This window comes from Solea solea, chromosome 20 (assembly GCF_958295425.1).
Source record: "Solea solea chromosome 20, fSolSol10.1, whole genome shotgun sequence".
Lineage (NCBI taxonomy): Eukaryota > Metazoa > Chordata > Actinopteri > Pleuronectiformes > Soleidae > Solea > Solea solea.
Genome location: NC_081153.1, coordinates 3,983,473 through 4,055,561, shown reverse-complemented (window position 1 = coordinate 4,055,561; position 72,089 = coordinate 3,983,473). Strand labels below are relative to the sequence as shown.

General features: G+C 41.3%; 5 protein-coding genes across 5 annotated transcripts in view; 3 read left to right on the top strand and 2 right to left on the bottom strand.

Moving 5' to 3' along the window:
• The window catches only part of irx1b (iroquois homeobox 1b), a 6,172-nt gene extending 4,607 nt beyond the window's left edge, over positions 1 to 1,565 (top strand). The window contains exon 3 of the mRNA XM_058619922.1: positions 1,455 to 1,565. Within this exon, the coding sequence (XP_058475905.1) occupies positions 1,455 to 1,565 (111 nt within the window). The remainder of the gene's footprint in view (positions 1 to 1,454) is intronic.
• Positions 1,566 to 13,545: 11,980 nt separating this feature from the next.
• On the top strand, positions 13,546 to 17,886 carry irx4b (iroquois homeobox 4b). Its single transcript, XM_058618326.1, has 6 exons — positions 13,546 to 14,082; positions 14,368 to 14,556; positions 14,806 to 14,918; positions 15,148 to 15,304; positions 15,427 to 15,580; positions 15,673 to 17,886. Exons 1-6 carry the CDS (start codon positions 14,038 to 14,040, stop codon positions 16,251 to 16,253), a joined length of 1,239 nt encoding a protein of 412 aa, XP_058474309.1. The 5' UTR covers positions 13,546 to 14,037; the 3' UTR covers positions 16,254 to 17,886.
• Positions 17,887 to 21,695: 3,809 nt separating this feature from the next.
• ndufs6 (NADH:ubiquinone oxidoreductase subunit S6) lies at positions 21,696 to 23,751 on the bottom strand. Its single transcript, XM_058620107.1, has 4 exons — positions 23,583 to 23,751; positions 23,190 to 23,243; positions 22,768 to 22,890; positions 21,696 to 21,836 (listed from the first exon to the last, which is right to left on the bottom strand). Exons 1-4 carry the CDS (start codon positions 23,724 to 23,726, stop codon positions 21,768 to 21,770), a joined length of 390 nt encoding a protein of 129 aa, XP_058476090.1. The 5' UTR covers positions 23,727 to 23,751; the 3' UTR covers positions 21,696 to 21,767.
• Positions 23,752 to 27,662: 3,911 nt separating this feature from the next.
• On the top strand, positions 27,663 to 46,217 carry lpcat1 (lysophosphatidylcholine acyltransferase 1). The gene is made up of 14 exons (XM_058619990.1): positions 27,663 to 27,900; positions 35,341 to 35,480; positions 35,636 to 35,850; positions 35,937 to 36,049; positions 36,159 to 36,219; positions 38,709 to 38,767; positions 40,230 to 40,264; positions 41,041 to 41,095; positions 41,684 to 41,766; positions 41,851 to 41,976; positions 42,655 to 42,808; positions 43,517 to 43,615; positions 43,698 to 43,842; positions 45,327 to 46,217. Exons 1-14 carry the CDS (start codon positions 27,814 to 27,816, stop codon positions 45,458 to 45,460), a joined length of 1,506 nt encoding a protein of 501 aa, XP_058475973.1. The 5' UTR covers positions 27,663 to 27,813; the 3' UTR covers positions 45,461 to 46,217.
• A 14,162-nt stretch (positions 46,218 to 60,379) lies between these two features.
• nrsn1l (neurensin 1-like) lies at positions 60,380 to 68,675 on the bottom strand. Its single transcript, XM_058618361.1, has 4 exons — positions 68,448 to 68,675; positions 66,295 to 66,379; positions 65,459 to 65,611; positions 60,380 to 62,556 (listed from the first exon to the last, which is right to left on the bottom strand). Exons 2-4 carry the CDS (start codon positions 66,352 to 66,354, stop codon positions 62,137 to 62,139), a joined length of 633 nt encoding a protein of 210 aa, XP_058474344.1. The 5' UTR covers positions 66,355 to 66,379; positions 68,448 to 68,675; the 3' UTR covers positions 60,380 to 62,136.
• Between the last annotated feature and the right edge of the window lie 3,414 nt (positions 68,676 to 72,089).

Here is a 72,089-nt window from a genome sequence, read left to right as displayed (position 1 = left end):
TGACTAAACGTGTGCTAGAACGGGATTAGAACGTGTCACTAGTTCTTTCACAATCAGCTGTTTATCACAGATGATTTTTGTATCATTTGTTTTAACAAGCGTTTCCCATTGAGTCCAGTTTTGATTTTTCCATCCAACGCAAGTTACGCGACACAAAAGTTTGCGTAACCCGGAAGTGACCTGTGACAGGGGAGGAGCTTCACACACACGGGATAACGATCATAAAACTGAGTGCAAATCAACAAAAAAATATGCTTTCATGCAGTAAAGTTTACAGAAACTTTGATGACACTGCATTATGTGAAGTTATTGAATGTTCCAATCTCACTGATGACTGCATGTAGAGATCAGTGTAGTTTCTCCAGCTCTTTATGATGAAAACGAGGCTCTAATTGGTGAAGTTCAAATTTCAAACTGTACTTAACTCGCAAACGTTCGGGTCTCGTAACTTGTGTTAGATGGAAAATTCTAAACTGGACGAAGCAGGAAACGCACGTTATCCGTTTCTTTCATTTTTTCATTTTTATTTTGAAAAATTAGTGAACAAATGATACAAGGATTCTGTAGCAGCCTCCGTGTTAAAACCACTGGAAATGTCACTTCCAGGGAAGCTCAGCTTCCAAGAACGTGCATGGGGCAGTGGGTGGGCGCGGACATTAAGCTTCTGCATGATGATTGGAGACACCAGTGTTTGATTGACAGCGGAGCCTTTTCTGCCTTAGTCCTGTGTGGATTTTGCGAGCGTTGTTTGCTCGTTGCGTGTTATTTGCTCTGCGATATAGAACATTTTCATTCGTACATATACACTGTAAATAAAAACACTATTATAGCATTTCAGTTTTACATAATTATCAAGTTTTCTTGTTCTAATTGTTCATTAACTTCACCTGTTTACATAAATCTAAAAACTCCTTCGGGTTTGGACGAACACAATAATGTAAAATCACTGTCCATAAAAAAACTTAAGTGAGGGAAAACAACCAGTGCTACATGTGAATGAGACTCTGCGGAGTTTTTAGAGTGCTATCAGCCCCTCAAACTCTCAGCGTGAACACAGTCTTCACTGGTGCTTTGGTATTCTGATAAATACTCTTTGGTGAAGTCTAATCCCTATTAAAGAGGCAGATTATGGAAGGGATTTGTCTTTGATTTGCCTGTCCCACTGCTCTTTTCTGTCAGCGTCTCACTCTCTTTATACTATCCTTTCCTGGTTCTTTTTTCTCCCTCTCTCTGCTCCTCTGTCATCTTGATGGGATGGTTATGGCTTGAACAATGATTGCCTCCATGTGTCATCTCCCCTCACACTCCCACTCCTTTGCCGTGCCCCTGTGATTATAGTGACATGTATGAGGACCCCCGGTCGCCTGAATAGATTTGTTAAAGGCCCCCAGTGGATGAGAGAGGTCCAAGGCTCCGTAGACGGGCCCTTGTGTATCCATCCTTCCCTTTTCCAGGGACACTGCATGGGGGTGAGCTGCCTGTCAGTTACCCCCTCCTCCTACAGTGGCTTCCCCTCCCACTCCTCTCTTCTCCTCCGCAACACAGAGATAATCGGGCTTATGTAAAGACGACGTGCTCTTTTGACAGTCATCTGCTCATCAGTGATCCAATCAAGCCCAAATCCGCCATTGTTTGCCCCTCAAAGTGTCTCAAATCCGCTTGTGCGGGAGAGAGGGGCTGCGCTCTTTATCCTGCCAATCACTCCTGACATTCCTGCCACTGTTGCCATGGCCTGGGGTCAGAGGTCGTGAAAACAGAGAGCATGAGCTGACTCGGGCAGAATGGCGGCATGCTAAAGGGGTGGTGATAGTGGGGGGGGGGGGGGGGGGGGGGCGACACTCTCTCTGTGCTATGGCCCCGTTGGTCAGCCAACACAGGGGGTAAGTGTAGACAAGTTAGGACTCTATAGCCCCCACTGAGAGGGGCAGCTAGACAGCAAGAGACAAGGACGGAGGGGGGGTGACGAGGCAGAGAAGAGGCCAAGGCAAGGGAAAGAGGGCAAGAGCAGTGTGTGTGTGGAGAATGGAGGAAAAAAGGAGGTTTAGGGAGGGACAGTGTTTGATTGTCAAATAGGCTTTGGTTTGCTTGACCTCGAGGGGCCTGGAAGAAAAAGCCTGACACACAGTCAAAGGAATAATGAACATGCAAGTTCATAATTCCTGCATTTCTGCACTCGAAATGTAGAAACCACACATTTTCAACAACTCATGACGATCAGAACTCTCTTCCGTCTCACTTTGTGTGTGTGTGTGTGTGTGTGTGTGTCTGCAATTTGAAATGGAAATGTACCTCCCAACGCAGCGAAGTCAATACATGTCATTGCGGGATAAGCGGGGCACTGGGTTAAATCTGTTGTAATGTCGTCAAAAGAATAATTTTCTGTACCCAGTGTATACGTAAGTGAGCAAATGTTTAGATATCATAGGGAATTTACGCCATTCACTGTTCCTCCGCGGGGATTAGTGGAACTAAGCGTGTACACAAAAGGCAAAGTATCAAAACTCATGGGTAATTCAACAAGTGCCATAATACCGAGTTTTTATTGAGTGCTGGCGTTTATTGTCGCGTCTGCAGCTGCGAGACAGTCCCGCGCAGACAAACAGCAAACATCGCCAAAGGAGACAAATTTAATATACGGGGGGAAAATACACACAACAAATACAATGAAAGAGAGGGAGTGATAAGTCTTTTCTCTCATTTGTGCCCATTCACAGCAATAATCTGAGGGAAGAGGCAGATTAGGACAGAGGGGAGTGTTCGCATCGCTGGCTCCTTTCAGCCATTTTGAAACAATGTTTATCCACGGGTTTGTTATAGCGTAGCATCTTAGCGTAGTGAACTGCTGTGAGAGTCCCAGAGGACTCGCTGCGTCTTTGTCGAGCGTCCATTGAGACAGCTCGGCGTATTATAGTCGGGTTACGAGCGAGAGGCACAAAATAAATTCATATGTGGTCCGAGAGACTTCTGAAAATGTGTCCCTCGGGTTTGTTGAGTCTCACTCTGTCAATAAATGTCCTTTATTTAATCCTCGCTCCTTAAAAGAAGAACTCGTGAAATCTTTGGTGGCGTGTTGACTTAAAGTGAGACAGAAGAAAGAAAACAAGCACAACACTGCACCTAAAACCATGATGAAGTCTCCTGAAATACTCAGAGGATGAACCCTAAAGAAGCTGTCAATCTCCTCATTTATCCTGACAAACGTTTCCTTGTCCCTCATTTCATATCAGATTGATCGCCACAGTTTAACTGCATCAATTGTTCCAGAATAATAGAAAACTATGTATTTTTTTTGTTATATTTTCCAACAAAATTCCACCATCTGCTCACTTTGTCAGTCCTGTGGTTTGTGACTACGTACCTGCCACACTGCCAACCATTTTTGTGTGAGTTTCCCTTCAGCATATACACCTAGCTGCCACTTTATTAGGTACAGATGCTCGTTAATCCAATGTATATTATCAGCCAATCACATGGCAGCAACTCAAGTCAAAGGTGATTGGTTGTTGGGGGCCAGTGAACGTCTGGTCAAGTCCAACAGTTTGAGGAAAAATTTAAAATTAACTGTTCAGTGATTTGAAATCAGAATGATAACTCGATAATCCATCATGATATTGCAAATTTTAAAAAAATATTCAGGTTGATATTGCGCAAGTGTTTATTCTGATTTATAGTTTACATAAAAAATAACTATAAATCTGTCAATAAAAAAATACGGACCGAAATACAATAGAATAAAAAAGTAAAATTGATAATGTAACACTAGACTTAATTTAAGGTGGGATTTAATACATTTGATAATGGGATAAATATAACCTAATGTAGTATTATTATTATCATAAAAAATATTGTTCACTATTGACGGCCAGTTTTGTGTCGGGCCACAAGTTTGAAACCCCTGTGCTAGTTTTTCCAGGTAATGGACCAAGAAAGAGGAAATATAATAAGTCAAATTGATACCAGAGGTCAGAGGTCAATGACCTGACTGGTTTGAAAAGTCACAACCATGAACAATCTGTGCTCTCCAAATGTTCTGCAGACGTCGATTCAACCAAAGGAAGAAAACAATCACGCAGAGAAGCACTTGAAACAGTCGCAGCCAGAGAATAATACATTTACATGATATTATTGATTTAAAAAAATCATTTAAATAAAAAGTTATTGCTAAAAAGTGCCATGCCAGCATAAGACATGCTGATTTTAGATTCGCCTTGAATTGGTCTTCTGTGCACTACTAATACTACATGTATATAACGCTTCCTCACCAACATGTGAAATAGTACTAAAATATATATAAATATAGAAAAAAAAGTTATTAATAATATCAGCGTTTGCATTTGATCCACAAACACACAACTTCACTCTGCACCACGACAACAACAACACGTCTAATTTACATTTCACAGCCTGAGGGACTCGAGAATGTACGTCTCATTATAGATTTCACACATTTACCATGAAGAAATAATTAATATATATTAAATAATATATATAAGGATGAAGAACAGCAGTTTAATGCAGAACGGCGATGGAAGCGGTCGTGTTTAAAGTCAAGCGTATTCTTGAGTTGTACTGAGAACATAAAGAACTTTGTATAAGATACTGTAAATATGGAAATATAAATGGAATAAAGTAGTCTATAAATTGAGTTGTGTGCAGTTTAAAATATACTTATCTATCCATCTATAACAGCAGTAGGGATACCTAATATAAATAAGATGAATATTTTTTGTTATAATAGATCATTTCATTTTACAATTAAATTAGCTTTGAATACTAATATCTGATTTTAAGTCCATATTTCTATATTTATAAGTGTTGTTTACATGCAGTCTTAAAGAAACTAAACCTCAGTATAGTATTTCAAAAAATATGAAGTAAATTAACTTATGAAAAAAAAACATGTTTGCAAAAAAACATCTCCATATTGATTCTTTTTTTTTTAAAAAAACACCCAAACTGAATTAAATTCCATTACAACTGGTCTGAGATGATCTTAACTTAACAAAAAAATAATAACTATTGTGTTAAACTGTAATAATCATCACCACATAAGACGTGGATTTGAGCGGCGTGCGGCTCCACAGAGAAAAAAAACACCGCCGCCCCTCGGCTGTTGTTAATGACAGAAGACTCATGGGTCACATATCTTCACAGTGTAATTACACATGAGATGTGTGCACGTGCATTGGGTTACACACACACACACACACATGATCATTCTGAGCTGCAGTCACACAGTTGCAGAGTAATACGAGTCCTCATTCATCTGCCCAAGTCGTTTAGGGTAATAGAGCTTAATGGAGTATATTAACCCCGTCCAGCTTGCACCCGCCCCCCTCCTTCCACCTCTGATATGTATGTGTGTGTGTGTGTGCACATGCACACACAGGCAAAGGGAAAACCTGCCAACTGTTTATCTGCCTACACACACACACACACACACACACACACACACACACACACACACACACACACACACACACACACACACACACACACTGGGGGAGTCAAGATCTGGTTTCCCACTGTCACAGATGCTTACCCGCCTCTCCATTAGTGATGTGATTGGAGTGGACACAGAAAACCAGCAGCCACGTTCCCACAGGGGCAATCTGAGGGGAAATGATTGCCCCCGCTTCCCCCGGGAATGTCATCGCTCCTGAAAGAAGCACTTAATCAAACCTGCTATCACGCGCACGTCTCTGTCACACACGGCACACCATGAGCTTGAGGTTTCTGCACGTTTGGATCGTTGGATTAATAATTTGACGATACGTGATCAATCGTGGCGAGACGAGTTTTATCTGGAAGGAGCGGCCTGGCTCTGGAGATGCTACAGTTTATATGATCACTGATGATTGGTGTGTTCTTAAAGGGTTTCTGTGGGATCCAAGGAGGAAAAACAACCCATCAACTGCTATTTGGCAAAGCTACAGAAAAACCAGGATGTCATTTCATTTACAAAAGAAGTATTTCACAAAATAAGGGCGAGGGTGTGAAGCAAAGAGGCAGAGGCTGGACTCTGCTGGTGACCTGAAGGTCCTGGGAGGTCCAGTGAAGGATGTAACATGAAATCTGCGGCCACACCCACAAGTGTAGCCACACCAAGTGTGTCCACTCTGCAGGTGACCCTTTGACCTCGGTCAATAAGAAGTGAAAGTTAAAACCACCACACAAACAAACACAACAGCTATTCGTCTTAGTCTGCTCAGCCTAAACATCTTCATCTCACCCTCTAAACCTTGACCAGAACCAGAACCAGAATTTAAATCTGAGCCCTCAATTTCACCAGTTCTGCCTCATTAGAACCAGGTTTTGGGATCCATGTTTAGGCCAGAAAAGGTTTGTAACACACACACACACACACACACACACACACACACATTCCTGTGCAGTTTGGCTGCAGTTCCTGAAAGCACCAGATGATGGCACCTGTGATCTAAGCAGTGGAGCTGAAATCCTCACGTGAAGCACTGAGATGATTTCACATAATATTTATTGTTTTTCCAGTTTTCCACACTCTTGGAAACTTCTTTGATTATTAAATACACACATTTGAGCCTGATGTTCTGCAGATCCCACGTCTAACAACATCTAGAGACACACAAGGTTGTGTTATATTTGATTGTTTCTGAAATAACTAAGTTATTACAGATGTTAATAAAGATGTTTTTGATCAGAGTAAACAGTAGAGTAAAAACTTACATGAGTTAACGTCAGTTTAGTACATTTTACATGTGTTAATGTTGCAGCAGATAAAGGCGTACTTCATTTTCTTTATACATATATATATCATTTAATCACTTTTAGAGATATTCCTATTGATACTCAGTTAAATATAAAAGTATTTGAATTATTAATTAGGTATTTATAGTATTATTCATTATTATGGTGTTATTTCTTATTATAGTATCACGTTACCATGGAAATATGATCACCGTGTCACCCTCACGTGTATGAAAAGCAAAAATCAAGGTGAAATAATGGTGAAAGTTTAGTTCTTCACTTTGGCATGTTTGTTTCATGTGGATAATTGTATTATGTGGTCAACAGTCGATTTATTTTTTGATTATTATTGGATATTTGCTTTTTGTGACATTGTAAAAGGAGCTGTTATGGCAAAAAAGACAAGTTTGACTAACAATAAAAGAACTTATGACATCCAATCATCTAATTATCTTATTACACTTTTTTTGGGGAATCTTCTACATTTATTTCATTGTAATTTGTTTTATAGCTGTTTTATCTAATGTTAAGTTTGAGTTTTGAGGTTCCTGATCCATGCAGCTGTAACATAACTATAACTCCCAGTTTCCTTCCATCTAATCTAATGTTTGTAGTTTTTAATCCTTAAAAATATTCACTCCGGCTTTTAACTGGGGTTTTTATAATGTTAGACTGGAAAAGAAATTACATTTTTATTTATGTGTAATAAGAACATTTAGAATTTCACCTATATACATCATGGTTTCAATAAGAAACAGACTTAAATATAATTGAATTTATAAGGAGGCATGAAAATCAAGGAAGAGAAATCACATCAGACCCGAGGTGATAATGGACAAATAAACAGTGTGGGGAAGAGAGAGCGGGGATCAGCGGGTGAGTTAAAGGTAGGGTAAAGTGTTTGTTAAAGGCTCTATTGGTCCCTGTGGACCGAGGCTTGAAGAGCTGAATAATGTATGTCTGCTCGCAGGGTAATGAAGTGGAAGTGATGGGGAGAGGAATACGGCCGGACTCCCAGGGCTCAACGCAAACTGTACACACTCTTAAGAGCTGCATGTAGCCTGAACCTGTCTCGTTCTCTGCCTCTGTCTGTCTGTCTCTGTCCACACACACACACACACACACACACACACACACACAGTAAGAGCAGGGCACAGCAGCTAAGAGGGTTAGCTTGTCTCTGTTCCTCTGTCTTACATCATTGATGAGGAGAACCGGGGCATTTATCGTGTCCCACTCTGACTTCAGCAGCTCCAGATCCTCCATGAGGCTCTTAGGTAGAGCTGAGCAGAGACAGCAGGAGAGCAATGGCTGCTGCTGCTGCTGCTGCTGCTGCTGCTGCTTCTTCATGCTCAGACAGATACTTGGTGTTGGCAGCCTTGTTTATGGCTCTGACCCGGCCTGGTTCGCACTTGTACTTGGTCGGTTTAAAGTGTGCTTAACAAGAGGCGGCTGCTGTACGCGCCGAGTCTTGTAGTGAAAAGAAAGAGCTACTTTTGCTGCCTTGTGTGTCCATTTAATGCTTGTCCATCTTTGTCCTCTGTCTTCCTCCCCTGAACATCTCCTTCTTCACACTGAGTGAATAAAAGGCAACAAACGGTTGGAAATGTACCTTGCGTTCCTCCTGTTGGGGTCTGATGGTTGATCACCGTGAGAAGACAAAGCCATGGACAACAAACTTTTCCTTCCCATCTGGTTTCACTTCTGCTAAAAACAGTTAAAGATTTGTACTCGAGGGAACTTTCAAAATAGAGACTTTACAGGACACAAATCAAAGAAACACAAATATGCAATTGTTTTCGCCCGATATTGGAGCAGATGCTCGAGAACAATGCATTCTTTTAGCTGTGACTTGTTTCTGAATGTTTTTTTAATTAATAGATCAATTTTGCAAATTCTATGAAATATTATTGTAAAAAGATTGGACTTTTCTTCACTTGACTGGCCCCCTACTGACCAAACTAGACACTCAGTGGCCCCCGGGTCATTTGAGTTTGAGACCCCTGGTATAGATAATGGACACAGTAGTAGGAGAAACAGCTATTATGGTTCAATATGAAAGCAACCATCACCAGCATATATAAAAGGTCCAGTATGTAAGGATTACAGACACGACAAACGGACACTCGCTCACTCTCTTTTCCAAGCGTGTCATGGAACTACGGTGGCCTACACATACCAGAAAGGTCACACTCTCTCTCTCTTTCTCATGTTGTTACTTGTTTTCTTTAAGAATCAGGTTTTTCTTCATTTGTGCAGCAACTTTCCAAGTTGTTGGAGAAACGTGGGCACAAGATGACGGCTTCTGTACCAAAGGAGTTTCATTTGAAAGCAATGACAGAGTTTACTTTGGGTTTTTATAATCAATTTATGCCAATAAGCCCTCCTAAATGTTACAGACCGGACATTTAATGCTTCATATATAAAACGTAGAAGGTGGCGTCCATGCTACAATTCAGTTTTCCATTATAGGGTTGCATTTAAATATTGAGGTGGAAATAAAAGTCTTTGGAAAACTGTCCAAATTCTACCATTGCTGTTTGTTACGTTTGTATTATCAGCAAACAGGAAACCAACTGCAGAACAGTGAAGATGAGTGGTCATGTGACCACGTTTTCTCAAAGTTAGAATGGATGGAAGTGAAAGCTGCCTTCATGGACTGGAACTACAAAAAGTACTAATACGACAATTACAAACTTTCATTTCACCTCCGCAAAACTGATCTCTGAATGATTCTGCATTCACACTAACACACCTGGAAGAGAGATCATGTGACTGTTCAGGTGGACTGGACGTGCGTTCACACTAAAGGTGATTCTCTGGTCTGAAGGTTCAGAAAACTACAAATGGTGAAAGGAAGAACATGGATTTCTGTCATGAGATGATGATCAGGAAGTAAGTTTTTAAAGCACTCACTCTCTGCCAATCGCAGCAGGAGAAACATTTTTCAAACTTATCCATCGCAGAATCTGAAGTAGAAGAAATGGAGTAAAGTGTCACAAGTACAAGTACAAATATCTTCCCAGAAAATGACTTTGGTAGAAGTTAAAGTCACTTTTTTTTACAATATTACTTGTAAAAAAAGTAAAAAGGTCTTAAAGTATATGACATTTACTGTACTTAAGTATCAAAAGTGTTTAAAAAAAGTGAGGATTGAGCCATAGTGGCCCAGTGGGGGGTCAAGTTGTCTTTTAGCTGGAAGGTTGTGGGTTCAATTCCTGTTACAGCATAAAGCAGCTCATCAAGACTAGAGAAGAGTAAAAGTAAAAGTTGCTAGAAATATAAATAACAAATGAAACTACAGATACATAAGTACAGTAAAGTAACAAAGTATTTGTACTGTGTTACATTACAACCCTGGTGAAGACCGTCTCACCCAAACAAAGCTTGCAGTTAAAAGCATTCTGGTTTCACGTCGGGCCCGTCAACACCCCCCACCCACAATTTTAAGCAAAAGAAAACAGTGAAGACCTCGCGGCTGGAAAAGCATCTCCGTGTTTAACCGTGATTAAAGTTGCATAGATTTCTGACTTAAAGGTAGGAAATATTCAAATGTGTTGCTCGGTGATTGAAAGAAGTTGTGATTGCAGTTGTTTGGGGCCCTCACTTTCAAACACTCCTCATGCTCTCACATTAACATGCTTCTATCATTAACCCCCTCACCCCACCCACTGCATAATGGCTGAATGCAGGGAGGATGGAATGAGAATGTGTTGCCTTTCTTTTGTTTTAATCTCGTGGAGCATCTTGAATGAATGATTGATGTGAGGGGAGTGACATCAGGAGGATATAATCACGGTCTAACGAACGCCGAGCTTTAAGAAATATATATATGTATACTGGAGGAATGCTATAAATTTATAAACACGTCATATATTAATACACAAGTAGGTTATTGAATATTCAAAAAGATGGAAATAATGTAATCTGTGCACCTCCACATGTGATGCATGCTTTATATGCATTATTTTAAGCCGGGAAGAAAGAAACTGGAAGGTGGAAGCACACTCTCCACAGTCTCACAAGTATAAAATCAACTATATGAAGCCGAGATTAAACACAATCTTGTACAGTGTCACTGGATAAACAAACTGCCATTCTCCCTGAGTGACACGTGTTTTGTGCGAGGACATGCAGAGCCGGCGCACGGAGATAACTTCATTTCCAAGCTTTGAGCACAGATGAGGGAGAGACAGTTTAGTCCGTGTTCGGCTTATGAGCACCTTTCACGGGACAAATGGAATGTCAGTCAAGAGCCTGTACACAGATGCTTTCTCCCCGGTGGCGCCCGAGATGCTTTCTGGTGATGCAGGCTCTGTTGTTCCAGTCTTACTCTGGGTGCACTGGGAATATTTGTCCTTTTACCCCCTCCACATCCCCTCGCTTCACTTCAGATCCCCTGGCTATTAATGATTTCTCCAGCTCCTCAAGTTTGCATTCTCCACATTTTCCACTTGCATTTCTGCAGGTAAAGGTTCCTATTCTTAACTCTTCTTTTCTTTTTTTGGTCTATTATTTTTTCCTGTGGATCTTCCAATTTTTTGAGTCTCCCTTTCATTGTGGGTCATTTTCCAACCAGAGGGTTGAGGTTCAAGTCCCAAATTTGCTGCTCCACATCACCAATGTGTCCCTGAGCAAGACACTTTATCCCAAACTGCCCCTGATGGCATGTGAGTGGGTATGAAACCAGATAACAACCCAATTCATTGGAATAATGTTAGTTTGAGCAGGGAAACATCTAAAACATAGAGGGTGGTGGGTCCTCCAGAACCAGGACCAGGACTGACAAACCCTGGTCTAAACCAAACCACATACTGAGTTTAAATGTAGTGTTGACTCAATATAACACACCATCAATTCAAAGAAGTGGTTGACTTACTATTTAATTATTCCAATCCAATCCAACTTTATTCATAAAGCACTTTAAAAACAACTGCTGAAAGAAAGTGCTGTACATCAGAGACAAATATAACAAATACAATATAAAAATGTGTGACCTAATAGTCCTAAGACCAAACAATAAAATACTGTACAAAGTATAGTAACACAAATGAACAAGTCATTCAATAAAACTATGTCTTCATTGATGGATATTCTAAAATATTTTGATTATAATTGAATAATATTCTTCAACTCTATAATTCACTTCATCATCTGCCATGTTTGCCTAGATGACTCTGTGTCCTCAACTGCTCCTCTTTCATGTGGGGTCCCACAGGGCTCTGTGCTTGGCCCTCTTTTATTTTCTCTCTATCTTACCACTTGGTTCTATTCTCAGGAAACATGGCACTTCTTTTCATTGCTATGCGGATGACAGCCAGATCTATGTCCCCCTCAAAAAGGCTGATTCCTACTCTGTTAACCTACTGCTAAAGGGTTTACATGACATTAAAGCTTGAATGTCTTTACATTTTCTGAATTTTAATGAAGAAAATACAGAAGTCATGGTCTTTGGTGGCACTTCTTCTCTGGCACAGTATCACAAGCCAATTGTGAACAATCTGGGTGTTAAAATGGACTCAGACCTCAAATTTGACAGCCATGTTAAAGCTGTGGTGAAATCTAGCTTTTTCCAGTTAAGGCAGCTGGCAAAAATCAAACCAGTCCTTCAGAGACAGCCATTTGAGACAGTAATCCACGTCTTTGTGACCACTAGGCTGGATTACTGTAATGCACTTTATATGGGGGTTAGCGGGTCCTCCATTGCGCGTCTTCAACTTGTACAAAATGCTGCTGCACATCTTTTAACTGGCCCAATCAAGTATGAGCACATCTCACCTATTTAGGTTAACTCCCGTTCATTTTAGGATTCATTTTAAATTTATTTGCTTTTAAAGCCTTGAATGGCCTTGCCCCACTGTACCTCTCTGAGCTGCTGCACCCCTACATGCCCAGCTGATCTCTCAGGTCAGCTGACCAACTGCATTTGCCATTGCAGCTCCAAAGCTTTGGAATGGTCTGCCGCTGCACATTAGACAGGCTTCCTCTCTGTCTCATTTTAAAACTCACCTCTTTTCTTTGGCTTTTAACACCACATAGTGTTGATTTTATGTGTTTTTATGTTATTGTATTTGTTTTATGTGTTTTTTTTAATGTGTATTTATTTATTTATTTATCTTATCTCTGTTTTATCCTTTTGTGCAGCACTTTGGAAACCTTGTGTTTGCTTAAACTCGTGCTATATAATAAAGTGGATTAGATTGGATTGGATTTTTGCTGAAAAGTATCCAAATATTTGAACACCAGACATGTTTCCACAACACATCCACTCCTGCTCTGCTCTCCTTCCTTGAGCCTGCCTTATAAAAGATGAATTTCTTTCTTTTCTTTTTCCTTTTTTTAAAAAAAAAAAAGAAAAGAAAAGAAACAAATGCTTTCACTTCACCGGGGCGACTTAAGCCACTGTTATTAAAAACATGACAAGCCATTCAGTTGGTAAAGGTGCTTACTCAAGGGAATACAGCGAGTGTTTATTCTTTGATTAATTTGCTCGAAGGAGACCTGAAATATCCCCACTCATGAATATGTGGATGACAGAGAGATTTCTCCGCGGTGACAACTTATCTCAACTACAGGGCAAAACGATTATGCTAATATCAGGTTGTAGTCATCAATCACCCAGTGTCAATGTGATGTCAACGCATGACGTCCCTGATCCCCCCTCTGGCCATAGAAAGTGTGTGTGTGTGTGTGTGTGTGTGAGTGTTGTGTTTATTTTGGAAATTGATCACATTCTCATTACGCACGGGGACTTTGGGAAGGTTTTTTTTGCAGGGCTGGGGGTTGGCACGTGCACTTGTGTATGTGGCTGTCCTCGTGGATTTGAGGGAGGAGGCATTAATTAGGTGAGTTTCCTCATCTTGATATGAACACCAGGCTACACTGAGTCCGGGCTGACGTCACAGAGGCGCGCCTTAAAACCAAAGAGCTCATCTCTCAGAGATGAATGGTTTGATCATACACACACATACGCACACACGCGCACACGGACAACACACAGACATGTGCTTTGGATTGTAACCGAGAGCGCGGACTTTGCAGACGCGGCAGCGCGAGTACCAGGGAAGGCGAGAAGTTACTTTTTCCATGACTCTCCATCGTCTGTGCGCGGACTGAAAGTGGTGCGTAAATGTATGCGCGTCCCCGTTTGGATAACGTGGTAAATGACAGCCAAGTGTGGAAACTTGACCAGGGGAAATTGTTTAGTTACAACAGTGTCAACAGCGGCAAAAGTGCACATGTGCCACGGATGCTGCTGAGTGTCGCTGCGGCTCTGCGCTCCTGCCTCTGTCATCTGATCTGATCTGAGACATGGCTTACTCTCAGCTGGGATATCCATACTCCACCACACCACAGGTACACTCAAGACTTTGAGCCTGTATTTCTTAATTTTAGTAGCTATTGAAAACATGTATTTCTTGTGGTTTGAAAAAAATAACTTCGTTATTAAAGTCCTGTATTAACTTAAATGACAACAGAAATAAAGAGGAATAGCAGCAAATTGTCAAAGTGACATTTTTCCAGTTTTTACGCGCGGAAATAAAACGCTGTAAAAACTTTCATAATACAATTTAAATGGAAAACAAAAACTGGTGCTTCTACAGGACAGCTTGAGTTAATTTAGATTTTTTCTTGCCAAAGTTTCTGATGACCTCCAGCTCTCTGGCCAGTTGTCTGGAGCCTGCATCGCCCCGCTCTCACCCGGTGCTGCGCTCCCCGGGGCACCAGCTCACTCCGGGCACCGGCATCGGAGTGTACAGCGGCCCTTATCCAAGGAGCCAGGGCTACTACAACACCTGCTCCAGCGACGCCACCGCTCTCTACTCCAGAGTGAGTTTAACGAGTCACTTTTCATTCATCCGTTTGATCCTTGATAGTAATTTCTTTGACAAAAATGCGTAATTGCGTGATGGAAAATTACACATTTTCTCGACGATGTGGAAATATTAATACTCCAGTGAGACAGAAAATAATCCAAGTGAAATACAGTGAAAGTCACTTTTGTGTATGTAGAGTGTCTCTCTGCAAAAGTATGTCATAAATATTTATTTGTGTGTTATGTTCAAATGTATGGTTCAGGGGCCACTCGATGCCAAAGAGGGAGCTGCATCTGTGCATGTGGGCACATCTCAGACTCCTGCCTACTATCCTTATGAATACACATTTGGACAATATTCCTATGACAGACATGGGTAAGTCATTTTTTATATAGTCTTTATATACCAGACAGTATGAATGGTGACTTATATCTTCAGGTTTTACAGCAGCGAGTACATTTTTCTCAATTGTTCTCTTTTATTTATTTATTTTTTAACCAATAAAAGACAGAGGCTTTTCTCCATAGGTGATCCGACTCTCATTGTTCCAGTACAACTGCGAAAATGTCAAGTCAAATGTTTTTTTTGTTGTTTTTTTCTAAAGGTATTCCTGCTCTGACAGTGCTTCCCGTCGTAAAAATGCCACTCGTGAAACCACCAGCACCCTGAAAGCCTGGCTGCAGGAGCACCAGAAGAACCCGTATCCCACGAAGGGAGAGAAGATTATGCTCGCCATCATCACCAGGATGACACTCACACAGGTGATTAGCAGTTTCTTTCCTTATATCTCTTCTGTCCCTCATTGCCTTCACTTTCCTTGTTTCCAACCTTCTTCCATGAACTAGGATTTTATTTTGTCGTGTTACCTCCCGTTCTTCCTCAGGTGTCTACATGGTTTGCCAACGCACGCCGGAGGCTAAAGAAGGAGAACAAGGTGACCTGGTCACCAAGGGCTTGCAAAGGCTCCGATGATCGAGGCTGTGATGATAACAGTGATGAAGCTGAGAAGACACTTAAAGATGACAAAGACCAGTCTGGTAAGCGGACCTGCAATTAAAACAAATCTGTCACTACAACTTTGTGTTTCAAGGTTTCGATTAAACTAAAAACTAATGTTTCGTCATCGCAGAGCAACAATGTGCAGACCTGCAGAGTGATCTTGAAGACTTTGACCTGCTGGAATCGGACGCTTCCGACTGTGATCCGAAGCCACAATACCTACCTGAGGACAGCGAAGAGAGCTCAAACACAAATCTCCCTCACGGGCATCTCACAGATCCAGATTCCCTGCACAGAGAAGAGAGACTGTCCCCCGACTGTCCCAGACTCACAGCAGTCCAACACCAAAACACCTCCTTCTATCCGAATCCAGACCTCCGAGGTGCAGACGCCAAGCCCAAAATATGGTCCATTGCCCAAACTGCAGTGTCTCTGGACGGCAGCTTGGAGCCAGAGTATCCTCCATGTATGCTGTCGACCGCCGGGTCCTCCTCACCCGTCTATCCATCAACTATGGGGCTCATTAACAGAGACAGGCAGCAGGAATCACCGGTGGCCACGCTCAGAGAATGGGTGGACGGAGTTTTCCACGTTCCCCCTTTTCTACAGCCCAAACCGGCCGAGGTGTGGAAAGGTTTGAATGACGCTATGATGGACAGCAGAGCACCGGGACAATCCTTTGAACTCGTGAGGTCCACATCGTCTTTGTAGTCCGACCCGACGCAACAAACTCTGTCAAAGACCGCTGGACTTTTTCCATTCGTACAGAAACTCTGGCAGAAGATACAATGCAGTTCCTTTTAGTTATTTTGGATACAATTGATTTTGAAGGCGAGGGTTGACAAAAGGCAGACTTCTCATTCATCACTGGCTCTGTTAAGTTCAAAAACAAATATTCTGACTGACTTTTTAATGTTGCAAATAACTTGTTTTCGGTGTGTCTTAATTTTGCACTTGATGGCCACGTCAGACGACGACGATGCCCGAGCTGAAAGACTGAAGAAGAGGCTAAAGTTTCCTGTCGATACGGAAGCTGCAACAATCGTTGAGTGCGTGGAGCGTCCAACAGTTGGCTAATTAAGCGCTTGTCTACTTGCAAAGCCAAGAAACACAAAACATACAAGAGATTAAAATCACAAGTTGTGTTACAATAAGAAAATTGAAAGGCCCCCCACCCGGGAGCCGTGGATGCTCAAATGTGAGCAAACGCACAAACACATACACACTCTTCCCTGCAGCGAGGTTGTTTGATTCACACATATGAAAAAATATACCGTCTTGTACACTTGCACTATAGCCTTGCACATGCACTGGAGTCACAAAAATAAAAGGTGTATTCTGTATAGCATGGCAATTTTTTTCTGAGTGTGCCCTTACATCCGCTGGAACCATTAGTGATATCGGTTTAGATGTTGTAAAATCCCGTTGACGAACAGTAGAATACACCTCTGACGCCTGCAATATATATACGCGTCGTGTGTGTGTGTGTGTGTGCGCGTGTATACAGGATCTATGTGTGTGCATGTGTGTTTTGAGGAAGTGAAAGCGGGGAAGTGGATGGTATTCAGCCGTGACTAATGGAAACCCACAGAGGAGGGTCCTGCTAAATTGTTAAATCGATGCCACTTCCACCTCAGCTCCAGATATAGCTGCAATCAGCGATGCGTCCCTTTTCATTAGGCGGCTTTTGACTTTGTCAACCTGGGACCGCGGGAAAATCCACTGTGTGTAAAATACTTAATGAAACCTCTCAAGTACTTTTAAGTAAGTGTGTCATCTTTATCCACTTAGGTAATATTTTCTTTTTTTTTCCCATAAAAAAAAAGTACAGGAAAATAAGGCTGAGCTGAATATTTGATACAAATAAATTGCCCTCAATTTTAATTATTAAAGAAAACTTCACATATTTACCACAAGAAAAACATTCAAGCTAGCACTTTCTAAAACAAAAGCATGACAAGAAACTGTGAGAATCTTTTTTTCTTTTTCTTTTTTCCCCTCCTGCAGTTTTTCGATTTAGAAACAGTAATAAAGAATTCATCAGAACAGAGGAGGGATCTTCCTGGGCTTTGTATGGAATTAACCATTTCAAATTAAATAATTCAGGATGAACCCGACCGTGAATTTCATTCTGTTTCTGCCTCATAAATAAGTCAGACTTAAGATGATAAATAATGACATCTGACTTGTTTCAGTAAAGTTTTCTTTCTCTTTTAAGGAGGCTGGAGATTTTTTTTCTTCTTTTTAAAGTCATTGCACTAAAACAGATATTGTTCTTTTCCTTTCTGACATTTAAGGTGGTGAAAAAGTCGTGGTGTGACGACGTATACTGAGCTGCAGTCAGATAAGAAGCTGGCTTAGTGCCAAGTGTAGTGTTGTCACCTTCAGCCGTTTGAGATCAATAATCAACTAAAATTATTTGTAGCACAAAATACGAGTTGATTTAGTAAAAAAAACCACGAAAACATAAAAACAGTTTAAACATCTTACAGCCCTACACGATCATACCATCTTTGTATAATTACAAATTCAACAACAAAATGTAGAAACAAATGACTTTGGCTTTTTAATCACAAATACTGTTTGAAACGTAGGTTTTATAGCCCTCTTAGCCTTAAATTATTTCAATAAACATATCCCACATGAACATCTGTGTCTGTGCATCCCTGATTTAGGTCACAGCCGCCTTGACCTAAACTTTAAACTTATAGAGTCTGCAAAAACATGGTGACATTTTCTACACACTTGTTCATTAACAGTTGCAATGTACACACTTGACAGTCGTGCTATCATCCACCTGGTTAATCAAAGTCTAGTTTCAATGATTACAAAGGTATAATCAAGACGAGAAGTGCTGCCAACAACAAAAACATGTCTTTTATCTTCCATTTCTCTTGGTTCATCTCTCTCTCCTTTGCAATCCTTTGTCACACTCTCCGCCTGCTCTGCTGACCTGTACTCCTGCAGACATCACCCACCTTTACTAAACCCTCACCCTACCTCCACCCGTCTCACCTCATCTCCGTCTGCTCTTGATACACAAGCTCGAGCCGCTCAGCAGCCAGTCTGACACACAGGCCGGCTCCCTGGGCCTTATAATCAGATTAAGTCACTATGTGTTGCTGTACAGGTCAGGGAGCGTTAAACCCAACGTTCACTCGTCTGGCTCACACCATTTAGAGCCTTTTTAACTCTCTTTGTCTCATGGAAGAAGAGGAAAAGGACTTTTCTGTAATACACTTAAGATTAACTGTTGATATTGATTCTATACTATTTTGTCCTTCTTTTATTTTTAAACTTCCACTTGGGAGTGTCTACATAGGAAGTATTGACAACTTCAAATGACTCCGCTCTACACTTTGCGTCTGACACCTATTTCCTTTCAGCGCTGTCGGGAGTCTCAGTCGCACACTCAGACCCACACAGCTCCAAGTCTCTTGCGTCTTGTCACACACACTTTGGTTTTTCCGGGTCTATCAAAGTGCTGAGTGCAAACTCTCTCCTCCAAAAAACAGTCTCATGTTGCCAGAGGTGTCTCATTCCCCGTGGTAACCCTCAGAGCTGCTGGCACCAGAACAAGTCATTATTTCCATGGTAAAGGTCAGAAGCTCTGTCACCTGACTCTAAAGTGGCGCTGAGTAGAGTCGCCCCCAAGACAACCACCAAAGGTCAGTTTTCTGTTTTGCTCCTCATACAGTATAGGTATGGACTGAAGGCAGACAGGCTGCTTCCCGATCAGCAGATGAGCCCCCTTTTTTGGTCGCAGTGGCTTCCAGACATGGAGGTTCAGATAATTGGCTGCGGGGAGCATCATAATGAGCTTCAGGGGTTGTAATGTGACACATCTTCAAGGAGGAATATTTTAATAGGGCAATTAGTGCAACGGGCGAGATGTTTTGTACAGAGTGAGTGATTGTTGTGGAGGAGCACCGCGCTTCTGAAGTCAATGGCATTCAACTCCATTATCGACTGCGCGTCTCGGCGGTGAGGCCATCTTCAAAAATGATTACAATCATACTTGAACACGTCTTTGTCTGAACAGTCTCACGCAGCAGAGCGGGTCATATTGTGCTTGAGGGTTTGCATTGTCAAAAAATAGGACTCTTTACTTCCTGTCTGACAGTAGAGCAAAAGGCGGGTACGAGTCGGACAGGTCGCCAGTCTATCACAGGGCCAAACAACCATTTTACACCTTCAGCCAATTTTGAGTGTCTCAACCCAATTAACCCAAATTGCATGTTTTTGGAGTACCTGGAGAGAACCCATGCAAACACAGGGAGAACATGCAAGCTCCACACAGAGAGAGAGAGACCCTTGTTGAACCAGAATCCAAGCCAGTGAACTTCTTACTTTGAGGCAACAATGCTAGCCCCCTCAACCTATACTAATGCACATTTTTTGCATCAAAGTAATCCTGAATGGAAACGGAATAACTGTCAACATATTTCATATAGGGGTGTTTACACTCGGTGTGAAGGTAAATGTGAATGTGTACAATGGAAAAATGTCAGAAAAGGCTGAAAGTACAAGAGAAGGTACACAACATTCTTTGACTCAGTGCAAAAACTGAGTGAGACAGGCAGTGAGACAGGCAGTGAGACAGGCAGACACCTTCTGTGGTGATCTAGACTTCTGTGCATCTTACTGCTTCTCAACTCCCATTATTCACTTATCAGCAGTGAACGTTACACATACACATCTTCGTCTATGACAATTATCAAATGTACAGTAGAATTTAATAGAAACCTAGCTATTGACTGCTTTGATGATTTGACAGCTTAAGGCTGAATGAGGATAGATCATGAATATAGACTGGCTCAATCCATCTTTCTAATTTGTGGAGTTACTTGACATAAAAGGACATGATATTAAAGAGTATTACATTATGCCTGCCGATGCCTTTAAAAGTTTTGAATAATTAAAGACTGCAGTTAAACTCGGCTCAAAAACACTGTGCTGTTTAATTCAGCACAATTCATATGCTCAGTTTCATCTGAAGATTTTGCCCCTGGCAGTGCCTCCAACTCAGTCACTCAAGCATCTCCTCTGAACCGCTCAGACTAACCAGCCGCAAGACCTACCGGTCAGCTCCCCGACACCGACCTGGCTCACCTGCCTTATTTTAACAATGCACGGCTCTCCCCTTCACTCATCCAAAATGGTCGGACTATAGATGAGGTTAACCACAGCACAAGCCTCACTTCCATGAGCCACCAGGGCCAATTATATCTGCCTGACTTCTCTTCCCAACCTGAGGTCCATGGTGTGGAAAATGCAGTTCCACTGGCTGCATCACTGGGGACAGAACAGACTCGTGCTGTTTGGAGCCTGAGCCAAGCACAGGCCAATTTAACATGCAGAGGTCTATGGAGAATAAGCCTGATGAAATATATATATATATATATATATATATATATATATATATATATACACACACACACACACACACATACATATATGATCTTCTTCAAACATGCATTGTTCTATGTTGCTGTGTCTTATCTGACACAGCAGGCTCTCTCCTGATGTCCTCCCAAAAGAAGACATCAAGAGAAGGATATAGACTCCACGGCAGCGAGTGTGTGAGGGAATAATGCAAGATAAATGCTGGGGTTCTCATAAGTGATTTTTACTCTAAACAGCAGAGACAAAAACCTACTTGGTCTACTTTTTGATGAGCATTGCAGTCATAAGTAAATGGTGATGGAAAGAAAGAAATACTGCTTATGCAGGCAATCGAGCAGATGACATGCGTGTGCTTTGTCATGAATTCCCCCACTTTTTATAGTTTAGATCAATGATATTTAAATATGATATTTGAAACTGGCTTCATCCTTTTCAGTTGGAAACAAAGTCACAATATTGGTTTTGCCAGTGTACCTTAGTCTCTCTCTTTGTTTTTCCTCTAGGCAAAAGATGTCTGCAGGACACTGGCGACCTCTGCCAGTCATTGTGGGAACTGCAGGTGAGTAATTGACGAAATACTCCATTAAATTGTACATGTGAATGCGATGCACATAAAAAAACCTATAAAAGAAACGACTTAGGAACACATTTCATTGTGAAACATTTAGCTTATCAAAGCTTTGGACAATACTACAAGTCTCAGGGTTGCAACTCTGAATTTAACCAGTGTCATAAAGAGGAAAGCACTTAGACAGTGAAGATATAATTTATTAACCAATATGGCAATTTACACAGAGAAGCAAAGACACAGGAAAGGTTTTAGTGATGATGCTTCTGTCTGAATTGTAATCCACAGTAGCCACATGTGCCCACTTTTGTTTCTTTATCCTGAAGAGAAGAGATAGACTATTATTTACAAAAACTTAGGACCTACACATCACCTGATGGGGAGATGCTTACAGTACTACAACAATAGAAGAGGTATAATACAAGTGCATTCCACAGATTACAGAATCATGTCAGAGTAAAGTCATTACCCATTAAGTTATTAAAAAATGAAACAATTAATAACTTAATCTTAAACATTTTTCTCTTAATTGTGCCATTCAAGCACCTCCACATAAAATAATTTATTTAGAAAATGTGATTTAATTATCAAATGCATTGTTATTTTCAGCTTTCATTACAAACATGATGTAAATGAGTATATGATCAAAGTAAACCTTGGATATTACTCAAACTACAATGATATACAATGTAATCCTAGCAATGTAAAGATGATCCGTTTCATCCGACTAGGATTAATTAAAGACTGGGTCAGGACCCACATATGGTTCATGGGAGATATTTTTGGGTCCCCAAAAAAGTTCTGCAGCATTTTTACAATCTTTTACTTAATAGTTATGTGCATATGTTTTACATAATGCATTAGGTATATAAACATATATATTAACTAATTGAGTAACTACCTTATGCACACGTGTGATCTTGTCATAATTCATGCTGCAACTTGGGTCTCAATAGTTTGCCATCTTAAAAAAAGTGGGTCCCCATACAGTGTTTAGAAAGCACATTTCTTTAGAGCCATTCTGCTGACAGTGAGATAAATGGCACAAACCCATTTTCTCTAGCAGAGGAAGATAATATAACTTGGAGGAACACAAACAAGTCAACAAATGTAACCTTCTTTGCAAAATGTGATGGTGAATAATGAATGAAGCAAGTTGCTGGTTGACTCAACCACTAACAACTGCGACAAGCCTCCAGGAAGGTTATGTCAAATAGACCGTCTATGACTGTAGTGGGTGCACGCTCTTACCAGGTTGATGTAGACTTTGGGGTGGCCCAGCGCTCCACCGCCTCCATCACAGGACACAACTCTGCCCTCAACGTCAGTCACCGGCTCTTCTGCCACCAACTTGATGGCAAAGTTCTTATTCACCTTGAAACAGTCAATGGTTTCTGTCATTATCAGCTCACAAAAAGAATAAATGCAACAAAACATTTAGCTAAACAGCAGAAGCAGTTAGACTGCAACATGCATAATTCACGTTACAGACACACATACTCTCTATACCTTCTGTCCTAGAAATTAATTTACAGCAGATTAAATAGTTTGCATTCACTGACCATAAAAACAACAAGGATACATGAGATGACATTTCTGGATAGATGTTGTGGTGACATGAGGAACAAGTTATTTATATTTATCAGTACAAAAACTATAGTGAGTTAAGTTACCTCTTTCTGCCTGCCGACAAACCTGGCTCTCCTGGGATCCTTCTCATCAAAAACCTGCGACAAAGACAGTGTTTCATTAATTACAGGACTTATTCCTCTGCGTCACAAGCACTTTCTTTCTTTCGGGCATATACATCCATTTGAGGTCACTGGTTTAGTGAGGAGCGCATGAAGCCGTCATGTTAAACAAATACATTGGATTAACCACTGTATATACTGCACATATATATAAGTGTGTAAGTATCGTAAATAATGAAATGCAAATACTAAACGGAATAACAACTGTAAAAGACCCATTAACCACACAGGCGAAGGCTAACGTTTGCTAACGGCAGGCTAACACCCAATAGCGTATAACAACAGTGAACTAAAGAGAGTGTTTTTTGAGTTTACCTGTCCGGTGTGAGTGATGACCTCGCCGGTACCGGACACCTCTAAGCTGTAGCTGCGAGCAGGAACAACACAGAGCTTGAGTGGAGACACAATCACCTTAGCATTTTTACTGAAGGACAGAACTCGAGCCACTGCGGCCGCCATGTTTACAACAATCAATGCCTACTTCCCAAGATGCCTTGCAGTAACTTACAATATCACACATGGTGCCCTGGATCTTGACTGCCAGGTTGCTACAATCCTTAACCAGACTACTAAATTAATATATTTTTTAGTATTGTTCATTTTTATTATTATTGTATTTTTGTCACGTTGGTTAGAGTTTACCAATGGTAAGGAAAACAAGATTTGTACAAAGTCAAAGAGGGGAAAACTAGCTGCGAGGCTAATCTCAGGGCACAGCGGACATCACTTCCTGTCGCACACCAGAAGTCGTTTTATCCTCACAAGAACATCTACCCACTGTCGCGTTGCAGCGATTAAAACGCTACATATAGGGCAAAAAGCCCTGGTTTGGACATTTAGTGAATCTCTGACAGGTTTGTTCGTGTGCTTTAAAGTTATTATACAACCTTTTCGTGTCAGATATTAACGTGTCGGGGATTATTAATGTTTAGCTTTGGTGCTAGCAGGTCACGCTTGTCTCCTTGGCATGTTGCATAGCTATCCCACTTCATACTACTGTAGTATTACTAGTTTTCACAAAGTTTTAATAACCGCAAATGTTCAGATATGTCAATTATGCGAAGCTTCGTTTGCCTCTGAATTGGGTTGCCTGTTATTTTGTAGAATATGGGCCTGGTTTCTGAAAAACACCATGCCTACCATAGTAACAGTATTATCCGACTATATAGGTATGATCTTTTATGATGATGACGAATCCAAAATTAGACTCAGACACAGTGTGGCGTTTAGGTTCGATGTCCACAGTATATTTGTGCAGAGGATATTTAAGTTGATGAGGTGCAACAGTTGTATTCAATAAATCTAGAGGATAATAATGTTGTATGCTTTCATTTCACACACACAAAGATTAGAGTAGATCATTAAGAATGAAGCTCACACAGAAAAGGAGGCAAATAATCGTTATCTCTCAGTTTGCTAAAGACCAGAAGCACAGTTATAAATAAGCAAACAAATAAATAATATTAAATTACTTGCACTTGACTTTAAAATGTCACAAAGCAATGCAACAATGCCAATAACATCTTAACAGAGCCAATTCTGGCATAATTGCACATTAATTATTTTTCTGTTTCTCTCTACAGCCTCAGACGACATGGCACCCCTGCTGATTAAACACCTGGCTGCTTCCCTGTTTCGCCACGTTGCCCCCATTAGCCGGTTGAATCTGACCTCCTCACCAGCAGCTCATGCTTACAGATGTCTCTTCACACTGACCGCAGCTCCACGCACACTGCTCCCATCTCCAGGCACAGTCAGTCCTTTCCCATCCTTATCGTGTGGCTCGTCGGCTCAGTATGGGCCATCTTTGTTGGGACAGTGTCATCATCTTCCCTGCATTCAGCCTGCTGCAGGGATGAAAACCAAGTCTGCCCTGAAGAAGCGCTGCAAAGACTGTTTCTTTGTTCGACGGAGGGGACGTTTGTTCGTGTTCTGCAATACAAATCCAAGACACAAGCAGAGGCAGGGCTAAAATGTTAAAAAAAAAAAAACAATAAATTTTGGGGAAATTGTTTTGAGAGTGAATATCTACATCTATGCTGTAATAATAAATTGTTTGGCTGAAAATGTTCCATAGCTTTTATATAGTCTTGCTTGTTTTCAAGTTGACTCTATTCTACCCAGTATTTATCTCATAATAGTCACAAACATTCTGAAAATCAGAAAAAATTAATTACCTGAAGTTATTAGAGTGGTCAAAGTTGGGTCAGATTTTTGATCGCATAAACACAAGCCCATTTTACGTTAGATTCAGTTGCGTCAGTATTCCACATGAGGGAGCTAGAGACTTTGTCACAAAGACAGAATCCAATCTGCCATGAAACACTCATCACTTTGACCTGAATTGTCTGTTTTAAATTGGTCAGAATCAATGTCACGTGAGAAATTAGCTAATGAGCCTATGTTATTGGGAAACAATAGCATTAATAATGATAATATGACTTTTGAAACTCAGAAGAAGCAACACTGGCAGAGAGTAGATGCCCATAGAAACCTGTCTGTTTGGCAACAAACACTGGGTCTGTCACTGCCACCCTTTCTTAATAGTTTGAGTCAATATTTAGAGAAGGAGGTGCAAGAAACAACAAAACATCTTTCTTTGCAGATATACTATATCATTTTGTGTCCATGCGATTCATTTTACAGAAATGAGTATTTGCTCTAAAGGCATTTTGCTGACGATTATGCAGAACAATAGAAGCATAATTACATAATTATTTCCCATAATCCTATAAAGAGTATCAATAAATTACATTTTCAAATGAAGTTTATCCCCTATAAATAAATACAAACGTCTGAGTAATTTGCAATAAACCTTTGTTCTCCATACGTTTTTACAATTCTAAGATGAACACATACGTTTTTGGAGCTGAAAATAAACCCATCATCCTCAGGCTATAATGTTGATCTGTCATCTGTGGTTTGAAGACAACAAAGTCTACTTGAAGCAGCAGTTCCTGTCTTCTGGGGAATAAAATATGCCCTGCAGGAAAATTATGGGTGGATCAAAAGCTATTGCAAAAACACTGTGCGAGTCCCACTGAAAATCAATCAGCCCAGGCATCTCAAACTCAAATATGTGTTGAGCATGTGGTTGTCATGCCTGTCTGTGCAAGTGTCCACTTGTCCACACATGGTCAAGTTCAGGTTTGTTCTTTCAAGTTGCACAGGGTAGCACTTCCTTCAAAAAACAAAACAACTCTATTCATGAATCCTGTGACATTCCCAATGTGAAGTTTACATTTTTGGTTGTGTTTGTGCAAAAGATCATTTTGTAGTAGTCCTGTTACCAATCCTCCCTTTATTCATTTTTTGAAATGCTTAGTTTTAGTGGAAATTGTTTCCAACAGGAGGTAAACTTCACTTATTTTATCTAGCTGCTATTTATTAATAAGCCCATAGGTTCTCAACTTCTAGGCCAAGGACCCCTCCTTACATAATAATACTACTAATATTAATAACAATAGTAAAAACTCCGCTACATGTTTCTTGGAATACTTTGATTGCAAATTTTCAGAACAGTAAGTAATCTACAGTATGTGAAACTATTCAGATTACAAAATGAATCCCCATTTGAGAACCACAGATTTAGCCTAAACACTTATCGATAAAAACAAGAAACAGAAATGAAGTTACAATGTAAAAAATGTATGAAAAACTTTTTTTTTGATTCAACCTCACATGAAACACAACAGGGCATCAACACACATGTTTACGGTCCAATGTCCTGCTTTCATTATTTTTTGTTTTCCTTTAAATTGATGTTAAAATTTATTTAGAGCTGCAACTTTAACGATTATTTTCATAATCGATGAATCTGTCGATTATTGTCACGATTAATCGAGTAATCGTTAGGTGCATAAAATGTCACGTTACACTTTAATACACTTTAGATTTTATACACTGGACACTTGATAACGAGGCATTTTAATTGTGTGTATTTGTTGTGCTTACTTTCTTTTCTTCATATTTAATTTTAATTTGTATTCTCTTGGTAACAGGAACAAGAAATTCCACTTCCCATTGTACTGTGTATGATTGTGTATGTGACAAATCTTATCTTATGTCAGAAAACGATAAAAAAATGTTGATCAGTGTTTGTCAAACCTGGAAATGATGATGTTCTCCAATGTCTTGTTTCGTACACAAACCAAAATGATTCACTTTTAATGATGTCTTCGTTATATGGAGCAAAGAGATTATCAAAATAGTTGACGATTCATTTAGTAATCTGATTAATAGAGTAATTGTTTCAGCTCTATATTTATTTAAATGTAAGTGATTTTTAATAAAACTATGGACATGTCTTATTATTTTGAAAAACAAACAAACACCGGAAGCCACGTCGTCTTCTCGGCGCTAGCTTGTTTGGTTGTAAGAGAGCGCAGCGCTTCCCACTCAGCATCAGTGTGACTCTCCCTCTGCTCCGGGAGAGGCGAAGTCAGCGCCGAGGAAGAGTCTCCGTAAAGGGCGTTAAAAACAAGACACTCCGTGCAAGTGACGGGACATTCTCGGACACACGCTTGTTTTCTTCCCTCCGTCAGCCATGAAGTTGTCAAACAGTCGTCCCTCCAGAGTGGACAGGAACCCTTTCGTCCACAGGCTGCGACTCACCATGACAGAGACGATAAAGGTGAGACACACGAGAGTTGCAACTCCTTCGTCATCTTCGTCATCTTCGTCAGCTGCTCTGTCTGTGTTCATGTACATGATTTACTAACCTCAGTAGTTTAAACTGGCGATATAATATAATATAATATAATATAATATAACATAACATTCACAGAAAATGACATGTGGTTCCTGTGTGTTTTCCTGGTTGTAGTCTGTGATAACTCATATAAGAACTCACTATTTAAGTGGCCCTTAAAAGAGTAATTAAATAAAAATTAAAGAGACAAAAGCTACGTGTTACAGTGTTTGATATAAAACATCTCTATGTTGCGCCCCCCCCAAAAAAAAAATAAAATAAAAAAAGCTAAAATATCTACATGTAAAGGTTTATAACATCATCATAATTTCATAGTAGTAGTAGTATATGATTCAGGTCAATTCATATTTAAATATGTGTTAATCCCACATTGAGAGCGATGAATTAAACATTAAATGTATTTTTATACTCAAACTACTGTCACATTGTTAGATCTCATGTCATCCGGCGACATCTCTTTGCTGCATACAGGAAGTCATTCATTTGATGTCGTGGCGATGGCAACATTGGGCTAGTAAAGTGTAAAGTGTGTCACTACGCTGAGAAGTGCTCAGAACAAGTTTGTAGACGGGAATTCTACTGCTCCAAAATCCCACTTGTTCAGCAGGTTGGTGGATAAATGCCTCCCCTGCTGCTGCTGCTGCTGCTGCTGTGTACACACAAACACTCCATCAGCCAGGTCTGATGGAGTCGCTTGACAGAGCCTGTTTTTCACACGAAGAAGCATTTATTTCACAAAAAACAAACAGAGGCTACAACACACAAAATCAGGGTCTCCAGATTAAAATCCTTGTGTGTCTACTTTTCTTTTTCTCAAAAGTTGTTTTTCTCACTTTTCTCTGATTTATCCGTCTGTTCTCCGCCCCTTGACAAATTCACTGAGTGTCTTGATGTGTTGATTGAAAGCATTAATTTTTTGTTTTAAACCTTTATTTAACCAGGAGAATCCCATCGAGATTAAGAACCTCTTTTTCAAGGCAGAAACAAATACGAAGCAGTTGCATGTCAAAAACTCTCAGTTTGGATATGAAAGCGTTCCAGGAAATGAACTCCATTAGATTCCAGTCTTTCTGCAACATATTCCATGCAAAAGGTGCAGAATGGCCAAAAGCCATTTTACCCACACAATTACAGTACACATTGAGGTAGGTAGTAGTCTGAGTATACCAGTCACTGATCCTTCAGGTGGCCAGAGCAGCCCAGAACTACAATACAACTCTAACTCTAATACAAATGCTCCATCAAAATGCAGCAATTATCCTTAATGCACCAGTTACAGGTCTGGGTCCAGATGCAGCAGCAGCTGGGTCCACATTGGGACTGCAGTCCACCTCTTAGTGACCCATGTCGTGGCGCTATATGACCTGTCACCACCGTGCTGTGATGAGCGCGCTCCATTGTGGGTGTCATCTGAAACGTGTGGTGTCATTATGTGACCACATTTCCCCCTGGCTGGATTTGCAAAGCCACGGATGGATCTCGATTGACTTGGTTTGCATGTCAAAACAGATTTTCCCAAACCGCGCTCCTGTGACTGTGACTGTGAATCCGACAACAACTGAAGAGCTCACACTTGATTCCACTGTACCTGTCGCTCAGGCACGGCGGCAGCAGCAGCAGCAGCAGCAGCAGCAGCAGTAGCAGTAGCAGCAGCAGCAGCAGCAGCAGCAGCAGCAGCAGCAGTAGCAGTAGCAGCAGCAGCAGCAGCAGCAGCAGCAGCAGCATACACTTGACTTCCTCCCACACTCTCTACACTCTTGTCAGTCAACACTTCTGTTTTTCGAGCCGAGTTCTTTTTGACTCCAGCAATGTGGCACACATTGTTTTTAATTGGCTGTTAGCACAGGGGAGAAGAGGCTGACAGGCAAACCCCTTTTCATACCCGCTCATTAACGGACAATTATTCTCACAATCGATTCGTCCATCAGTTATCGATGAATTGATTAATGTTGTTCTCAAGTATCTTGTCTTGTCCTGAAACCAACATGACGTCTTTGCCAAAGAGCCCCGGCCTATTGCTCACCACAATAGTTGACAATTAATTTAGTCTTTGAATTGATATGAATTAATATTATTGATTAATATTCGATGAGTCATTGCAGCCCTATGCACGTTGCTATCATTTCACATGACGGGACAGCAAGCGTGATTTTTGGATTGAATTAAAAGCTTGAGTCACGTTGTAATGACGGTGGAGTTAAAGTGCTTACAGGTGTCTTGAGACGTGCTCAGTGTAGCGAGGAGACGCTGGAGCCCTTGTTAAAAAGTATGTTTGCTGGAGGCCAAACACGAACGTGTGTGTGTGTGTGTGTGTGTGGAAGGTGAGAGTCTCTGCTGCTTTTGCTCAGCGGTGGCTAACGTCGATGGACGACAGGCAGCCTGGAATACTTCCCCATCGATCAGCGAATGAGTCGACGGGGTTTCCTGCCCTGTGACTGATGAGGTCTGCTGACAGCATGACACACTGTCAGTACACTGGGACTGAGCAGCTGATGGAATATCACTTTTTTCCTTCCTTTTCTTTCTTTTTTTAAACTCAAAGCCAACCGTCTCCATTAAAGACACAAGAACAAGAAAATATGTACCTTCTAATAGTGTTTGTGTCAGTGGCGTGCATGGTACAAGGGTACCTGCTGTAAACAAATGAAGTCCATACATCAATTTTCTACTGCTTCCTATCCTTCCTATCCTTCCTAGCCTTCCTATCCTTCCTATCCTTCCTATCCTTCCTATCCTCCAGGCGGGTCACACCCTGGACAGTTTGCCGGTCCGTCGCATGGCCATATACAGAGACAAACAACCATTTACTCTCACACCTTTGATCCATTTAGAGTGTCCAAGTTATCTAATCCCCATATTGCATGTTTTTGGACTGTGGGAGGAAGCTGGAGGAACCCACACCTACACACACACACAGGGAGAACTTGCAAACTCCATGCAGGAAGGCCCTTGTTCCAACCAGGGCTCGAACCCGGCTGTTCTTGCCGCAAAGGCAAGAGTGCTAACCACTGCACCAACTATAATCTAGTATATCATTTCCCACATTCTCACACAGGTGTATCATTTACAGCCACTATCACAGAGATGGGCATTAGGAAACAAAGTTGTAAAGGAATCTTATAAGACATAAACCCTCACTTTTTTAAATGAAGTTTTATCTTTAAAGGCCACATGTGAACAGCTGCCAGTAGAGGCAGCACTCAACAGGACACCGTCCATTAGGGCGACGCCACCGGTTTGTGTGCACACAGAGGCAGCACAGAGGCAGCACAGGGGCGGACACAAGAAGCTTTTATCTCATCAAACTGTGGAACTAGTGTTTGTTTTTAAACAGTGGTCGTGGATGCTTCTGTCAGACTCCCAACCGGTTCTACAGCTGTCGCCGCCGTCTGTCTTTACCTTAACCAAATCACTTCCTGTGTGCAGCAGCAGCAGCAGCAGCAGCAGCAGCACAGGAATGTCACCGGGCAACACAAAGATGTAAACATATTGCGAAATACACTGAGAGTCACGTTGAGCTGACAGCGTTGCGTGAACTCATTCAATAATGTTACCGACGTAGAAAAGTCTGAAATGAGCCAAATACTGGTCTGTGGAGACGATGAATGATATGATCAGAGAAGAGGAGGCCCGTGCACTTCCTTTGCTCTCCCCTCAGCAGGTTTATCTGCTTCCTCTGCAGCCTCAGGGCCGAGAGGTGCTCGCCTTCATTCACAGCGAGACACACGCAGAACAAGGCGCAGGAAACTGGTGTTTGTGTTGTCACTGAAATGGAGTTATTCTACTTTAAAGCTTGTTTCACCGGTCGTCTTTTACGAGGACACATTGTTGTTCACTTGAGGTGGGAGTGAATATGCAAACAGATGATGCCTCTGGGAGCTGGATCGCGTGTGCGTGTGTTTCGGTCCTCCCGTAGCCCACTTCCAGTTTCGTGGTGAGGTGTGTTTCTTTCCACACGTGGAGTCAGTCACAGACGGCGCAGCTGGTGACGCGTACACAGACAAACGCGGCCTGTGCTCGAACAGAACCGCTACTACCTTTCTACATTCCACAGGCTTTCCGTGCATGACATGCATAGTTTTAAAGGTGGGTGTTTGGCCTCGCTGGAATTTCTTTTTTTCCTCTCACACACAGTAAACATGTTGGGCTGCAGTCTGCAGGGTCAAGTGAAACAGACGAGCAGACAGAAGCACTGAGTCACACATTGCTGAACACTGAACATTCTGCAATGTGTATATTATTTACACATATTTGGCTTTTTTAGTTCCTGCCGCTGGCCTTTTAACTGAGGTGGAGACGGCGTGTGATTTCTGCAGTAAAATGTGACAGGTTCTAATAACTCTGTCTTCTGTGGACTCAGTTCCTGCCACCTGGTCAAACTCACTGCCTGTCACACGTCCTTAATCTGTACGACGACAACCTTGGCTCATTGGAAATAATTAGCCAGCAGCAATTAGATATCACTACAGGGGAATAGAGAAGTTAAAAATCTACTCAGTGGAGCTGGGTGTTAAGGGCCATGGTTACTGAAAAGCAGGTCAAATCAGTTATGTTTTAATTTATTACTATTTTTGTTTTCCCATCTCCAAAGAAAAAAAAAATCACTTTACTTTGCTTTAAAAACCTAGAAAATCAGTACTTTTACATTAAGACATGGAACAATTGAATGCTTCACTTGATTGACGGACTATAAATTAGTTAATTTGTTCCCAGTTATTATTATTATTATTATTATTTTTAAATAACTGACTTGATTGTGAGTGACATCACATTGTTCTAGCTCTAAAATAGGTACTTTATTGATTTAATATTGCACGCCGATCATTTTTTTGAGAAGTTTGAAATGTCCTGACTTTCATGTTCTCGCTCCAAAAACACGACCCTGAAGTGTGACGTCGCCAGTGTTATTTAAAAATTCACTCTTTGAAGGTAGGTTAGTCTAGGGCAGGACGATATGTCCAAAAAACACAATGTTCAAGACTGAGTTTGTTCGGGACAGTCTCTGGAACGTCTCCTTGCAGCCTCTGGTCAAACCTCCAGGAGAGTGTAAAAATAAATGTACGCTTGAATGCAGAAGGAGGAAGAAGCTCGGGATAATTCACTATGAGCCAGTGTTCTGCTCGGAGATTGTTCTGCAGCTGCGTCTCACCCTCACATGGGACACAATTCATATTCAAATAATGACTTAAGATAACACAACCAATTATTTATAATGGGTTTAAACATCAAAAATCTCTGCAATAAAATCCAGGGCAATTATTTGCATAATACAACAACAACTTTTTGTTATACTGCTATGAAGGAAACCTACGTTGAATTAGTTTTTATCAAATTGGTAAAAGTAGTCCTTAAATATTCACATAAAAACACAGCATGTGTCTGTGTGTGTGTGTGTGTATTTTAAAGGTGTTGCTGTCACATGTGTGCCTTTACATGCTGTGTGTGTTTAGAAAACAGAAATGCTCGAGGATGAGCTGAATGACTAAGGCCTTAATGGCTCCTGACAGCTTTATTGGTGCCATATGTACAAACAGAAGGTGTTGTGTGTGTGTGTGTGTGTGTGTGTGTGTAAGCAGACAAAGGAATTGTTGTGGCTTCTGGTAAGTATGAATATTTAACGTACAGCAGATAGCCAGTCGCGATCACTAAATCTCCCCCTTAGGTCAAAAGCCATTTGCTGTTTCTCTCTCTCTCTCCCTCCCTCTCTCTCACCCTATCCCTCTCTCTCCCTCTCTGTCTCTCCACAGAACCATTAGCAGTGTGCATTGTTGCATTTGTCTTTTTGGTGTCCTGGTGTCACTTGTGCAGTATAATAGCCCACATTCATGAATAATTACTCCTTTTAAAACAAGTCATAGCTTTACTTTGACTTGTTTGGTCACAGGAGTCTTTGTTACAGTCTTTGAAGACCAAAGTCCTGTTCTCCTGATGAGAAAATATGTTTTGTCTGTTGAAAAAAAAGTCTATTTCTGCCATGAAAATGACTGAAGAACACAATAGCGCTGGCAAACGACTGTTTGTCTGTCAAAAATAACTTATGCACGACGCTGTGCAGCTCTGCTGAAGATTCAATTTCAAATCATCAGCTGTGGAAACACTATAAACTGCTCCTCTCCTCTCCCCCCTGCCCCAACTCAATCTCATGCCACCTCCTGAGAAAATGTCAGCGACTCCTCCCAGATGGATTCGTTAAGCTCTGGAGATGAGTGTGTCAGAACTGGAGGAGGCGGGCAGGGAGGGCGGAGGTGGCATCAGAGTGTCATAAATCACCCACAACGCTGTTTATTTATTGACTTCTTTATTTATTTATTAATATGGTCCTGCAGCGAGACAATGCAAGGAACAACAGGACAGGAAGAGAAGGCCGTTAGGTTTGAATCCCCAGAGAGACGAGAAAAAGCACATTGTTGTAAAGGGGAGGGAAGCAGCTGAAGGGTGAGAGCTGCACGATAAATGACGGAGTCAGAGAGTGAGGGATAGATGGATGATGGATGATGGATGGATAGGTGGTTGGCGGGGGGGGGGGGATTCCTCGGGGACCATAGATAACTGTAAAGCAGCCACACGCCTTGATGAGAGGGGAACGATGGAGCACAATAAAAAAAAGGATGAAGAAATCGAACGTGGGTTGGAGGAGGAGGAGGAGGAGGAGGAGGAGGAGGGAGCAAGTGTCACACAATAGGAATTTACACTGTAGGCCGTGACATTATGACCCTGTTAGTACACACACACACACACACACACACACACACACACACACACACACACACACACAGCACATGCCTCTCATTACACAGTAAGAGAAAAGCCATGACAGGACGGTCAGCTGACGTCCCGTCCTGTTAGCAGCAATCTGTCTTTAATAGAGTTTATCTCAGTAATAAGACAAACTGAAGACAACCCTCGTACTCGCTTTAATTCCTACCTGACTCTTATTTTGAAATCTCGCTTGTGTTTACACAAAAGTAAACGACAAAAATCAAAGGTGTTCTACGATCAAAGATAAAATGTTCTTGTTTGGCCCAGGAAATGTTTCTGCTCCACTTCATTATTTCACTATTTTATATTCCAACATTTACTTTGTTATATTAATATATATTTAATCATATTTAAGACAGAGATAAGATCCACAAGATGCCATCAAAATATCACTGACTACCCTCAAACACAAGGATGAGAACGTAAAACTCAAAGTTTAAAATCACAACATAATTAACCTGCACCCCTGCAAGTTGCTAATGTTGTTGTTTGTTTTGCACACACACACACACACACACACACACAAATACCTCTGTTTTCTGTTAATATCGTTTCCTATTCCTCTCACAAACACAAACACTTCCCTCTCGCTCTCTCTTCCAGCTCGGACTGATGTCAGTGACAGTATTCCCTGTGCGGCTGCTGCTCGTGTCCTTCTTCATGCTGCTGGCGTGGCCCTTCGCCTTCGCAGCCTCCCTGGGCCGCTCCGAGTTTGTCATTGAACCGCAGTCCTGGTGGCGGAGGTGAGAAGTACAGAAAGGGTTATGCTGCGTCCTATAAATACAAATATGACAAACACAGCTCAGCAAATAGGTCTTTCTGTCACCTGCAGGATTAAGTGCTGTTTATGTGTCTCCACTGAGCGTGACTTTAAAAATCTAACCCCTGCGTGTTCCAGGCTCACAGACCTGTGTTTGCGAGTGATCATGCGAGCCATGTGGTTTTGCGGAGGATTCCACTGGATCAAGGTGAAAGGCGAGCGCGCGGCGCCCTCCGAGGTTCCCATCCTCACGGTGGCGCCGCACTCCTCCTACTTTGACGCCATCCCAGTTACTATGACGATGTGCTCCATCGTCACCAAACTGGAGAGTCGGAGCATTCCCGTCTGGGGCAGTGAGTTCCAACAGATTTCACAGGAGAAATGTCAGCTTCTTTTACATAAACGTCTAAACTCTGCCTCTTCCTTATCGTCCCCTCAGCTCTGATCAGCTACATCCGGCCAGTGTTTGTGTTCCGGGTGGACCAGGACTCCAGGAGGAAAACTGTGGAGGAAATCAAGCGGCGAGCACAGTCTGGAGGGGAGTGGCCTCAGGTATATAAATATGTACATTCACACGCACGCACGCACAAGCCCAGCTCAGCCAAATGTTAGCAGCCTTTGTTTTTGTAATGCAACTTTAACGCGTGTCTGTTTGTTTCAGATCATGATCTTTCCAGAGGGGACGTGCACCAACAGGTCAGGTGTCATCTTATACAAGGCTGGTATGTGTTCTGACCTTTTCCTGCCTCATGCTGATCATGAAAGTGGAATTCCTGATTTCTAATTTCATGAGGATATAAAAACAACCCTAGACCCTCTTTCAGTGACCTTATTGCAGTAAAAACTACACTTAAATTCAAATAAAACACATACAAAACAATATCAAGTGAAATAGCAGTAAAAAAAATAGTCTGAAAACGTTCAAATTTGCTCTTATCATGACACACATTGTGAACTTGGACGCAATCGGTGTCTTTCCTTAAAAACTGTGTCCACGTAGAATATAAAAAGACTTGTGATGTGATGCTTAAAAACTTACAATGGATGTTTTCAGTACATCTAATCTGTGATGTAAGAGGTTGTTAGTAAACAGTCGCTCATTCATAAATCTGTTAGATTAGCTTTCATCTGGATTTGTGATCTAATCTAATCCAAATCTAACTCAATCTAACTCAAAACATTTACCTGCAGGTGAATATCATCACATTGTCATCGAGCTAAAACAGATGTTAATCCCTAAGATTTAAATGCAGCTACATGTTATGGTTTGTTTTGATATTAGTCATACGTTGTCTGTCTTTAGTGCTAGTTGCTACATGCTACACTAAGAAGGTGGCTATGGTGAACGTTACACTTGGTAAACATCGGAGTGTCAGAACTGTCAACGCGCCGATGTTAACGCTGTTCTCAAAGCATTGCTGTGTGACTGTGGGTGTCCACTCACACACACACACACACACACACACACACACAGCGAGAGACGTGTTGTGTCTCACGTGCATCTGATGAGTTATATCCACAGAGGTGATGTAATGACTCATAACTGCAGCGATTGTGTATCAGACGTGTGATAATGTGCCTCGACACATCCTGCGTGGACCAAATGTCTGCCTGTGGCCACACCTCACAGTTGTTTTCATTATCGCAAATGGGGGGGGGGGGGGTAACAAGAAACATAAATATACGAGCCATAAGACGTTATTGTGTTAGAAAACACAAAACATTTGAACAAAAATACAAGATGACTAACAGAACAGCCACAGTTGCTGTTAGATCTTAAATTTGGCAGTTACATTCATCAAAATGTGTGTAATTATGTACTACTACTACTACTACTATTAATAATAACAATAATAATAATATTATTATTATTATTATTATTATTATTATTATTATTAATAATAATATTATTAGTACAATTAATGAATTAATGCTTGGTGGCTGCAGTTGTGCCCGGCGCAGATGGAGACATACGAGTACAATGAATTATACGTCCGCTCAACAGGTTTGAAGGCTCGGTGTCTTGCTGCAGGACATTTTCAGTTTAGTGATGCAACAATCACTTCCCATCCTTTTGGTGGAGGCTTGTTTTTGTGCTCACCTTCTCTGTGTTTATTGCCAGGCAGGGCATTGTCCCCCCCCCCCCCCACGACTGCCATATTTAATCCCCTTTCTTCCAGTCTGTAATTCTGTCATTCCCAGTAAAGCCTCACTGGTCACACTGCACTGCTGTGGTTGGGTGTGTAATGTTTGTCCAGCCTGATCTGACCTGACTGTTTGTGAAGATGTGTCTCCTCTGGTTATGTCTGTTCACTGGATCCCAGCACAATAGCGTGCTCAGGCGCGTGTGTGTCTGTGTGTGTGTGTGTGTGTGCGTGTGTGTGTGTGCGTGTGTGTGTGTGTGTGTGTGTGGTGCCACCTGTGTATGATGTGGCTCTGCAGGTGCTTCCAGTCATTTCAAAAGGCCTTTATTATTCAGAAGATCCCTTTTTGTATTCAGTCTTATTCCTTTTCAGGTTCTGTCCTTTATCTCATGCTATCTCGTGCTTCTTGGACGACATGTGGGGCCACTACTACTTCACTCCCTGCGCCCCTGTTGACTGCAGCTGCTTAGATTTGGTGTGCCTGCTCTAATTTCCATCACTGTATCAGATAATTGGCAAAGTTAGTTATCAGATCATATATAAATGACATATACAACCAAGAAAGTGAGAAAAACCAAAAAGATTCTAAGCTTCTATAAAGGTATTATTTAGCTCACCAAAGAACATCACTGTGACAAAGCTTTGCAGCGTCACATTTTAACATCACAGACTCTCCACGTTACAGATGAGTGAGAAACTGTCATGTAGCATTGTGCAGCTACAGAGACAGAGATGAAGCCAAAATGAAAGTAAATCGACTGTGAATGTATGGTTTTAATCTAAATCTCCGTTGGACGATTAACACAAAGCAACACGCAGCAAGTATGGAGCCTCTATTGAATGAAAATTATTAAAAATCTTAATAAAATATTTGAATGGAGGGCTGGAGGTGAGCCTGAGGTTGTGAGCTTAACCAGTACAAATACTGTAAGTCTACGTCTTGGCGGTAGTTAAAAACGGTAGAAACTAAGTTGTCCTGTCGTAAAATCATATGTCAATGTTTTACTTCCATGTTTTGTATTCATCATACTGTTTCTCTACTATTGCCCCCCCCCCACACTTCTCAGGTGCTTTTATCCCAGGACTCCCCGTGCAGCCGGTGGTGCTACGCTACCCAAATCAGCTGGTAAACACCCGACAGCCCGTCCTGTACTTCCTGTTCTATTCTGTTCTGTTTCTATTCTTATGGCTCCTGTAACCTTGGGCGTAGCTCAGGTTTACCTCCACTATAGTGTACACACCTGTGATGTCATGGGCTTTTTCCCTCATGTTAGTGTGAGTTTCTCCCGTGTTGAATGACTTCATGTTCAAGTGGAGTGATATTTCATTCTCCCCTTTCTTACACACACACACACACACACAGACAGAGGTGTCATGTCTCTCTCTCACGGCACTTCTCCTCTCTTCCTTATGAATTATGTAGTTCCTCTTCCCTAGTTTTCTAGTTTTCCTTTTGTTTCCTTAGAAAGCTTTTGTCCCTGTTTGCCCCCCCCCCCCCCCCCCCCCCTGATGACTGCAGTGACAGCGCGGCACAACGAGTCAGTCGTCTGAGGCAGGAAAAAAACCAAACAAACAAAAACAAGCAAACTTTGTTTCATCACCACCAGATGTGTTTCCATTTGCTCCACGAGCTGTGGTGACTGACGTCTAAATGCCAGTAAACAACAGACACAAAATATTACACTAATTACTGTTTTTAACCAAAATAAAAGCATGTTTAGCAGTCTATGCCTTCTGAATCTGACAGTGGGAAGAGACTGTTGATGTTTTGTGGACATTCACGAGCTGTTTCACCACACCTCACACAAGCTCTTTGCTTCCCTTTGTCTCCATCAAAGCAAAACACTGTGACATTGTCGACATTTTTGAGCTTACGGTCTATTCCCCGGCCAACAAACGAACATTCACACTTACTGTACATTCACACCTCTGTTTAGTTTAGTCTCCAGTTAACCAAACCCAAACAGAATGTCTTTGGACTTTGAGAGGAAGTTTGTGTCGTATCTGGGAAAAAGGCTTTCTCCTTCACCTTCTCATCACTCATGCAAACTCCACACACAAAGGCCCACCATGCCAAGCCTATAAGACTTTATTTCATTCAGAATACACATGATTATACAGCTCGGTCTTTGAACACAATATTCCTTCTTCTTATGAGTTTTTCATATTCATCGAACCAAAAGAAATGAGCAAATGAATGGAAGACGTTTTAGTCAAAACTACATTCCTCAAATCATCATAAACTGGGCAATAAAACCTAGAACCCTCACCCAGGTCACACATCAAACAGAGCCTTGTCATATCACCTGCCTGTCTGCACAGCTCGTGGGAGCGCTCCTGAGCGTAACTGTGCTCACAGCCATCTTTGGCCTTTACTTCAATTATAATTTACTGTAACATTCTTTTATGAAACAATATGTTCTTCATTTTGGCTAAATACATGACACTACACTGTATTTACACACACACACACACACGCACACACACACACACACGGGAACAAACACCGGAGCCGGTGGAGGCCAGGATGTCACTAATCCTGCTGTTTTTGAGGTTTTTTTTCTGTTCTTTCTCCTTCCTCTCCACAGGATACTGTTACATGGACGTGGCAAGGTCCTGGAGCGTGAGTGTGTCTGTTTTTCTTACACTTACACAGCAACACACACACACACAGCATCTACTCCCCGTGTGCTCAGTGTGTAGTTAAAACATCACCAGTGACCTGTTTTACATTAACAAGGAGCATGGGAATAATGCTGCAGGGGGGAGCCCATCATCTCCACTACAATCTGTTCCACCTTATCTCCATCATCGACATATTATTTTTCACCTCCTGATCCTGTGTCTTCATATATATATATATATATATATATATATATATATGAAGAGTCCTGGTCCACCCGGAACATATATATATATATATGAAGACATGGAATCAGGAGGTGAAATGTGTGTGTATATATGTATATCTATGTATATATACACACATACATACATACATACATACATATATATATACACATATATATATACATATATACACATATATGTGTGTGTATATATATATATACATGTATATACACATATATGTATGTATATATGTATATATGTATGTATATATGTGTATATATATATATGTTTATATATGTATATATGTATGTATGTACATATACATACATATATACACATATATGTGTATATATATATACATATATACACATATATGTGTATATATGTATATCTATGTATATATATATACATACACATATATATGTATATATGTATGTGTATGTATATATATGTATATATATATATATATATATATATATATATATATATATATATACATGTATATGTATATATGTATATATAAGCAATGTTAACTCTTTTATCTCCCAGGTTGAAGATCCTGTGGCTCACTCTGTGCCAACCTCATAATCCCATGGAGATTGAGGTGAGTGTGTCGTTCTCAGATTGAGCGGAACGTTAAAATCTGAAGCGCGTAACTTTTAAATGCTCTCTGTGTTTCTCAGTGTAACGGTGTTTAAATCCTGCGTTGTCCGTCAACATGAGCGCATGCACACACACACACACACACACACACACACACACCCACACACACGCACACACACACACACACAGGAAGTGATTTTTGTTTCTTGGCGAGACAAACTGAGGCGACGGCAACATTTGGCTGCAAACAGATGAGATTACGGCTGAAAAACACAGCAGAAGTGGCCAGGAAACGTTTCAGAAGTGAACGTGTTTCAGCAGTTTTGATGGGATAAAGGCCTCTTGTCCCCACCCACCCCTGCACTGCCATTGTATACACACAAACGCACCCTCAGTCGGGTCTGATCATATTGCTTGAAGGAACCTGTTTTTGCAGAGGCAGCGTAGAGATATTGTTAAATCACCGGCAGAACATTAAAAGTTATGCACTGCAGCTTTAACTTTGAACCAAAAAGATCATTTAATAATGAATAATCACAATAATTATACTGCAGCGTCATTAAACTGATATTCTCCTTCCTTTCTTTAGTATTTGCCTGTTTACACTCCGTCAAAGGAGGAGAAGGAGAACCCAGCCCTGTTTGCCAACAATGTCAGAAGACTCATGGCCAAGTAAGCGTGTGTTTACAGAACTGTACGTGTAGCATGTGGACGACATAGACGAGGTATTTAAAAGCGTCGCCTTCCTCCTGACAGGGCCTTGGAGCTGCCGCTCACGGAGCTGTCCTTCGACGACCGTGAGATCATCCTCTCCAAAGGCCCGCTGTGCATTCAGGACTACAGCGGCTTACTGGAGCTCAACCAGCTGCTGTGCCGCCTGGGGTGAGTGGAGGGAGACTGGATTGACTGGTTGGACTTGATGAAGGACTGGGTGGAAGTCAAAAGCATTTAGGGGGGGGGGGACTTGAAGGTGAAGAAACACTGACTCCTAATGGTTAGAGAAGGGAAACACACACAGGAAGTCTTCTTCCGCTGTATCCTCCATGAGGGTCGCGGCGGCGCTGTGCCAATCTCAGCTGACATAGGACGATAGGCGGGGTCACACAGAACCCGGAGAACCCTGAATCAGTCATTCAGTTCAAATAAAACAAGGAAAAGTTTGGTTTAAAAAAATAAAACAAGAGTGTGTAAGAGTTGATGATATCTAACGGTGGCCTCAACATAGAAGAAACTCTTTTTTCCTCTGTGTTGTAAGCCTTCACGCTCAGCTCTGTAAACCGAGGCCCTCGCCTGAATTACAAAGAAAAGGTTTAATCTGAGGTTATAAAAATGTGATTCAACACATGGGTCGTGTATTCCATTTCTGAACAACACTGCTGAGACCAAATAGGTCATATTTGATTAGGATACTGTATGATGAACAAAATCACCACTATGTTTTAAATTTAACGGAAATAAAGCAAAATATTACAGCTTCATTAGGAGTGTGGTAATATCTTTATAATAAAGTAAATAGCACATAAACTGTGTGATTTCTACTTCACTCTTTCTGAACTGAAGGCTGAGAGCAGGAACCAGTGGCACGGTGCTGGACGAGCAGGCCCACAGAGCCAGGAAGCTGCAGGGCGGCAGACTGACTGTAGAAGAGTTCGGCCAGTTCCTCGGTCTGCCCGTCACAGAGACGCTGGCACAGGTCCACAGCCTCTTTGACCAGGTAAACGTCCTTTTTTATTCTCTCCAGTTTTTAAACGGGAAAGATCATGTCTACTCCGTGTCTGTGTCTGGATCCACCACGAAAATCGAATCATTCCCTCTTTGGGCTAAAACCTACATCCTCAGAACTGTTCCGTTATTTTTTTTTTATGCTGCTTAGAGACGGAGGAAAAAAACCCTCCATTTTAAAACATCACCTCTTCTCCTTGCCAGAGGTAATTAATAAACATTAGTTTTGTATAACAACATTGCTACAAGCATGTGTTCCGTCTCAACACAAACTTAAAAGGTCAAATGTGTACCTGAGTCCTTAGCAGTAAAAAGGCAAACTTTAGGTTAAATACAGTATAAAACCTGTGAATTTAAAGATATAAACCAATTTATCTTTAATTTTCCAGAAAACATAATAGTTAATGATGTCATCGACCTCCTTGAACAGTTTTACCGAGGCATTATTATTTATCTTACCTTCACATGATGTAAATGATCTTTAGTGTTTAACACAGAGTACAGGTTTATTGACTGATGAGCGCCCCCGTGTGGAGAACATGCAGCATGTTACATCAGGTCAATATTACTGTAATGGAAACAAAGACAGTTTGAGCTGGTGTTGTGCTTATATTATGCAGATCTTCTGCATATTATCAGGACAGGACATCGTTTATGTTGTAAATGATTGAAACTAAACTTTTGTCTCCTTTGTTCCTAGTCTGGGGACGGACAGATAGACGTGCGGCACTTTGTCGTCGCGCTGTCTACAGTCCACCGACCGTCAGAGTCCATGGAGACCCTCAGACTGGCCTTCAGGGTGAGCACGTCTGCCTGCAAATGTGACACATACTGTAGGTTTGTGAACCGCTGCCCCGATAACACGCGGCGTTGTTAAGCAGATGTACGAGAGCGAGGAGGAGGACGGGGAGGTCCTGGAGGACGACCTCGCCGCCGTCTTGGAGATCATGCTGGGCGTGAAAGAGGCGGAGCTTTCGGGTCTGTTCTTGACCCTCGGGCGGCCGGACACGGGGAGGATCACGTACGGTAAGACCCAGAAACTGTCTGATTGATTGTCTCACGGTGGTTCATGTGAGACCGCTGCACAGATGAGTGACGGCATCTGTTTGTCTTCCCGCTGTCTCTCGGTTGTCACTTATCACGTTTGATTTCTCCTTGAGTGTACTCAACAAGATAAGTGCCGTCTGTTGTTGATTTTCCGGGGTTTTTACCTCCACCATCTGTCTCCTCTGGAATCTGTCAACGCTTTACTGCATTTGTCTTCATATTTCATCATTTAAAGGTCCAGTGTGTTTATTGGCAACTATACCACAAGTAGGATGTTTTCACTTCACTTTTTTCAACTTTACTTTAAATACATTTTGTTTTGTTTTTTTCGTCTTTAACGCCGAGTGTATCGCTCAAGCGTAGTTACGCGACTGTTTGTGCTCCATCGGTTTCTGTGGTTATTACGGTAATTTAACTTAAGCCGGAGAATCAGCGTCTTTGGGTTGAGGATTTTTCGGAGGGCTGTGGTGGGCCGTAGTAACCAAGGACTTAATAATGTATATAACGCCTTTACCGTGACATTTTTTTACTTGCTATATTATGTGATATACTTAGAAGCCGTCTCTTCTAATTGAGAGACAAAGACTACGGTTCCAATTTCAAATTTAAAACGCAAAATCTGTCGTACATTTACAGCTACAGGGTTTTTCTAGATAAACCCTTTTGTTTTTCCTTCGTTGTTCAAACAGTATTCTTAAGCCCCTTTTCCACCTATGGTCCCGCCTGGTTTTCCACGATAGAATAGTACCCACTCAACGTGGGCGGAGTCATCACTGCACAGCTGCATGAAACTGCTGTGACTTGGTTTTACACACACACACACACAAACGGTGTAAATCGGTGTAACTGACTCATTAGAATCAGTTAATTCAAAATATTTGTTCTTCCTCCATGACCAGAGCACAGACTCCACCATTAAATACACCAGACTCCTCTGTTAAATATTGAGATTTTAGACATTTCCCTGGTAATTGTTGGAGATTAACCCACATTTTTTCGGATTGTTAAGTCTTCTTAAATGATCTGCAGTTCGGCATTGTTCGGCTTGACATCACGCATAGTATCATAGCCTCTGCGCGCTTGGAACCTCGCTAGAGCAGGTACTAGAAACGGTACCAGGTACTACTGCACGCTAGTGTCGAGGTGAGGCGAGTTTAGCCGGTGGAAACGCGCCATAACATGCAGGAAATTGTAAACATCTGCCAGATATTGGAAGTTATTCTGGGAAAATGGACAAAATCACTTAGTTACAGCACATCCTTTGGTGCTTTTATGGTTAAATTGAGCAAAAAAAACGAAAATGCAAGGACCTTGTTTTACAGAGGCCTGAAAGTACAAATGTTTTTGCATTTTGAAGCTGAACATAACAAAAAAACAACTAATAAATATGATACTTAGCGTCTGTTACGTTGCTTCTTGAATAAAATCACTGAGAGCAGTAATAATGTTTGTGTTTTTTACAGATGAGCTCGTTCGTTATATCGAGGAGTATCCTAACTTCATCAGGGACTGTCTCGATTATAAAGACCATCCTAGGAAATTCTGCTGTGTCCGCCGTCAGCACTGCAATGGCCACAACCACGACAAGGATGACTAATGAGCGACGGAGATCCTCGGTGTGATCTGATCCCCTGAATTGCTGCTGCGGCGTGCCTACAGTACCACCGCTGTGCCTTTGTGCTCTCGTAGGAAGAATAAAACCTAAAAGAACAACAGACAGCGCTGTACAGCACACACGATGGTGACGTTTAATATATCGGCTTCTTTCCTTCTCTTTTCTTTTGTCTGTGAATAATATATTTATTTATGTCTGAAGGACATGAGGCGATGAAAGAAAACGAGTACTCTGGGCTGTTGTTTATCTCAGGTCAATGGAAACACTGTCACAAACAAACGGGCACATTTTCTCTTTCCTGCTGCTCATGGAAACATCATTTCAGGTAAAAAAAAAAAAAAAGGACACGTGCTGCCATCTTGTGATGAGGCTGTGACGACATAAAGAATTGGCCCCTGAAGACAGAGGAGTGACTCCTCCCTCCTTTAAGCAGCCTCCAGCTCTGGTCTAGACAAAGTCTTGGGGAGACCGATGAGAATCACAGCCCCGTATTTATCAAGTGTCTCCGAATCCCTTCTAGGAATCGGCGTGGAAGTCAAAGCACTCCTGTGTCACAGTTATTTATGGAGCTTCGCCACACTGACCTCCAACACGACGAGAGGAGACGAACGAAGAGCTCGTAAATCATCCTTCATTCGCCACGACTGCAAACTGTTAGACAATAGAAGTATTATAAGGGCTTATGGGTAAATAATAAAGAGGATAACGCTGTGTATAAATACATAGATATCATGAATAACAGGCGTTGTGTCTTATCTCATTCACAAAATGTCTTCTTCTTCTTTTTTTTGCTTTACTTTTCCCAACGTCCAAGAAATGTTTTTCACAAAGATGCAGAATTCAAAGCTTGCGTTCCTATTATTTTACTTTTAATAACAGTGCTCTCACAATTTCTATTTGATGTGGTCAGGTTCTGTTTTTGTCCACTAGGTGGAGCTCTGCTCTCGTTCATGCACTTCACAGGTTTGACTTGAATGGCCCATGAATCCTTCACAGACTTTGATTACATCACCTGATGGAACGGGCTCAGTGTGATAAAAAACAGAAACGGGACAAAGCTCCATGTTTATTGATTTTACCTCAATGACACCGACAAACACTGTGCTCACTTTGGTGAGTTTCAGACGTTCTGTGTGTTTAGTTTCTTAACGATTCAGGCACTTTATTGTGCCGTGGAATTGTTTTTGTGACAAAAACACAGAGGGGCAATAAATCTCTGAGGCAGGAATTCAAATCCTGAGGCAAGACAAGACCAGCAGGGAAAAGAAGTACTAATATGTGCCACCGTATTGAACCAGGATATCATTATTATTATTATTAGTACTTTTATTAATCCTCATACAGAAATTCCTCTCTGCATTTAACCTGTTCTCTACTGGAAACTTTTGTAGATTTAGGAGTGGTCAGATGCCACTTTAGTTTTTAGTTTTTTTCATTTTTAAAGTCAACATTAGGGTTGGTCACCTTTGCCTTGCGGCTCTGAAATGCCACAAACCTGCGCTGTAGCTTCTATTTCCTCAGCTTTACATTGTGTCCATACTTGCTTTCATAACACCTCATCCCCTCCGAGTCCACATGGTGGTGCTAGCTCCCCAAGCTTCGCACACCAGAGAGCTCATGCACCACTGCCCACCTGACAGACAGGAAAAGCATTACCTCATCCCTTCCTTTCACTCCTTTAGGTAAAAATAGACAGATTAAGCCTGAGCTTTGATGAGCGAAAAAAACCTACAGAGGAGGTGTGGAGAGGAGTGAGAGAGCGGCAGAGAGGGAGATGGAGAAAAGAGACTAAATGGATCGTTCTGCTCCAAATCCAATTCCTAATAGCTGGAGGGAGGGAGGGTGGGTGTGAGGATGGGGGACGAAAACAGTCAGAGAAAAAGAGGAGAGGGAGACGGAGAGTGAAGATACCACGTCTAACAATTAAGACCTGCCTTCGGGGTCTGAAGAAGAAGCTTTGTTGAGAACATATAAATTGCTCATTGAGCAGTGCCTCTCTGCAGACTCTCTCAGATACTCTTGCCTCAAAGGAATCTGCCATGAAGGATGGCAGCAGCAGCAGCAGCAGCAGCAGCAGCAGCAGCAGCAGCAGCAGCAGCAGCAGCTCGCCACACAGGAGGGCTGGAATGAGTTCACAGTATTTGGGGGTCCATCTCCAGCTGTCATCTTGGCCAAGTAAACACACGCCTGGACCTGATCCCAGTTACTCATGACAGCAAATCCACGGGAGATCCTGTGTGGTAACTGTACTTTGCAAGGTCAAAGATCCGGGCTCGGCGAACCTTTATTTATTTTTGTGTTTGCCTTTGTCTGGCCAGGCCGTGGACGTCTGCTCTGCCAGTCACGACGTTTTGTGAATAATACAGAAAAATGGGACACGACAGTAAAGGTTTTATCAAGTGGGAATTTGTCGTCTAAAAGACATAAATGGTAAATGATTCCATACATAACTGAATTCCATAGCTGTATCATTTAACCCTTAGAACACCATGACTATATTAAAACATACAGTTTATACAATCAAGGCAATCTGATGATACATTTTCACCAACTCTATAAACACACCTGAGTAAAAAGTACTCAAAATGTTTAAAATCTCGTTTTTAGGAACAAAAACAAAAGAGAAAAACGCTCTATTTTGTGACTTCTGCACAATTATTGCTACTTTATCACTCATTACTAACTATGCGATATAATAATGTGTCAGATCTGTGCCACATGAGCACCCATGGTCAATTGTGGTGAGAATAATACACAACTCCTTTATATGGACATCCTGGGTGTGTGTGTGTGTGCGTGCACGTTTTTTTCATCTTCTCATGTGTTGTTGAGTCAAAGTTATGATTCATTTCATATCACATTTTTAGTTGTGAGAGATAAAGCAGCAATAATTGTGCAGAAGCCACAAAATAGAACGTTTTTCTTTTCTTTTTGTTGATAAAAACGAGCCAAGTGAACATTAAACTATGACGTATTTCCAAATTCCACATTTTTAGTACTTTTTGCTCAGGTCTGTTTATATAGTTGGTGAAAATTATAACTATAATTATTTTTTTTTTTTCCATCAGAATCCTAAGTTGTGCTAAATAAAAGGACATTATTTAGCACAAAAAGACACTCTTATCGCCTCTGTATGTACGTTTAAACATAGTCATGGAAAAAAGCAGCGCTGTGTTCTGTGTTCTAAGGGTTAAGGTAAATAAGGAAGTTTAACTTTATTTTGAAAACTCTGGTTACAAATTGCTGCACAGTGTACATGAGCCGGATTTAGAGAATGTTAAAATTAGGAAGCCTCGTGTGGGGAACTGTGATTCAGACACACTGTTACAGTAACGGTGTAACAGTGAGGATCTGTGTCGTATGAAGGTGGAGCTCAGGTGGAGAAGCTCCGAGACGTAAGTCGGGGGTGAGACAACCAAAAGTCTTTGTGTGTGTGTGTGTGTGTGTGTGTTAGGACTCATTTCATGCGTGAGATGCGTGACATCTTCTGCTGTCGTCCTTTAAACCTCGTCACCAGAGCGATGAGAGACGCATGTAAATGCATTTTTCTGGTGGCGGTGATTGATGACACGTTGGAGAAAACATGTCACTTCCATGTCTCCTGCCACTCACGCCTTATGTTGCCCTCGACGACAACAGTCGAATAAGCAGTTAAGTCAGTCATTAGGAACGAAACGTACGCCACAACTTCTACAATCCTGAAAACAGAAAGTGTTTCATAGTCGCTCACGTTCAAGGGAAACTTTGTCTCTGAGTTGCTGCAGTGAAAGATTTCCCTTCAGCTCATGTGTTTATACTCACGTCCGTCTTTGTCAGTGGTGTTGTGCAGGTTTAATAAAAGCAGGGCAGGTTATGGCTTTTATCAGACTGCCCGGTGGTTCAACCCACTCTGTTCTGCTTTGGAATAAGGAGCCTGACGTGTGTGTGTGTGTGTGTGTGTGTGAGCGAGAGAGCTGCCTGTGGAGCGGCTGCACTCTAACTCTATTTTTTATAGCCATATTTTAGCCATCACAATACCTGCTCAACTTCTCCTCATGAAGGTTTATGCTGCCTCCTCCAAAAACAGAGCGAGGGGAAAACATGTTTTCAAAGTCATTCAGAGTCACTTTCCGCATGTCTTAATGGTACAAATGTTTTTATATATATATATATATATATATCACAAATGTCAGATGCAGTACACGATATTTGTTTGTTTGAGCTACTATGAGGATTGTGCTTCGCAGAAATCAGCGACTCTCAAATGATCCGGACGTTTTTTCCAGGGTCATTAAAGGTCCAGTATGTAACAGGTGAGTTGGATTTATTTTGGTTTGCAAAGTGTTTTTTTTTGCAACATCCTTTCTAGTATGTAAAGGTCACCGTAGTTCCCTGATGCACAGTGAAAAGATAGAGGTTAAGGTCCTGGTATACATCCACATATACATCGACGTGCAACCGCCAAGGTTTTGGAACCGGCCGCAAAGAGCGCGCTGGGCGCGTGTGGACAGCAAATACACAAACACACAAACTGAACTTCCACCCAATCGATGGTTGGAGTATAAGCTCCGCTCACCAAGCAGAAAAAAACATGGAGACAAAGGAGAAGTATTCTGTTGTCCTCAGTTTTAGAGAAAACACATTTGATGTCATTTTCATATTTTTCATAAGAGTTATGAGACTTATGAGGCGACGGCCATGAAAACACTGGGGAAAAAGTGTGTCCTTCAAAATAAAAGAGTAAAAATAAAAAAGTTAACCCTTCTATGACTGACAGGATTTGGCATTACCGTAAGTCCTAGACCGTTTGTGATAGTTAGAAAGGGTGATCTGCCCCCCCTGCCCAAGATGGAGGAGATGGATACGGAAAGCAGAGAAATAGAGTTTTGCACACATACACTTGTCATTACGGTAGAACCTCAGGACTTCCAACCAGAGATTCACCAGCGCGTCACACGTTTGTGGCGACTTCAGCTTCTCAGTACGTAATTCCTTAACGTTTGAATAATAATAATAATAATAATAATAACGATGATGCCAGATATGGACAGTGAAAGTTATCTTGGGGGAAAAAGGGGCAGAAGAACTAAATTCTACAGCCATTTGGAAGCGTTATGTTCTCATTTATGTTACAGCAACACTGTTTAGATGTGAATTGGATTTGTATCTCCAGCCTGAAAGTACTGACATGTTGCCAGAACATGTTGTTCAGGTTTTAAAAAACATGGCCAGTGCTGACTAGCAGCTGTGAACCCTTTAAACTTGCAGCCATTTAAACGGCATCTATACGTCAAAAAAAATAGAAATGGCTCCGTGCACGCGTCCGCTCTCTGAGTGCTCTTTATTGATGGTCGATGGGTTGAACTCAGAATATTGCCATACAGGAATAATTCATCCTTTATGTTTTTTTCCCCCTGCATATATGTGGAAGGAGAAAACGTGCACTTGATCAAGAGACCCTCACCATAAAAGACACGCCGCGCTGAATGAAATCCATTAGCCACTGCAGGGAAGGAACACTTGCATTCAGAGCGAGGGGGAGCCATGTAAACAGAGTGAGATTGTGGCTGAAAGGTTCAAGGCGAGTACCAAGAAAATAAATCACAACTTGGCTGATGCGATTGTCAGCCAACAAACAGGATGTAGAGTCTCCCGTGTAGAACAGCGTGTCAGCAACCTCACAGAGAGACTTTTCCCTCTCTGCTCTTCTATCTGCGGAGGAGAAACAGTCTGACAAGGACAATTACAGTGGTGATGAATGTTATGGATGGAGATGGGACACTGTAACACTTTGAGGAGGATTGTTAGAGCGTCATATAGTTGGGATTTCTCCGGTAAATAACGCATGTGACGGCTTGGATACTTCTTGGTGAATATTTAGAGCGGCGCGGTGCTGCAGCCACACCGATCATCATAACCGTCACACACCTGTGCATGAGGTACTAAGGCTGCATTCACGCCAGCTCCTTCTTAATCTAACTCTAGTTTGTTTACATGGAAACTCTGATGCACACCAAACAAGAGAACTCCGGTTCGCCAAAAACAAACGTCTCGGTTCGCTTCAAGGTAACCAAATGCAGGAAGTGGACTGCAAAGCAGGGCATTGTGGGTAAATGCAACCAAAACAGCTCTTTGTTGCAGTGTATACTGTATGTGTCGTATGTTTGTGTAAAACTCAATAAAATAAATTTGTTTGTTTCACTAAAGTGCGAATCGTACCGAGTCTAGCAGACAATTATGTGTAAAAATGACTTAAATGAGGATAAACTGACACACATCTTCATTTTTAGAATGAAGGGAACTTCAGCCATGTATTTATTGACTTATTTTATTATTTTACCTTTATTTAATCAGGTGAGTCAATTGAGAACCACTATGACATAACAACTAGGGTTGGTTATCTGTGTCGGTCAATATCGGCTGATACTGGACTGGTCAAAATCTCTGGATCTGATATCAGACGGATAAAAATGTAGAATCTGATATAATCCAAAAATCCTATATATCACATGCTTCAATATATGCAAAAAAAAAAAATATATATATATTCAAAAAGCAGCAAAAGTATTTTAGCTGTGTCAGAACAACAGTTGTTACACAGTTGGAGAATTGTGTCGTTCACAGCTTCATAAATAGTCTAAAATGACACAAAAACGTGGTATGGTGCCATCCCTAACACAAACAGGGCACACAAACAACAAAAATGGAATGAAATGGAAATGGAATTCATAACAGTCACAAACTGTTGCCCTCACTCAAGTTTCTAAAAGAAGAGAGTGACTTTCAGATGATTCCACTCATACGCAGCAGAAAACTGAAAATGATGAGCGGAACGAGCGAGCGCAGCGCCGGCTTTAGCCATGAGGACGTTAATGAAGCGTCTGGAACGAGGAGCACGACTGGTGTCATGGATGTCGAGTAATGAGCGAAGATAAAGACATGGAGTTTTACCAATTAGGCTTTTTATAAATGAACAGAAACCACTGTGTTTGTCTGCGAGAGGGAGGAGAGTGGAAAGCAAACTTTTACAGACATTATGTGCAGGAAACTATGTTTGTGCGCCACCACTCAAAGACTCAAAGATGAGTGCATTTACGTCTCCTATCAAAGACACATTATCTTCTTATCAGCTGCTTCTAAACCAGCCGTGATGCTCCAATCACGGGTGTGCGGCCACATTTCAATAAGAACAAGCTCTTTGGTCCATTTAACAGCACCTATACACCGCTCTGTAAAGCTGCTCCGAGGTGTGACGTTCAATTTGGCACGGCTGCGGGCGCAATCACACAGAGAAAGACACATGATATGGGTGACGAAAGAAACAAACACCTTTTCTTCTTCTTCTTCAGCTCTTCTGCATCACACCATCCGCTCATAATATATGTCGTATGTATTCTTTTTCTTCTTTTTTCTTCTTTTTTGAAATGACATGACACCACTGTGTCTCATGTCTCGTGTCTGTGTGGTTTTTGCATATAAGAAGAACACACGCATGTTTCATGCGGCTGATTAGGAAGCGGGTGCCGGTCTAATTTATCATCTCCAGTTAGCGGACTCATATTCCCTCACCGGTGGCGATCGGACAGGTCGTCATTTGGCCTGCAGCGGGCTGTCAGCGGCGCCGAGGCCTGCATGTGGTGGAATATGTTAGTTTGTGTGTGAGCGTCCGTCCCGCCTTCATCATCAGTCCCGTTCACTGCAGCCATAATTACCACTGTCTGAGGGTAACCAACAGTGGCGGATCTCATTATGCCATGATATGGGTCGCGTCTGCATATACAGGCCCACGTACGCAGCCTATTTACATATGAATGTATCTCGTGTTACACACACACACACACACACTCGTCTGTTCGCCCTCACAAACACAGCATTTACATATAAAAGCGTTAATGTGCGACACACACTTTTACACACACGCGCACGCCGCAGCAGCCTATTCATACATGCACCTCACACATACATGTATGTATGGGCTACTCATAAATTTAGACACTTCCGTCAGAAGGCCGTCGCCAGCCGACAGGGATATGAACCCAATATAGCATCCCAGAGATAAGCCAGTGACTCTGGAAGCAGAACTAATATTATTTGCACGGTGTCGAACGTTTATCTGGCGCCGCCTGCAAAGTGATGGTTCGGTGTCACTTTTGTTTAATAATGATGTGCCAATAGTAATATGCCCGCAGGCTGGAAACCTATTACAGTTCAAAAGATTATCCAAATACAATCTAATTTGGAATATTGCATTTTGACAGCCTGTGACTGGAGGAGGTGGGACGACGGTAATGCGATATTTTCTTTCCCTTTTTTAAAAATTCCAATTAAGATTTTTAATGCTCAACAAACCAGCGGTGACTGCAAATATGCAGAGGTGTGTGTGTGTGTGTGTGTGTGTGTGTGTGTGTGTGTGTGTGAGACGGCTTCCAGACAAAAGGAGAGGAGGAATTTTAAACTTTTCATGAGGTGAGTGTGTGGTTTGTGCTCCGCTGTCAGGTGACTTTAAATTGACATTGTAGTGATGTGATAGTAATGTGATGTAGGAGAGGAAACGCAGTCAAACTGCTGTACTGAACACCTCGTCCGTCTTATCAGGGACGACAGGCACCTTCAGTTGTCACAATAAGTGGGCTAATCTTACATATACCCTCTTTAATTTTACACTAAAAGTCCAATATACAGCACTTTAAGCCACACAACTTGTCATAGTTGAGTTCTGCATGTCGTACAAAAACAAAGGCGACACAAAGTTATGAATCCATGAGGAGAAGAGTGAGCTCAGACTCAGTCTCATCGTGGAAAAGCTACACCAATGATGTCATCTCTGAAGCCTTTTCATGCAAAGAACAAGATTTCTTTGATCGGTAATCTAAAGAGATGCCTTCTCTTGGACACTTTATTGCCACTGAAGAGCAGCTGGCGTTTCCTGCGACACTCAAATGCATCTACTGGACTGGCTGGACCAAAACAGAAGCTCAATAACCAAACTGGGGTTTCCACACCTTGGTTGACATCCAAGTCAGGGACTGTCCAGGGACCTGACAATGAAAGGTCTGTCGGGGAGGGGGTTCATGGGTTGCCAGGTTGAGGCTTCTTCTGTTGTTTTTTTTCTGCTTTGCGAGCCTTGGTCATTGGAGAATTTTTCATTAAGTTACTCACTCGTTGTTCTGCACGTTGTTCTCACGTCAACAGCAGACAGAGACAGTGGACAGTGTAGTCTACGCACATCAATCAATGCAGGGCATGAAACAGTAGGTGGCGTCGTAACGAGATTACAAAATTCAAGCACTTTCAAATCTATTTATGACCATTTTCAAAATCAATCAAGGGCCGTGAGTTGGGTTTTTTTTCAAATTCACAAACTTTCAAAGATTTCAAGGACGCGTGGGAACGCCGCCACTCCTCCCTCTATATTTACATATTTACGCTAATATTTGCTGTTATCTTGTGAGGCAGAATGTTGCATATTGCATCTTTAATTTATGATTACTCATGATCTCCATTTATTACACACATGACATTTGTTTCTTATAAGAAACAATTATCACCATTTTATGAATCTGTCTTTGAATTCACCTGCAGCCGTGAACATAATCTCCTTTTATCACCTTTCTTTCATAAATACTTAACAGAGACAGATCAATACCATAGATAAAGCATTTTTTAGCCATTAAGTTATTAAAATTTGCATTAATATCCACCTTAGATTGTCTTACATTGTTATACATCATTAGTATCACATGTTTTATGTATTATTGTGTGATGAAGTGTTTTAATTTACTTTTTTACTGCTCACAGTCACTTCTCAACTCCTCTGCTCTGTAGTATTTTTCCTCCTTATTTCCTGCTTTTTCGCACAAATGTCTTTTGACAATCAGCGACGGCGCAGTGAGTTGTTGCTTCAATCACAGCAAGCATATGAGCGTATTAATATCACAAGTCCAGGAAATACAGGATTTCATAAGACTCCTTGAAGGTTTTAAGAGGACGAGCTGTAAATATTTAATATTCAGTGCACTTACGTTAAGTTTTAGTACAAAAAAAAGTGCTTTTGCCTGAGATTGTGAGTGTGAACCTACAGTAACGACAAACATCACTGATGCAGACACCAGAAAATGAAACAAAGGAAAAATATACTTTACAGCTCACGTAACATCCATCCTTCTTCTACCACTTCATCCTCCACATGAGGGTCTTTGGCTGACATAGGGTGAAAGGTCAGGGACAACCTGGACAGGTGAACGGTCCATCACAGGGAAAACATACAAAACCATTCACTCTCACATTCACACCTGCTCAACTTTGAAGTGTCCAACCAGAGAACCCGGAGAACCTGGAGAACCCGGAGAACCTGGGGAAACTGGAGAACCTGGAGGACCCATGGAACGTGGAGAACCTGGATAACCCACAGAACCCGGAGCAACTGGAGAACCCGGAGAACCTGAAGAACCCACAGAACATGGAGAATCCAGAGAACCTGGAGAACCTGGGGAAACTGGAGAACCTGGAGAACCTATGGAACGTGGAGAATCCAGAGAACACAGAGAACCTGGGGCAACCAGAGAACCCGGAGAACCTGGAGAACCCACAGAACGTGGAGAATCCAAAGAACCCAGAGAACCTGGGGAAACTGGAGAACCTGGAGAACCCATGGAACATGGAGAATCCAGAGAACACAGAGAACCTGGGGCAACCAGAGAACCCGGAGAACCTGGAGAACCCACAGAACGTGGAGAATCCAAAGAACCCAGAGAACCTGGGGAAACTGGAGAACCTGGAGAACCCATGGAACATGGAGAATCCAGAGAACAAAGAGAACCTGGGGCAACCAGAGAACCCGGAGAACCAGGAGAATCCAGGGAACCCATGAACCAGGAGAACTAACCCTAACCCTTAACTGGATGCAGAGAAGTCCCGTCACGTCACACACATTTTTAACAGCACTGCAACATTACTTTTTTAACTGCACACTATCCAGCGGGTCTGTGAGATCAGTTGATGTGAGGACATTTTGGCTTTTTTTTTTTCACGAATCTGACTGAAAACTAAAAGATGACATCATTTTCAGTTATGGGTCCACACGTGTGTGTGTGTGTGTGTGGAACGGCCACCTGCTCAGTGCGATACGAGCCGGCTCCGCTGCAGTTTTTAAACGCCTTTCATAAGATGGCCTTCACTTTTACCGTATCATTTTATCGTATTTCTGCGTTACTTTTTATAGCGGCTATCATGACGTTATAGCTTTGAGACCAAGCATGAATTTAAACAGGTAAAAGGAGCAGAGGACTTTCTCCATGAGTAAAGTCTCCTCTCCTGAATCCTGGCCTGCAGTGGAGATTTTTAATGGTGATGTGACTGTGAAGTACACTGTGCTGCTGCTGATAAGAGGCTGGCCATTGCAAATGCGGGGAATGAGTTGTGGTTGCAGAGGGAAAATAACATTTCTTCATGTTGAGACGTGTGAAACATAAGCGCGGTCCACCGTAACCATGCATTCCCAGAACCCTGGAGAGAGTGCATGTTTATACTTTGCACAGACGGCAAATGTTATTTTCAGCGCCAAGTCGTGACAAATGGATCTGACGGTCGTATCTGTGAGTCACATCCTTGTGTAACTTCTACCTGACTGTGGGGACCGTGGAATAAAACTGTTCGAAGAAATTCAGTAATATTTCAAAGGAGGGAACACAGGTAAGCAGATCTCAGAGATCACTGAGATAGAGGAGACACACGGACGTACAGAGCAACAGATGCAACCGTGGAGTGTGGTACTAGGAGGAGGAGGAGGAGGAGGAGGCAGACAGTATAAACAGCAGCAGCTGCATGAATGAATGACTCCACACGATAAACATTACCTCATTGACTCTGTGGCGCTGCGATTGGTGTGATTGCACAAAATCTGATTGCGTTGCTAAAAATACACCAGAATCTCATGTTTCTGTGGGCACACGCTGCTCAGAGAGGAGCTGGGATTGGTCCGAATGTTTCAGTCTGTCTCCCTGTTATTGCATCGGATCAGTATTTCTGTACATGACATCATACATACACTTTATGTATTTTAAAAGTGATATAAAATATGTGTAAAATATTGCATTATTTGGTGTCTTTGCTGATGGCTGCAATAGACTAAAACAAATGTTTCTTACAAACAGCTGCACACGTCACATTATTCATCATGGCCAATGTTGTGTCCTGATAATAAGGTCATACGATCCAATGATATTTCTCCATTTTTGTAAATGCTCCTGCTCCTTATTAGCGGCTCTATTCTGCTCCCGACCTCTGTTCAAGCAGCAGTAACAAAGCTGTGTGACAACAAAAAATCACAACAACAACAACAACAACACACAATCACTCCACAGATGAAGTCAAGAAAGCTGCTAATCAATTCCTTACTTTGTTATGTTTCAACAGTAGATCTGTTTTCAAAAAGATTTGCAGATTTGGACCCTAACAGACGTTAGGGTCATAGAAGCATTAATACACTTCTAACAAGGCAAAAAACAAGGAACAAGGTATGGAAGAAACACAGTAAAACAAACTCTCTAGCTCAGGACCCACAGATGGGTCACATGAAATTTATTTTGTTTTTTTTAAAGCATTTTACGTAAAGGTTTATGAAATAATGTGCATACATCATGTAAAACAGTCGGTTTATTTGTTTGAAATGATAGCGGTTGATAAAATAGTGTAGAAATGGCAGTAAAAGAAGTATTTTAAATGTTATATCAAGCAATTTATGTTGTGAATTGGGTCATGATGCTTTCTAATTTGAAACGAAGCTACGATGCTAACATTGTGTTCCCATCAACAATGTTATGTTAGCTGAGATTAGCCAATACTAGCTAGCTAACATGCTAGCTTTCTTTGGTATTGATTTAAACGTTTACAATGACTGAATAAAGATATGTTTTTAATGTTAACACAAAGGAAAAGGAACAATAAGAATATAGTTAGCTGCAAAACATATGTTATTATGTGTTGTTGTTAGGTATTATGTTATGTTAGGTATGTTTACTGGGTTTTTATACCATATATGCTAGCTAGCTTCTTTCTTTCTTTCTTTCTTTCTGTATCTCATACTTTGTAAGAATCTTAAACAAGCTGTTAAAATAATCATGAATTCAAAAACACTTTTAATGTATATTCTAAAGCTTCCTGTGTGTTCTGACAGCAGATGTGATGTTACAGTGTCACGCGAGTGCAGCGGGTTTCTTGGGTACCTGACGACACAGAACCCACACACGCTGGGATGGATGCGTCTGCCAATCAGCCGAGCAGTCGCCCAATCCTCAGGCTGTGCAGCTCTCTCCCACAGCAGTGTCCACACACACACACACACACACACACACACACATACACGGAGAGCTTTGCAGCCAGTGGAGCACATCAGCCTCCGTCCTCACAGGAAACACTCGCTGCCACCGCTCCCACTTTTATATCTCATTATACACTTCCATACACTTGCTAATAAACCCAGCACGCTCAAACCAGCCAAGCAAACATGTGGCGGGAGTGTGAGGAGCATGCCCACGACAAAGAAAAGCACACTTCCTGTGATGCCACTGACACTATAGCACATATGCAGACATGATGTGTTAATGACATAGATATAAATATGATGCACCAAAACAATTCTCTCTCTCTGTGTAGCCTGTTATTTTTATTTTCTCTGTCTATGTATGACCTTTAAAATAATGATGTCAGTGGTTATTATTTATAATACAAGGGGTGGTGGTCGCCACATAGGCTTCGTTATAACGCTGCTCAAAAAAGTGTAATATTTTACAGAAAGGTCACATTGATGCAGGGATGATATCAGTGTATGAGTCCAGTGAGACGTTGAAATGAAAGAAAAGTGAAGCCAAACGCCGGCTTCCTCCCGCTGTCCACACACAAGCAGAGGTTAATTGGACCCTGGAATGTGAGAGTGAATGGTTTGATCCGCCTTTCACCCTCTGTCAGACTCACAGTGAGTGAGTGAAACACAAATGTACTGTAAAACTAACAACGTGACTGTAACAACAAGTTGTGACCTGGAATACTCTACTAAACTGTATGTGTCTGTGTTTGGACTAGTGAGAGTTAGGTGACTCACACACACACACACACACACAGCTGTGACTCATCGCACCAAAGCAACACGATGTACTCACACAGACATGAATACAGCTCTCTCACACACACACACACACACGTGGCCATGACTTCACCCCACTCTGCGCATGCAGCCAAATGACATGATCGCTTCGTGTTGTGCTCAAACACATGTTGACGTTGTTTAATCTTTCTAGGCAAGAATATCGGATATAACTGTACTTACTTATGTATGAAAAGAGACATTTATGTCGCCTCTCTACCCAAATAAAACTAATCTGGAGCCGCAAAAAAACCCATAAAATTATAGAGACATTTAAGTTTTTTATACAGATGTATTATATACAAAATAATGATATTATCTTGCATTGAGAACTACAAAAAGAAAACTTTCATTGCTGTTTATAAAGTGGAAAAACGACTTTGAAATAAAACACAGCATTATGTACTGTAGATCTAGTCCTATACTTCTATTGTTTAATTAATGACATTTTTGAAATAAACAAAACAATATTGGGATTTTATGTATTTCATCCTTGAGAAAACCTGCCTGACATAAACAGTAAATGATGCCATAACAAGTGTGTCCCAGGCTGGTTTCTTCAAAACGGCAGCATCTCTTCTGACGCGTGAATACCTCATAATCCAGCATATCAAAAACAAGAAGTAAGAAAAAGATTTACAGTTGTTTACGTTGATAGCCAGATTAGACATAATTTTTCCTTAGATAGACATGGAACAATTTGAGGTGATTTGAATGAGCATAAACATTCAAAACAATCTTTCACTGCAGGTAGAATAAGATTTAACAGCAGACGTTTGGTATGCAGGTCACAAGTTTATTCTGGTTATTGTTTTTTTTCGGGGGTTTTGACCCTCATTTTACTCCTTAATCTTCATCATCATCATCATCAATAACAACACAGTAAAAACATGAAACATCCAGTGGAACCAGTGCCGTCAAATGTGTGTCCATTGTTTTTGCGTTTAGTTTGTAGTTGTGTATGTAAACTACATATTTTTAACTAAACCAGAGGACTCAATCAAACAGGTGTCAAGAGCAAATCTCTGTCACTGCTGTGCTTTTCATACTTACTCACATAATATGACTGTAAACAAAACATCTGACTGGATGTAAAAAAATAAAGAGAGATACGGTGTGTGTGTGTGTGTCGGGGGGGCTGAGGGGACCAATGAGAAAAGAGTCTTTGTTCAGAGGTGAAAATAGAACACTTAAAACCCAGCTGTTGCCTGGAGACACATATTGCAGGCAATTATGGAGCCAGATTACAGAGGAGAGGAAATAGGTGATATTGTCAATGAAGCACGGATTTGTGTGTGTGTGTGTGTGTGTGGGTGAAGGCTGAGTGACTGTTTGTGACTGGAACTGTTTTTCCACCACACCACACCACAGCACAGTGTGCATTAATGTAGATGTGTGAAAATGTACATGCAGAATTATTAACTTTTAAGAAAAAGAAAAAGAAAAAAAAGAATAATCTCTGACCGGCTCTGCATGTGATCCTTACATGTATACATGCATTGATTCCTGCATTCAGCTCAATGACTTAGTCTGTTTTTACCCTAAAACAGGGATTAAAAAACAATGTTGTCAAGTAAGGAGTCAAAATACCTGGAGGTCATTCTGCTCTCTGTGAGTGTTGGTGAGTATTCCTAATATATGGGACGATTGCACCACACAAACAACGCTGATTACTCTACTATTCCACTGTATTTACACGGGAGTTTAACAAAGAGCTTTTAAAAAGGTCTCAGGCTGAAGACTTGGGGCCTCATTTATATGTTTTTATTCAATTATACTGAGGGGAATTATTTGAAAACAACATATAAATGAGATCAATTAGATTTTTGAAGTACCTTGTCTACATATTATGTGCAGTAATGTGTTATGTTACTGTAATATTACTTGTTTAGTTATTTCAGAATAACACTTGATATTACAGTGCAAAAACAATATGGTAATAGTGTAATAATAATGTAATACCTTTAGTAATAGCTAGGTAAAAGCAGTGAGTAAGAGATTAATTTATGAGGACAAAAAAGGGTCTTCTTTTTAGTCAAATGATCTCTTTTTCTGTGCTATTTCCTTTGTTTGGATGAAACTGAAGTTGTGCTTTAGTTGAGGAAGCTTTGTTATACATGGAATTAGATTTGTGTCAATATTTTAAAACAAGATTTTTTTAAGAAGCAAATACAATATTGATTTAATCCTTCAAAAATAGTGTGTATTTTATTGTTTGTTGGGCTTGGAGTCGCTGTCCGTCTGGAACTAAGTATCCAACGTTTGTCAGATTATAAACGTTAGATACTAGACAGCGACTCCAAGCCCGAGCTGTCGCTCCAAAACTCAGTAGCCAATCAGCAGGCAGCTTTCTAAGCCCCGCCCACGGACAGAATCTCAAACAAAAAAACCACGGCACAAAGAACAAATCACGCAGTGCAACGAAACAAAGTCCTTTTTTCCTTGATATGATACAATCTAATGATAATAAATCAGTCAATCATCAAATGTACCAACACTGTTTATGTTAAACTATAATATTAAAGTCTAGAAAGAACAATTAAGAAGTGGGCTGCACATTTTCCCCTTTTGACAGCGTGACCGGCATCTTCCCCTCTTCAATACCTGGTGGCTGAGTGACCACGTCCACACGATCCCTAAATCCCCCCCACTTGGACCAGGACTCCCCTCCTCCTCCGTCCCTCTCCCCCGTCCTGCTGCGGAACGACCTCGCTTTGACGTCGGCTCTGGGGAAAATCCACACGACGACCCCCATCACCGCCAGCGCCGAGCCCAGACACGAGAGCCCGATCCCGGCCGCGGTGCTGAGATACAGCCCCCGGTTGAATCCGACGGCCTGCGTGTCCACAAAGAACAGGTCGCCCTCTCCGAACGACTCGATTTTATGGGGAGTGGAGTAACCGACCGACAGGCTGGCGACGCCTGCAGTGAGGATCAGGAGACCCACGGCCAAGGACACCTGGAGGGACGAGACACAAACCTGATGTGGAACTTTTGTTTGTTCTCCTCTGTGCTCAGTGCTCTTCCTGTAGCTTCTTGTTAGGAAAGGTCATTTTGTTGTTTGTGATGCAGAAAAATCCAAATTACCAAATGGACGGTAGTGGGGGGGGGGGGGGGGCAGGGGGGGTTTCCACTGTAATCCTTCACCTTTACAAATACCACTCCACCGCAGCCTGCAGTTCATCATGCACAGACAGTGCAGTGTGTGCAGTATCACACATGAGTTCACCAGCGGGAGAGTTTTCTTCTATTTATTACACTCATGTAATAAAGTGACACTCATCACTGGGCCCCGGGACGACGTGAGGGCCTCGGGGGATGGGGACAGTCCATGTAAAGGCACAGTACGTACAATTTAGCAACAGGAGCGGTTCGGTACGCTTTAGTTTTTTTTTTGTGTTTCCATTAAAAATAAGAGCAAAATAACTCAACTGTGCCCTGTTTCCAGTACCCTTCCCTTAGGGTTCTAATGGAATGGTATGGGTGGAGCTTGACCTATGACAGTCAAATGATTGGGCGACAGAAGAGCGACCGGTGCTTCTTCAACGCCCGAAAGTCTATTCTCATACAAAGATAAACCGAGCAGAAAGAAACAAGCTGCTGGATTTCCTCCTTTGTTGTCTGCTGTGTGTCTTTATTGTAAAAACATACTTTTCATAATCTACATCAGCAAAAAGTATTATTTCATTAATTACTTCACATTATACTGTTTTTGTTCTTAATTCTGCACTGGCGTCTCTGAAACTCAACGACCTGTTTTATGGGTTTAATATTTTTATTTATTTTTTAAGTGCACTGCAGCAAAGACACAGAATGCAGATTGTAGGCAGCTCAAAGGTGCTTTAGCAATACATTTATTAATAAATAGTCCCTGACTGCGTTTTATAAGGGCTGTCAAGGCATTAAAAGGTACAGTATGTAAAATATAGACACAGTTGATGGTAAAGTTAAAATGTTGCTGCTCATGTAGCCTTATGTTAGCATCAAAAATCAAAGGATTTTAGCTTGTTCTGTTGCGGGCTATCGTAAAAACAAGGGATGCACGATATTATCGATAGATATTGGCTTTAAAATGTATTATCAGATATCAGCAACAGTGTATCATAAATCATCAGAATCTGCCAAAGCATTAGACGTAAGAAGGCACTGAGTGTGACTGACAAAGAGAAAACTTGAAATAACGTGCACTTATTAAACCACACAACTGTAGAATAGCACACAACGACACAAACATCAGCCACTGATGACTCCAGTGAACAGCGTGATAGCGTAAAGAGGAACAATTATCTTTCCCCTGAACAATGAGGCTCCGGGGAATTACCCTTACATGTCATTATACATCAACTTCCCCCGTCTACCTTGTTATGTTCTCATGGGACATACGAAGACACTCACACTGTGGGTGGACGCTCTCATATCAACCAGTAACTAGTAATCTATTTATATGGAGTGATTATGTGGGGAAAAACACAATGGACTGTATCATGAACCCATCACGTTAAGTCTTTGCAGGTTTCAGACTCACACGCTTGTTCAAATAGTAAATGTTAAATATAATGTTGAAATAGTAAAGACTTTGTGCCAGTTGTTGTTGTGAAACTGATCCTGAAGTGAACGCACATTCAGCAAGAAAATGTGTGATGAGTGACATCAAATGTGCATTTTTTTCTTTTCTAAATGGAGACAGTATATGTTGCACACTGTGTGTAAACACGCTGCTTCCTGTCTCACCTCGGAAAGCTGAGGTAACAACTGCTTTTGGTGTTGATGAGCTTTACCTTATTTTTCATCTGTATTATCCTTTTATTAACTGAATTTATTTGCTGTTTTACCACTAATCATTTATTCATTTACTCCTCATTTATTCTTCTTTGGTCAATCGTTAGTGCTTTTTGTCTCGTTACTAATTGTTGAGAGCCAAGGTGGTGTTTCCTTATTATTATTATTATTATTATTGTTATTACCATTATTATTATTATTATTCCCTAACATGAATCATGTTTTGGAGGGCCTGAACATACACCAAATTCCCGGATTTCTGCGACCGCATCAATCCTGGTGGAAATTTACAAAAAAGGAAAAAGCGTGGAAAATTGGAAGTGGGAGGGGCTTAAGAAAAACACTTTCATCAGGTGATTTCTTTGAAATGTTTCACGTACATGAAGTAAAGTTGGTACACATGTCTATCACGTCAGGGCGGTCAAAAAAGTCAATGAGGACTTTGCTGTAAGTCCTACAGGAAGTCCGAATAAATGGACTTGAGTGTTGACACTCGTGTCAATTATGTCATTCAGGTGCAAGATATTAGCAACTTAAAGCACTGACTTAAAGTCTCTTCAATCAAAAAACAATTCAAAAAACTGCCATGGTACAAGTGCACTTCACTTTTACATGGATTCAGATTGTTTTAGGGCTGAAATGATTACTCGATTAACCGATTATTAATCGATTACTAAATGAATCGTCAACTATTTTGACAATCTATTAATTGGTTTGAGTGTTTTCAAGGAATTAAAACAAGTTTCCAGATTTTTCAGCTTCTTAAATGTGAACATTTCCCAGTTTCTTTGCTCCGTATAACAAAGAAACGGTTAAAACAGAATAGTTTTGAGACATTTGAGAACATCATCCTTTCTAGGTTTGAGAAAGACCGTTTCAACAACGATCAACGTTTTCTGATATTTTATGGACCAAATGATTACTCCATTCATTGAGAAAATAATCGTTTTAATGAGTGTGTGCTTTTATAAACACATTTGTTCGATCACAGAACTTTGCGATGTGACCTGAGAACAAAATCTACTCAGGACAGATGTGCGTCCGAGTGAAAGCTGACAGACGTGTAGTGTAGAGCACTTTACCTTCCAGACTGCTGAGTTCCACCACAGGGCTGATCTCTGGCTCTGGACGAACCCCCGGTCCTGAGGGTCTCTCTCCCACATGGAGGACGAACACTCCTCGTAGAAGTGGTGCAGATAGGAACGCACGCCGAACTGCAGACAGCTGGAACCTGCCTGTGGAGAATCACAGCTCTGAGTGATCACATTTAGGTTTCCTAAAACAAAAGCCCAAGAGACCCAAGTGAACACAAAATGAAATGATGATTTTATTTATTAAAGATAACATGACCCTATGTGAAAAAGTAGTTGCCCACAAAACCTAATAAGTGGTTCTGCCACCGTGAGCAGAAACAACTGCAATAAAGACCTTGTGATAACTTCCATCGCTGTGGGGGAATTTTGGCCCATTCTTCTTTACAGAATTCTTTTAATTCAGCCATATTCAGCCATATTGGATGGTTTCTGAGCGTGAACCACCTTTTTAAGGTCATGCCACAGCATCTCAATTGGATTCAAGTCCGGACTTTGACTAGGCCACTCTAAAACCTTCATTTTGTTTTTCTTCAGCCATTCAGAGGTGGACCCACTGGAATGTTCCACTGCAGAACCCAAGTGTGCTTCAGCATTTTTTTGGCCCGTTTTTGAAACATTGAGACAAAGACTCAAACTAGTGTTATTTTAAATATGTTTTATACTGTTCACATTTAAAATTTAACACGCAGAATCTGGTGTCCATGTACAACTACTGTGTTTTCTCCGTTTTCAATTGTTAAAACAGTATATTCACATGCAGCAAATTGTAAATTAGTGCCAGAACAACTAAAAAAGTAACTTTATAAAAACAAATCAAAACTCACCTCACTTCCAGAGGATTCTCCTCCCGAGCCGGAGACACAGGCCTCGGAGCACGACGCCATCGCAGCTCACACTCCTTTGTAACACCTGCAGGAAGAGTCCACATTTACTCAGTGTGTGTGTGTGTGTGTGTGTGTGAGAGATTGATCTGTGTACACGTCAGCTGCCTGTCTCCTACTGTAACAACACAAACACTGTTTATCTGCTGAATATGGATTTCCCCCTCAATAAAAGCCTCCCCAGCCTTTCCGACACCTGTCATAAATCCGCCCGCCGTGTCGTCAGGTGGATGGCGATGGACGTCCGCCGTGGCCCTGAGGTGCTTCTGTCGCCTCCCACAGATGAATCACACGTATGCAAAAGTGCGTGCAGTCGTGTGCACACGCGTGTTGAGTGATTTCTTTCATTCTTTTTTTTGCCGTCACGTGGCTTCTCTCTCGCAGTGGCCACACGGTGTGCGACGCGTCGTTAAGTTCATAGAATATGAAACGCACTCCTAACAAAACCAATCAGTCATCACAAAAAGGAGGCGGAGCCCGTCCTGACCGAGCTGTCAACAAACTGTTCAAGACACAAACTGTAACCTCACACAAATGCAACCGGGAAAAAGAGAGTAAAACAATAATAAGTCTTTGAAACTGCACTTACAAATGATTACACAACTAATTCAATCAAGCTTTAATGACATCAAACCTGTTTTTCTCTGGGTTTATTAAACTTCTCTACAGTTTAGATGTTATTTTTACTATACTTTTTAAAAACATCATTAAATAGTTTGTTTTCTTACTGAAGACACAACGTATGTTGTCTTGAAACTGTAAGGATTATTATTTCTTCATATGTCTTATAGAATTCATGAGCACTAAAACATGCAGAGGTGTAAAGAACTGCCGTTGGACGCAGCTTTAAGCTTCTGCTGCGTTTCCATTTCATCTGGACATACTTTACATTCATCTAAGAAGGTTGAAACAAAGAACTCACTAAAATACTTAAACTAATGGATGCTTTGGCCTTTGACACCTTCAAAACAGAGAATGTGTTTTCCCTTTAATTCTAAATTCTCAAGCTTTCCTCTTCTTGTCCTTCTTCCTCCCACATTTCACTTCCTGTGAGGCATAAAATACCTAACTTTATATGAACTCTGCAGCTCAACATTGACTCCAGCTGATAACTACTGATGAGTATGAAGACTCTGTGTGACAGGAGTTAGTAAATCAAATGTGGTTTGTTTTTTGGATCTGAACGACTGATCCACTGAGGTTTCTTGTCCAGTCGTGTTTCATGACGGAAACAAGTTTGAAATGAGTCAGTATTGATGTTGATTATGATTGTGTAAAAAGATCAGGTCGTGATAAAAGACTGACTTTGGAAGTTGAAGAATCCACTTAATTGTGTGTTTTTAAACTTCTTTATGGACAGAAAACACAGTAAGAACATTTCACCGCATTGATGTGCTGTGTCTCACAGAGTTTGCACAGTCAGTTAAATGTTATATCCACACATATTGAACCTCTGTTATATTGATATTGAAGAAACTTCACTGTTATTATCGCAGCTCCAGACTCTAGAACAGGGACATAAAGGTAAATGAAGCTCTAATAAACTCAAAAACACCAACTTATGTCATCTCCACCCCCAATATGCATATGTACACACACACACACACACATATATCAATATCAATGTTAAATCATAAGCATATTTATCGCCATTGTGTTCTTAATTGACTTATTATTCCTGTATATTTGACACGTGAGGAGCCACTTAAATGTGATTATATAACAACAAACAAACAAACAGACACTGAGGTCTGAGGAGCGTTGTTATTGATTTAATGGATTTTAATGGATTTTAATGGACTTGTCGTTTGAATGCAACAGGTTTTTATTGACGGTCACGCGCTACTGGCACGATTCATGTTACACATCAAAGCGAATGCGACACATTCTGACGTGAAAATCCTCGGAGGAAAGGAATGAGTGTGTCTTTGGTTTGTGAGCGCAGAGATAAACCAACACTGGACGCAGTGAGTCATCGCGACCACGCAGCCTCTCGTTCTCTGTCGCACGTCGTCTACACAGCGAGCCAGTGTTGGTTTGTTAGTTTGTTTTTATGATAAATTCACTCAGAAAACACAGACGCGGTCGGTGTTTACCTCCTGCCGGAGCGCGCGCTCTTCTCACTGGGGATCCATGTGCTGTTGTCGGGACTGCTGGATGCGCCGGGCTGCTGCTGCTGCTGCTGGTGCTGGGAACAGCTGTGGCTTTCTGCGCATGCGTGTGGATATGTTTATAACAACAATCTATGTGGACATGTTGTAATTACAGGGGGGGGAAATGTCCCCAAAATGTCCTCAAAGGAGGACGAATATTAGCACGCAAATCAGAACGCAAATCAGAACTGACAAAATGTTTATACTAAAAGGGAAATGCGTACAAGTGGTACACAATGGCTCTGCAGCGCCCCCAGAGGTGGAACCCGGTAGGACAATGCCGAACTCAACTCAGCTCAAACTGTATTTCTCGAGCACATTTAAAACAACCGGGGTTGATCAAAGTGCTGTACAGATTAAAAGCAATACAGATGATAGAAAATGGCCCATACAAAGACGCAGTTACAGTAAATAAAATAAATAGATAACAAAATACTTAAACACAGTGCAATATAAGGAAGTTAAAATTAGATTTAAAATTTTGCCTGAAGTCCACTTAAACTTGGTTAAAAGCCAGGGAGAAAAGGTGTGTCTTTAATGAGGATTTAAAAAACCTCAACCTACATCTTAAGTTGCACCAAATTTCACCAAACTTGGTGGAAACATGTCCCAGACAAAGACGAACAAAAAAGTCCATCAGAACCACGGTGTCAACCCAACAGGCAGTCGGCCATTTTTGAATTTGACGTCCATCTTGGTGATGTCGTAAAATGAACAAACTCGTCCGAACGCATTAATCGTACCAACATATCATCCAAGATGTAAAGTTATCAAAAGGTTTCGCAGATTCTTAAGGGGCGTGGCCACGGCAACCATCGGAATTTGGGCGAATTTCTGACCATTCGCCACAGAACAGGACTGTGACTCTGCACAATAACAGTATTAGAGTCCACCCAAATATAACTTCTCCATTCAGTGCAGACGACAAAATAATAGTGCAGTGACAAAAACATTGCTTCCGTTTCGTGGTTGATTTCTTTTGACTTTCTCACCAGCGATGAGATAAATATGTGTAAAGTAAGTTTTGTTACAGCTATGAAAGTCTCTGAACTGTCCATGAAATACTAATCTGACAGGATCCAGTCTACTTCATTTGAGAGTTGCATTCGAGCAGCTGTCAGTGACACACACACACACACGCACACACACACACACACACACACGCACACACACACCACCTCAGAAGTTTTGCTGCCTCTGCAACAGAAGCTCTCATTAAACAGAGGCTCACGTACAGTAGTCTGTAACTGAAATAATGTTAAAAGAAACTTCACACCCACCCCCGCACACACACACACACACACACACACAGTCTGATTCTGCCAATATGTGTTGTGTAAATATTTCAGCGATTCCTGAATCTGAATTATTTATTCAGAGAGTCAAAGCAGACGCCGAATGAAAAGAAAAAATACTGTCTTTTTTTTACATTTTTATCCAAATCAATGAAAAGAAAAGAACATAAGGCAGACGTGTGTGTGTGTGTGTGTGTGTGTGTGTGTGTATTTGCTTTTTTTGGTCAGCCATAAAAAGACGGGACTGTTTTCAAGGTGTTTTGAGCAAAACACATAATATTTTGTATACTACTTTTGTTCAGGCTCTGTATTGACTTCCATTCATTGAGACATGAGGTGTGAAACTGGCGGCTCGTGGGCCACATGCGGCCCCCACAATCGATTCAATATCAGACTCGAATCTTTGTGTTCCATCTAAAACGTTGGACAACGAGAATCCATTGAACAGTGCCTGTGTTTGTAATTTGTCATGTGATCTCAATTGTTATTGTTTTTATTATGACATGTGTTGCTGGCCTCTTGGCCAGGTCACCCTTGATCTCAATGGGACTTTACCTCTGTTAAATAAAAGTAATGTGATCATGAAAAGATGGACCATGACGTCCTCTTCTTTTAAACACAACACAGGAGCCAGCAAGGTAGAAGATAGAATACAGAGAGAATATAATACTAACTATATCTGCTCGCAATATTTTATTATCTTAACCCTTTAACACCTAAGCCTCAAAATTTCCATCTGGAGTTTTTTTTTGTTGCTTATTTTAACAACAAAAGGGCCAGAAAATGTCCTGTAACTAAGTGCTTTTGCCCGTTTTTAGCGTACTAACTAACTTTCAATATCTGGCAGTTATTAACATTCATGTTAAAATAGTGTAATAACAATTTGAAAAGAAGACAAACACCAGATTTTGCGTGTTAAATTTGAAATTTGAACAGTATAGCACGTAATTAAAATAACATTTGTTTGAGTTTTTGTCAGTTTTTCCCACACTCTCCTCTGGTGACAAAGACGCTGATTAATTACATTTAACGCTACATTTTATACATCGGTAAGTGTTTTAATTATGTTGTTATTTACTTCACATATATACATCGTTTTTAAAAAGACTTTTATTTTGAAATCTGTCAAATAGCATCATGAATATCTTAATTGCTCGATATCATGGTGGAATATTGTGTTATAATTTTAAGCTCGTATTGCTCTTCTGCTACTAAACAGTTGTTTTATCTAGGCCGGCCCCCTCTTGACCAGCCTAGATGCTCATTGGCCCGCAGGTCATTTGAGTTTGACACCCCTGATTTAGACTGTCTGACCAAACAACTTATCCCAAACCTCAACCATGACCAGTGTAAGCCTTAACCTTAACCTTAACCTCACCACAATTCACACTTTAATCCCAATTTAAAATAAATGAAGCTCTGCCTAAATAAGGCCAGACTTTTGTCTCCATGAGGACACACACACACACACACACGCTGAGGAGAGAGAAATTTCCATGGTGACGAGTCCAGCGAGGTCATACACAGGAAGTGTCCGCCTGGTGTTGATTGGCTGATAGATAATTACACTTCCCGTTAAGATGATGTGCAAACATGATTTTCTTCTCTTTCCTCCACTCTCTTTAGAAGCCGCTGTAAAGCACTATCAGTCACTTTAGCCGCGCGCCTCGCTGCCCTTATTACTGTCTTGATTCACCGTCATCCGCGCGGTGTCATAAATTATGCAGTGTGTGTTTGTCTGCATGGTTTCTGGTTAAAAAAATAAAAAAATAATAGCCTTTGCATCATCCCCACAGCCGTCCATAAAGCCACTGTCAATAACAGGGAACATCTGAGCCGTGGCGTTAATTAGCTGTGAAAAGCTTGACAAATAAAAATAGGGTGACGTTATTTTCTGAAGCCAATATTTAGGTTTGATGTCTGACAGACGGATTTTCTGTATAGTAGGGACTAACGCAGCAACGGGGTTAGCATCACAACCTATGGGAGTAATTAGAATATGGAAAATGTGTTTAACATAAAATATAATAAGACTTTTCTGATGAAATCCACGTCTGCAGCTCACGAACAAACGGTAAAATCTTGTCTGGGAAACATTTGTTGTTTCATTACTGTTCCAGGTGGTTTGGCTGTTAAAGAATATACGACATTATTATAACATATAAAATTGGCAGAGGCAAAGAAAACAGACAATGACATAAAGAATATCACACATATTAAGTACATTCTTTTGAATAAATCCCTTGCACACGTCTTTATTAAACTTCATTAAACAAATGAAAATAGTCCC

Excerpts from the sequence above, each read along its gene's own strand:
- nrsn1l (XM_058618361.1), bottom strand. The coding sequence starts at position 66,354 with ATGGCGTCGTGCTCCGAGGCCTGTGTCTCCGGCTCGGGAGGAGAATCC. Across the intron at positions 65,612-66,294 it reads GAGAATCCTCTGGAAGTGAG|GCAGGTTCCAGCTGTCTGCA; the intron begins GTGAGTTTTGAT and ends GATTCTCCACAG. Across the intron at positions 62,557-65,458 it reads GGAACTCAGCAGTCTGGAAG|GTGTCCTTGGCCGTGGGTCT; the intron begins GTAAAGTGCTCT and ends TCGTCCCTCCAG.
- irx4b (XM_058618326.1), top strand. The coding sequence starts at position 14,038 with ATGGCTTACTCTCAGCTGGGATATCCATACTCCACCACACCACAG. Across the intron at positions 14,083-14,367 it reads CATACTCCACCACACCACAG|TTTCTGATGACCTCCAGCTC; the intron begins GTACACTCAAGA and ends TTCTTGCCAAAG. Across the intron at positions 14,557-14,805 it reads CCACCGCTCTCTACTCCAGA|GGGCCACTCGATGCCAAAGA; the intron begins GTGAGTTTAACG and ends TGTATGGTTCAG.
- ndufs6 (XM_058620107.1), bottom strand. The coding sequence starts at position 23,726 with ATGGCGGCCGCAGTGGCTCGAGTTCTGTCCTTCAGTAAAAATGCTAAG. Across the intron at positions 23,244-23,582 it reads TCATCACTCACACCGGACAG|GTTTTTGATGAGAAGGATCC; the intron begins GTAAACTCAAAA and ends TCTTTGTCGCAG. Across the intron at positions 21,837-22,767 it reads CCAAAGTCTACATCAACCTG|GATAAAGAAACAAAAGTGGG; the intron begins GTAAGAGCGTGC and ends TCTTCTCTTCAG.
- lpcat1 (XM_058619990.1), top strand. The coding sequence starts at position 27,814 with ATGAAGTTGTCAAACAGTCGTCCCTCCAGAGTGGACAGGAACCCTTTC. Across the intron at positions 35,481-35,635 it reads CCGCAGTCCTGGTGGCGGAG|GCTCACAGACCTGTGTTTGC; the intron begins GTGAGAAGTACA and ends TGCGTGTTCCAG. Across the intron at positions 43,843-45,326 it reads CACGGGGAGGATCACGTACG|ATGAGCTCGTTCGTTATATC; the intron begins GTAAGACCCAGA and ends TGTTTTTTACAG.